At 41.8% G+C, this 68,569-nt stretch overlaps 5 protein-coding genes across 10 annotated transcripts; 4 read left to right on the plus strand and 1 right to left on the minus strand.

Annotated features, from left to right (window-relative positions):
* The first annotated feature begins 3,399 nt into the window (after window positions 1-3,399).
* LOC118388865 (tropomyosin alpha-4 chain) lies at window positions 3,400-27,225 on the plus strand. Of its 4 annotated transcripts, none has more exons than XM_035778416.2 (9): window positions 3,400-3,766; window positions 7,572-7,697; window positions 21,570-21,703; window positions 22,049-22,166; window positions 22,335-22,405; window positions 22,703-22,778; window positions 23,469-23,531; window positions 23,647-23,716; window positions 25,870-27,225. In XM_035778416.2, the coding sequence occupies exons 1-9, from the start codon at window positions 3,653-3,655 to the stop codon at window positions 25,950-25,952; spliced, it is 855 nt and encodes a 284-aa protein (XP_035634309.1). In that variant the 5' UTR covers window positions 3,400-3,652; the 3' UTR covers window positions 25,953-27,225. The 4 variants fall into 4 exon arrangements, with proteins under 4 accessions (XP_035634309.1, XP_035634300.1, XP_035634325.1 ...); XM_035778407.2 differs by lacking the exon at window positions 25,870-27,225 and adding an exon at window positions 24,995-25,253 and having other exon boundaries at window positions 3,404-3,766; XM_035778432.2 differs by lacking the exons at window positions 3,400-3,766; window positions 7,572-7,697 and adding an exon at window positions 11,214-11,701.
* LOC118388888 (40S ribosomal protein S27-like) lies at window positions 27,226-30,784 on the minus strand. Its single transcript, XM_035778457.2, has 4 exons — window positions 30,616-30,784; window positions 29,831-29,939; window positions 27,723-27,833; window positions 27,226-27,587 (listed from the first exon to the last, which is right to left on the minus strand). Exons 1-4 carry the CDS (start codon window positions 30,619-30,621, stop codon window positions 27,559-27,561), a joined length of 255 nt encoding a protein of 84 aa, XP_035634350.1. The 5' UTR covers window positions 30,622-30,784; the 3' UTR covers window positions 27,226-27,558.
* A 165-nt stretch (window positions 30,785-30,949) lies between these two features.
* Window positions 30,950-39,523, plus strand: LOC118388881 (ras-related protein Rab-8A). Of its 2 annotated transcripts, XM_035778445.2 has the most exons (8): window positions 30,954-31,136; window positions 33,078-33,138; window positions 33,290-33,350; window positions 33,713-33,790; window positions 33,908-33,997; window positions 34,260-34,325; window positions 36,159-36,209; window positions 36,297-39,523. In XM_035778445.2, exons 1-8 carry the CDS (start codon window positions 31,013-31,015, stop codon window positions 36,384-36,386), a joined length of 621 nt encoding a protein of 206 aa, XP_035634338.1. In that variant the 5' UTR covers window positions 30,954-31,012; the 3' UTR covers window positions 36,387-39,523. The 2 variants fall into 2 exon arrangements, with proteins under 2 accessions (XP_052384937.1, XP_035634338.1); XM_052528977.1 differs by lacking the exons at window positions 36,159-36,209; window positions 36,297-39,523 and adding an exon at window positions 34,446-36,148 and having other exon boundaries at window positions 30,950-31,136.
* Window positions 39,524-39,671: 148 nt separating this feature from the next.
* hsh2d (hematopoietic SH2 domain containing) lies at window positions 39,672-43,115 on the plus strand. 2 transcript variants are annotated; one of them, XM_035778478.2, is made up of 6 exons: window positions 39,672-39,937; window positions 40,679-40,817; window positions 40,979-41,068; window positions 41,320-41,485; window positions 41,708-42,001; window positions 42,245-43,115. In XM_035778478.2, exons 2-6 carry the CDS (start codon window positions 40,696-40,698, stop codon window positions 42,788-42,790), a joined length of 1,218 nt encoding a protein of 405 aa, XP_035634371.1. In that variant the 5' UTR covers window positions 39,672-39,937; window positions 40,679-40,695; the 3' UTR covers window positions 42,791-43,115. The 2 variants fall into 2 exon arrangements, with proteins under 2 accessions (XP_035634371.1, XP_035634362.1); XM_035778469.1 differs by having other exon boundaries at window positions 39,866-39,987.
* A 16,039-nt stretch (window positions 43,116-59,154) lies between these two features.
* LOC118388903 (tax1-binding protein 3-like) lies at window positions 59,155-64,194 on the plus strand. Its single transcript, XM_035778493.2, has 4 exons — window positions 59,155-59,390; window positions 61,377-61,496; window positions 61,829-61,906; window positions 62,461-64,194. Exons 1-4 carry the CDS (start codon window positions 59,352-59,354, stop codon window positions 62,593-62,595), a joined length of 372 nt encoding a protein of 123 aa, XP_035634386.1. The 5' UTR covers window positions 59,155-59,351; the 3' UTR covers window positions 62,596-64,194.
* Window positions 64,195-68,569: the final 4,375 nt, after the last annotated feature.

Raw genomic sequence — 68,569 nt, forward strand, 5'->3', positions numbered from 1 at the left:
TTGTAATTCATGGTCGAAGCCATTAATAGTGGTGGTTAACATGTTCATATAGATTTACCACTCATAATATATAATAGGTATGGTAGGAATAGGATTCCTTTCCTCTTAAGAGAGAAGAAGATCAGCAGATACAAATTATTTTAAAAATGACGTTTAAGAGTTGTTGAGTATGTGCAGATTCCTAATCCATGCCAGAATTAATATCCATCAATTCCATTATAACTCTCCACTTTCCTTACCCCTCTCATATGTTCCGCCTTCCATACTTCAGACCAGTATAATTCATGGTTATAAATCAAAACTGTACACTTATACTAGCCATTCAAACTCCGTTAGCAACATATTTAATATTGGTCAAACTTATTTTGAAGCATTTCTGTGGCTTCTTTTCTGAAACAGAATGTGGGCCTGGAAATGTGGGAGAGAATATTAAAAGCACTGATGCTCCATAGTTTCTGTCTCAGAGGCTGAGAATGGGAACATGCTGAAATATTCAAAAGTATTTCTGATCTCTGGATCCAGAGTGTTCTGAGGCCCCATCAACCTATGTGGTGCCAGCTCCATAGAGTCCACCCAGTTGCCTGTCTGAACTCAGGCCTATTCCTAAAGAGGAGACATTTAGCAGATGCTCTGATCCAGAGGAACTTGGGTTAAGTGCATTGCTCAAGGGCACATCGGCATATGTTTTATCTAGTTGGCTCAGGGATTTGAACCAGAAACCCCTTGGTTACTGGCCCAATGATCTTAACCACTAGGCTACCTGCTGTCCCAAAGACAGACATTAAAGGGACAGAGGAAGCCAATTGTAACACATATTTAAATAACTATCCTATGTGATCATTCTGGTTCTCAACCCGCATTCAGAAATGGGCTCCGTATTTGGGAAATTCCAGTGGGATCCATCCATGCAGAAATGCAATGTGAACAGGATAGCAGTGCAATGTCTTATTCTCAAAGGGAGAAAACGCCACAACAAAGAATCATGAAAACACTAGAAAAACAAGTAAATGTTCCTTTTTGGATTTGGATTCCTCGTGTCTCATTCCTTAAGTGGATGAGATTTGTTATAATAAGACCCTCTAACTATCTTAGGGGGATACCTTTAATCACACTGGCTTACAGTTCTTACATGCAATACAAATGTGTTGTTCTCCTTAAAGCCATATTATCATCATCTTAACCTATCATCAAATGATCTTTGCCATGTATCAAATGCTTATGGACTTAGCAGGCTTTATCGGAACTACTTATGGCCCTGCGATAAAGCTGTTAGCCTGGGTTAACGGGTGGGCTGGATGGTACATGGTGTGACATTTTTCCTCTAGTGAGCTTTTTCTGGCCAACTCCCTTGGCACCGCTTAAGGGGGAAATGTGTATGATGGGCAGGGTTGCAAAATGACGGGAACTTTCAATACATTCCCTGGTTTTCCCGAAATCCCAGTTGGAGGATGAGAGGACCCTAAACGATGGGACTATGGCAGCTTTGCACCTCAGTGTCACCCGAGTCATAGCAGCTGATGTGTCTGTGAACAATGCTGCTCCATGAATCAGGTGAGTCGGGGCGGATGGGATGCCTTCGCCACTGACAACCCGAACATCTAACAGTGGAGGCACAGTGTTTACAAATCAGATCAGGATCCTCGCTGGATACTACGTGTAGGGCCAATCAATACAGGTCGCCAAGAGGCCTCTTCCGACCCCTCTTAAAAACATTTACTATTGTGTAACATCCAACCAGTTGGAATATTCAGGGTTCTTTCTTCCTGATCTTTAGGAATGAGTAACTTACAGCTATGCTGTCTATACACAAGTAGTGTGTGTGGAAGAGACTGATCCCAGATATATTTAGTCTATGTGTTTTGCTTTGGATAAACATGCCAAGGAGAATATACACAGTGTTAACACTGCTATTAGCTTCCCAATAACATTGTTATTAGTTGCGTAGGCTGTTGTCGTAGTGGTTTACCACAGCTAGACAGTTGTAGTGCAGCTGCTATGCTACTAAGCTGTGAACAGACAAACAGGCTACAGGTCCAGGTTTAGGGGGTTTACACCCCTACCCCCTGCACATCTCTCCACATACACCCCTATGAGAGAGAAGCTCTCCACAGTTCTACCATTGTTCACAATGCCCTGGCTCTCTGTGAATTTTCACCCCTCACTCATCAAACTCAAATATCAGGTTTACAGAAATCTGGGCAAAACTGTATCTATCAGAGGTTGGTGTTTGGTAGCAAAATGCAGAATTTTGCCTGCTATTTATTACTATAGTAGATGTATGTCAAACCTTAATTAGAATCGTGTTTATCTTCCTGTTTTGATGGCAACCATTATTCTCCATCAGGGTTGGAGAGTAACTGATTACATGTACTTTTTGGATTACTTTTAAATTCAGAAAGAATGAAAAAATACAATATGACCTTTCTGTTTTCTCAATGACATTTAATTCAGAATTGAAAAAAGGTGCAAGATTAAGTTTGTTCCACCTGAGCGAGTCTGACCACAAGTCAGAGACCACATGATGACACACCAAATGTGTTTGATGGATCCTTTTTGTCTTCTAACGGAAAGTAATCTAACAGTAACTGAAAGTAATACGATTACATTACTGAGTTTTGGTCATCCAAATGTTACGTTACTGATTACATTTTTGGACAGGAAACTAGTAAATGTAATGGATTACATTTAAAAGGTAACCTATCCAACCCTGTACTCCATTCTCTCCCATCAACAGGACATTTGATCCCCTCATCCAAACCTCAAAACCCTGCCATTCCCACTAATATCAGCTTGGTGAGGGGAAACTACGTCAATGTAACCTCATTAGATCTGTCCTTTGATGTATCTGGAGCTGCTAAGCATCCTGTATTAGTGGCTTGGATGGCCCGTTCAACAATAGCCTACAGACATCTTCACTAAGCAATCACAACTTGATAACTCTCTCTTTTTCTTTAGTTCTCTTTCTCTCAATCTCTCTCTCTCACTCTGGCTCACTCATAACAGAGCCTAAACCTATTCTTGAGCAGGACAAGAAGTGTGTTAAGCCTTGTACTGTATCTCAACAGTTCCATCCACAAGGTGAAATGTGGAAACAGGCCTTGTGTTTCTCTCTCCTGTCTGATCGGTCTTTTCTTTCAGTGAAAACATAGCAACCCAAATAAGGAGATTGGCTGAGGGCTGCTGTGTGAGTGAGTGTGTACAGCGGGCCAAGACATTCTTTAGAAAGGCCTTGTATGAGTGTTTTGATTGGGTGGAGTGGGGGGGGGGGGGTGTCTGGTGAGGTGAGGGGGATAGTGTGTTGAGTGCAGGGTGGGAGGGATGGAGGAGAGGAGAGGGGGTCATCGGAGATTACACTCAGGTTTACTTGGGCGTTTAAAGTATTGACGGCAGCCCTAGGCTTGAGTCTGCATCCCTCTGTGCTGCGCGTGCTCCCTTGCTCTCTCTCACTCCCTCGCTCTCCCTCGCTCTCCCTCGCTCTCCCTCGTTTCTACCTCTGTTTGTCTCTCTATCCCTCTGACTCTTGTGGACGCAGGTTCCAGTGGAGGTTGCTCCAGTACTGAACAGGACAGACTCTGTCTCACACTACAGGGGTGACATCTCAACTTTCTCAGCTGCATTTCTCATCTCAGTGAGCACACTCTAACCAAGCACCATGGAGGCCATCAAGAAGAAGATGCAGATGCTGAAGCTGGACAAGGAGAACGCCATCGACCGCGCAGAGCAGGCCGAGACCGATAAGAAGGCAGCGGAGGACAAGTGCAAACAGGTGAGTTCAGAATGATGGAGAGAAGGACACATGCTGATGGATCTATGGACCATACACTAGACACAGTCAAATTGCACACTCTTAGAAAAAAAAAGGGTTCCGAAAGGTTCTGTGCCTGTCCTCATATGAGACCCCATTTTTAGTTCCAGGTAGAACTCTTTTGGGTTTCATGTAAAAAAGGGTTTTACACGGAAGCCGAAAGGGTTCTACCTGGAACCAAAGGGGTTCTGCAAAGGGTTCTCCTACGGGGACAGCCGAAAAACCCTTTTATGTTGTACGGAGTTGGATGATGATGATGCTCAAACTCAAGCCGTGTACAGGCTCTGATGTTATGTCTCATACTGCCCAGACTCTGTAAGCCAACCTCAGCATTTATTCCATACCAGACATATTTCCGAGGAAATGAGGCGTAAACACATCACACAGTTTATTTAATTAATCCCAGGCATTATGTTTGATTAAAGTATGGACCTAAATCAAAGATTGACATTGTTAGCCATTTATTGTTAGTGAATTTTAAAAGAAGATGTAAGACCAAGTCAATCAAAGTTGATGAAAATGGATGAAATAATCAAATGAAGCAAAATGAAAGCATATTGAAGATGATGCTTCATGGAGTGAGAGTGTACAGTATGCCTACAATGGCTTGAGCTGACAGAGCAAAGCCTGGTTTGAAAGTGTGAATGTCGGCATAAATCAACAAACGACTCATGGACGCTATGAAACCTGAGGACGCTGACCTCTGAGGCAAGTTTCCTTCCCAACAGCCCACAGCAACCTTGGGAGGGAAAGAGGACAGGATGACATCTCCTTCAATGGACCACACACATTACCACTTGGACTTGACAAGAGGAATAAAACAGAGCTACAGTTGAAATCAGAAGTTTACATACACTTAGGTTGGAGTCATTAAAACTTGTTTTTCAACCACTCCACACATTTCTTGTTAACAAACTATAGTTTTGGCAAGTCGGTTAGGACATCTACTTTGTGCTTGACACAAGTAATTTTTCCAACAATTGTTTACAGACAGATTATTTAACTTAAATTTCACTGTATCACAATTCCAGTGGGTCAGAAGTTTACATACACTAAGTTGACTGTGCCTTTAAACAGCTTGGAAAAGTCCAGAAAACTCAGGAAGGAGACACGTTCTGTCTCCTAGAGTTGAACGTACTTTAGTGCAAAAAGTGCAAATCAATCCCAGAAGAACAGCAAAGGACCTTGTGAAGATGCTGGAGGAAACAGGTACAAAAGTATCTATATCCACAGTAAAACAAGTCCTATATTGACATAACCTGAAAGGCAGCTCAGCAAGGAAGAAGCCACTGCTCCAAAACCGCCATAAAAACGCCAGACTACGGTTTGCAACTGCACATGGGAACAAAGATCGTACTTTTTGGAGAAATGTCCTCTGGTCTGATGAAACAAAAATATAACTGTTTGGCCATAGTGACCATCGTTACGTTTGGAGGAAAAAGGGGGAGGCTTGCAGGCCAAAGAACACCATCCCAAACGTGAAGCACGGGGGTGGCAGCATCATGTTGTGGGGGTGCTTTGCTGCAGGAGGGACTGGTGCACTTCACAAAATAGATGGCATCATGAGGATGGAAAATTACGTGGATATATTGAAGCAACATCTCAAGACATCAGTCAGGAAGTTAAAGCTTCGTCACAAATGGGTCTTCCAAATGGACAATGATCCCAAGCACAATTCCAAAGTTGTGGCAAAATGGCTTAAGGAAAACAAAGTCAAGGTATTGGAGTGGCCATCACAAAGCCCTGAACTGAATCCCATAGAAAATGTATGAGCAGAAATGAAGAAGCATGTGTGAGCAAGGAGGCCTACAAACCTGAGTCAGTTACACCAGCTCTGTCAGGAGGAATGGGTCTAAATTCACCCAACTTATTGTTTGGATGCTTGTGGAAGGCTATCCGAAACGTTTGACCCAAGTTAAACAATTTAAAGGCAATGCTACCAAATACTAATTGAGTGTATGTAAACTTCTGACCGACTGGGAATGTGATGAAATAAATAAAAGCTGAAGTAAATCATTCTCTCTACTATATTATTCTGATGTTTCACATTCTTAAAATAAAGTGGTGATCCTAACTGACCTAAGACAGAGAATTTATACTAGGATTAAATGTATTTGGCTAAGATGTATGTAAACTTCCGAATTCAACTGTACATCAGCTGCTGCCTATATAACCCATCAGTTTAGCTGATAGTTTTTGCATCCAACAGAATTCAGCACATCATATAAAGATTTGTATTTCTATTATTATTTGTATTATATTCAGCGTTGTTGGGAAGGGCCGTAAGTAAGCATTTCACTGTTAGTCTACACCTGTTGTTTACGACGCATGTGACAATAACATTTGATTTGATTCATGGTGATCTGAGTACTACATCCCCCCACGCTTGGACTAAAGTGATTGCCAACTGAAAAAAGGACAAATAGGGGCTGAATGCAGCATTACTGGGATATGTCTTGATTGACGGTCTGTTTTCAGCAAGGCTCGCCCCAAAATCAAGATATTTGGTCCAACAATCCCAACCTCTACAGCCACTGAGACCCAGGTGCCAGAGCCTATTCACACTGAGAATAGAGCTTTGTGATGGGGCTCTGGCTGGGGTCCACTGGTAGACCAAGGGCATCTGTATGGTCGTCCATCCAAATGCCTGACAGGTGTCTCCACCTGGATAGCAGCTGTATTTTTAGACAGAGGAGAGATAGGCTGTCTGGAATCCAGTGGGATTATCAGGAGGCTGTGCATGCCAACGCTCTTGTTATTACTGACTAAAAATAAACTCCGCTTTCAACACCCCGAAGGAAGTCATCATGCACTTTATAGACTTATCATCTCATCACTGTTACTTTGAGCAGATGATCAATCCATCAGCAGAATTGTTATAATTTTAAAGGCATTAATTTTCCTCTGTAACATTTTCCCATCCCATGCTAGAGGGGTGTATAATGGCACCCATGCGGGTGTCTGCTAAATAGGTCCCTGAATAACAAGATGGATTGGTCCTGTAAAGTTCACTGAACACAAACATCTAACAAAGTCATTTATTAAATTTAACCTTTATTTAACTTGGCAAGTCAGTTAAGAACAAATTGTTATTTACAATGACGGCCTATGCTGGGCCAATAGTGCACCACCCTATAGGACTCCCAATCACAGCCAGTTGTGATACAGCCTGGATTCAAACCAGGGTGTCTGTAGTGACACCTCTAGCAGTGAGATGCAGTGCCTTAGATCACCGCGCCACTCGGGAGCCCTGGTAAATGAAAACGCACACCCTGGAGGAATTTGAAGAATTCTTCAAGATACTTTCTTGTTTAACTTTGATTGGGCTGTAATTTAAGAAGAGTAAAATAGGTTACTATAATACTGAAAGAAGAAAAGACACTGTGTGTGTGAGAGAGCTAACGAGTGTGTGTGTGTGTGTGTGTGTGTGTGTGTGTGTGTGTGTGTGTGTGTGTGTGTGTGTGTGTGTGTGTGTGTGTGTGTGTGTGTGTGTGTGTGTGTGTGTGTGTGTGTGTGTGTGTGTGTGAGAGAGACAGAGAGAGAGAGAGAGAGAGAGAGAGAGAGAGAGAGAGAGAGAGAGAGAGAGAGAGAGAGAGAGAGAGAGAGAGAGAGAGAGAGAGAGAGAGAGAGAGAGAGAGAGGGGGGGAGAGAGGGAGAGGGAGAGCGAGAGAGAGGGAGGGAGAGGGAGAGGGAGGGAGAGAGAAAGAGGGGTGGGGGTGAGTTAACTGTGTGTACTTTTAACTAACAAACACCTGTCCTGCTCTAGCTGGAAGACGAGCTGCTGAGCCTGCAGAAGAATTTGAAGGGGACTGAAGATGAGTTGGACAAATACTCTGAGGCCCTCAAAGATGCCCAGGAGAAACTGGAACAGTCTGAGAAGACCGCCGCAGACGTGAGTAGGCACCAAAGCCTCTGGGTAGAGCCCCTATAACACACCCACTGGGTAGTGATTGGAGGGAGGGGACTAGGAGGAGGTTGGAGGTATGGGTTAAGTATGTTTGAGGCACACCTGAGCTAATACCCTCATTAACCAAGCCACAGGCCCCCCAGTTCCTGTCATATGTTTAGGTTTGTTTAGAAAATGTAGAAACTAAGAATAACGGCTAAGAATAACGGGCTAATATTGCTTATTTGGGGAACGGTAATGTAATGTAATAGTCCAACTATAACACAGGTTCTCTGTTATGAACAGTCCCTATTACCAAGGCTTTATTATTTAGTTAGATAATTGTTACAGTATTGAGCATTAGTGGAATGGCTCCCACCTGTTGGGACTGAGCCTTCACCCAGTCCCTTCACTATCACCAAGGGCTCGAATACACCAATAGCGTTTGCCTACCGAGAGTACTTGTGAATCGAGTGGAGACCAATGTCAACAGCATAGTGAGCGATCGGTAGGCGGAAGGGAGATCCACATTCCTGTGCAACTTGTGTGACCCTTAAGAGGCCTTAACACCAAAACCAAATATGGCCACTGTTGTACCAGCACAGATCATTATTTTGAATGGGAATATCCATTCTACATATTCTAGTTCTATAGCTGGCCAGTTGCCCCAGTGCCAGTACCAGCTGTGAGTGTGCTTTGATCAGGCCTATCTGCTGGGGAGGAGATCAGATAGTGTGTTCACATTCCTGTGCACCCAGTCCTGAAAGATGAGCTCACTAACACCCCATACACACTCCACCTAAACACAGTAGCACTGGTTAACAGACAGTAATGCTGATAAACCCTGCATAGTGATTATTGCATGGCTGGTCAGCTGCTGTAAAGGGGGTATCCCTACACCTTCTCTGTACTGCACTGTCCAGCTGTACTTACAGGCTTAGGCTTCATTTCAAAGTGTCATATAGAATTAAGGGTGTATTTGTCATACTTAGCCACAATCTTATTTTAATCAATAGCCATTCAATTATACAAAATGTACAGATTTTCATCAGAAGATTTTGACACAAGCAGCTGTCAGATAGGACGACACTGTCTGTTTTGCCTGTGGCTAAATTATGTTATCCTGCGTTCGTCCTCAGATATTATCACTCACACCAAACACAGCAGGCCTGGTGCCTGGGATCTGCAAGCAGACAGACAGAACAAATTACCATACATATTTATACAATAAACAATATAAGATAACCAACATAATGATTATCATCAGGATTTTGGGGAGGGGGAAGCTGATCCTAGATCAGTGCCTAGGGGGAACTCCAACCTGAAGCGTGTGGTATGTCCTACACTCTTAGAAAAATAGGTGCTATCTAGAGCCTAAAAGGGGTTCCTCGGCTGTCTCCATAGGAGAACCCTTTAAAGAACCCTTTTGGGTTCCAGGTAGAACCATTTTGGGTTCCATGTAGAACCCTTTATTATTATTATTTCTATATGGAACCGAAAAAGGTTCTAACTGGATCCCAAAATGGTTCTACGTGGAACCAAAAAGGGTTCTCCTATGGGACAGCCGAAGAACCCTGTTGGAACACTTTTTCTAAGAGTGTAGGTCTGTGTCTTTGGGGCATGCTACATTATGAGGGAGTGGGCTGTAGTGAATAGGGGGCTGGTGGTAGTTCATTGCAGGCCTGTTACTGATAAGGGCTGTGGAGCAGCAGGGGAGAGCAGGCTCCAATAGCTGAGTAGCAGTCCCAGAATGTCAGGAATGCAGCTAAAGCAAACAGAAAGGCCCACACAGTCCTGTGTCTAATGAAATCAATGCTCCAAGCTTTTCTGGTGGGCAAATCACACTGGCATTTACAGAGCTGGAGCTGTATCGACCACATTTCCACAACAGACACTCACTCAAGACACCATAAATCAAAACCTGCTTATTCTATCTGCTGGTTGGAGTATATACAGACAACTGAATCATAAGTATTGCTTTGTGTATTGGCACCCACACACATATGAGATATTTAACAATAAAGTTACAGTAGCCAATACAAATAGGCATCTCCAGAACTACACTAACACACCACAACATACAGTAGCGTGTTGTCAGGAAAACAACCTCTCACGCAACGTCAACAAAACAAAGGAAATTATCGTGGACTTCAGGAAACAGCAGAGGTGGCATCCCCCCATCCACATCGAGGGGACAGTAGTGGAGAAGGTGGAAAGTTTTAAGTTCCTCGGTGTACACATTATGGACAAACTGAAATAGTCCACCCACACAGATAGTGTGGTGAAGAAGGCGCAACAGCGCCTCTTCAACCTCAGGAGGCTGAAGAAATGTGGCTTGTCACCTAATACCCTCACAAACCTTTACAGATGCACAATTGAAAGCATCCTGTCGGGCTGTATCACCGCCTGGTACAACAACTGCTTCCTCCTCAACCGCAAGGTGCAGTCTGCACAACGCATCACCAGGGGCGAGCTACCTGCCCTCCAGGACACCTACAGCACCCGATGTCACAGGAAGGTCAAAAGATAATCAAGGACAACAACCACCCGAGCCACTGCCTGTTCACCACGCTACCATCCAGAAGGCGAGGTCAGTGCAGGTGCATCAAAGCTGGGATCAAGGCCATCAGACTGTTAAACAGCCATCACTAGCACAGAGAGGCTGCTGCCTACATACAGACTCAATTAATTGGCCACTTTAATAAATGGATCACTGGTCGCTTTAAATAATTCCACTTGAATAATGTTTACATATCTTACATTACTCATCTCATACATATATACTGTATTTTATACCATCTATTGCATCTTCCCTATGCCACTCGGTCATCGCTCATCCATATATTTATATGTACATATTCTTATTCCATCCTTTTAGATTTGTGTGTATTAGGTAGTTGTTGTGGAATGTTAGATTACTTGTTGGATATTACTGCACTCTCGGAACTAGAAGCACAAGCATTTTCCTACACTCACATTAACATCTGCTCACCATGTATATGTGACCAATTCAATTGGATTTGAGTATAGGCTAAAAAATCTAACACTTTGGACTTTGATCTGGACAACTGTTGATAAAACCTGGATTTTTTGGTACACTGTAACATATACTATATAGCATCATAAGAATTAAGTGTTCAGTTTAATCTCTTTAAGGTCAAGGATCCTTTCCCTGTCAGAGAGGGGATCTATTTTTTAGGCAGTTAAAAGTGTTACATTTAGCCTCATGTTTGCTGTACTGGATTTCCCCTGTAACGTGACTCCTTGTTCTTTTGTTACTGAACTGAAGCCCTGAATTTGAAGAACATTCGTTGAACAACTGTTGACTTACATACGGCTTTGTAGGCTATGCACTGTGTTGATGTCTCATCATTTAAGCTGTTCATTGAAATTTCATTGAAAGTTCCCTTCGTCTACACCCCCTCAAGCATCACGCAACCAGGACCGGCACGCCCTGCCTACCCTGGAACCGTGACCTCATCGGAATCACACTTCTCTGGGTTGGAGGAGTACACATTAACTTTCCTCATCACTCCTGCCATTTTATCTGCCTTTCAAAACTGGAACGCTGCGCTTCGCTAATGCGTTCATCCATATTACATTCCAAATTAGATATTTTAATACTTTTGTGAAGCCATTCGTAGGCTGAAGCTGAACTAAAGAAACATTTCGGGAAACACCTGGATAGCCTACTGCTTTGGTTTATACAACTTTAATTTTTCCACTTGAGATTTCTATTCGGCTCTTTCGGGTCCATTCCAAAGACTTTGAATACCTATATTAGCCTATATCCTGTTTCGAATAGACTAAAGCAGCTTTTACCACAATATTTAATTTTTATATACCAAAAGTGTTATTTTTAACCAAATAGTACGACAATGGCAGGTTTGAATTCTTTGGAAGCTGTGAAGAGAAAGATCCAGTGTTTGCAACAGCAAGCGGACGACGCAGAAGACCGGACCCAGGTTTTACAGAGAGAACTGGATGGGGAACGAGAACTCCGGGAGAAAGTGAGACAATAGAATACTTCTCTTTTCCCTCTCTCTGTCTATTCCCTTTGGAAACGTCTTTTACCTGTCCTTCCCCCCCTGACCAATTCTGCCATGTTCACTACGACAGAACAGTGTTACGTTCAGTGATAGTGTGGTAAAGCCACGTGAATTAATTGATCTGCCGGTAGTGATGAAGACATACAATGCATGGCGTTGGTCTCCCAAAAGAAACAGGATAATCATTCTCGGAGGTGTTATAAAAGTAGGAATCATCCATCTTTGTCTTAGACAGTCCTCTTTTGACATATTTCATAGCATGAATATATGATCTTCTTCTCGTTTTGGACATTGTCACGTGTACTTTTCGTTATAAAGGGAGTAAGCTGTAAGTAGGCTACTTCATTAGTATTACATCTTAAGGCCTAATTTGGGTTTGTATAAGTGCAATGCTACTAAGTGTTAGTAGCCTATAGGTAAACCAGGGTACTTCTGGAGGGCCAGTTCAAACTTAGCTGGATGGTTTCAAAAGTATTTCACACACGGTTCCTTTTTAAATGTGCCTAGGGGATCTGAATCATCAAACATAATATGATGATATTTCCAATATAAGTATTAAATGGCTTGTTGCATTATGCAATATTAGATTTTGACTGAGAGTGAATGAGTGAGGGAGGGAGGGAGAGAGAGAGATTGGCGAAAGAATGAGTGTGAGAAAGGCAGAGAGAGTTGTGGAGTTACTGCTCAGTAGAATGGGAGGCAGTCTTGACATGTTGTGTATGGTAAAATACTTGATTATGTATGTAGAGAGCGTATGGAGGCTACCATTTGCATACTTGTAGGAGGCCCGGATGAGAGAATTAGAGAGAGAAAGCTCAGGTCTTTCCTGGAAAGGCAGCAGAGGTGAGGTAATGAGAGGATCTGGCTAAAGGAAGTGTTTCCCCTTCATTTCAGAGGAACCTATTGCAGGGAGCAAAGAAAGAGAGATGTGAAATGGATGGAATTGTCCTCCATGAGAAGCCCAGGATGTCAATGTCCCAGACCACTGGCATCTTGGGAGTTGTTGTCAGCTTAGGCCTTGTGGGGAGGCAGCGTTCACTGATATATGGTGATAAACAAAGAAGAGACTTGCTTCCTAGACTTGCTTTCAATGAGAATGACAGATCTATAGCTCATAGTTCTATGTGAATTTGGTCAGGTCGCTCAAAAGGTTACATATTGCATCCCTTGAATTAACCCCAAGCCCCCAAACTGGTTGCGATTGAGATCTGCCATTCATTCACAGTTTACTGAGACACAGACTGTCTTAACATCATTTCAGTCGTCTCAGCTTCAAAGCATAAGAACACGTACCTCTTAAACTCAAGCTATTTGTCTGTGTTCAAGGATGAAAAGACTTGAAGTGGTTGACTGAGCACTTGTGTAGCAACCTTATGGGAGTATGGGCCCATGTGTGAGTAATTGGCGCAGAGCAGGATGATTTCTTGGCACAACAAACCCTTTCATTGCAACATGGTGCACAAAAGAGGGAACATTGGTGTGCCTTTGAGGTAATGAATCGTCTTTTGAATAGTTAAAGCGGGGAGATTCTTTTGGCATCAAACAAATTCCTTGACGTTAATTTGGTGTGAAGTGGTATTCTTGTCTTTCAAGGCATTACTTGACTTCACACAACACCCTCAGCTTTTGTTGAATCACCATTGAAAGATTAAATTAAGGAACGTGTGAGGAGCAAAGTGTGCACCGTTTACATTCTTCTGGATATTCAGGTCAGCAGTTCTCACAGTTTAGTTTAGAGATGATTTGAGGTAAGATCTATTTTCCATTCATGTCGATGAGAAGGATGGTTGCCACCCACTGGGCACAGACACCAATTCACATCTATTCCACGTCGGTTAAATGTAATTTCTTTGAAATAATGTGGAAACGACGTTGATTCAACCAGTGTGTGGCCAGTGAGTAGATATAGCCCAGGCTCTGCTAACTCCATTCCCAGCCGAGCCAAGCCTCTTCCTGGAGGGAATACCTCTGGCTCGATATAGACCTTTTTTTGCCAAACCACAGATCTAGGATCAGATTACCCTACCCCCAGTCCCAGTCTTAACCATTAGAGGGATGAAACAGTATCTGACCCAATATCAGTGGTTAGAGACGCAGCTTCTCTACTCCCTGCCCCTGAGGAACATCCCCAGGATACTGCCTATCTGCCAGCTCCACTCCGACACTTCCTGTGCTTCAGTCCAGATCAGCAGGAAGATAAGCAGATGCTGGACATTTCTCCCAGGCTTGGGCTCTATGATACAGACACATCCTGATGATGCGAAGGGTCAAGACAACCCAGTTGCTATTTGAAGATGGCCGCTGTTGCTGAAAGTATCTCTCACCGCTACTTTTTTTTCTTTGAAATACCCCCCAAATAATCCCTTCTTATACGAGTCTTGTTGTCTGTCCCTCTCACCAAGCTTTAAATTACATTTGTTTGCTTACATCCGTATGCTTTTGACAGCCACGTAAACATACAGCAGCCTGCAGTGAATGCCGAATAGGCCTAGATCTGTTGACTGGCCTGTCTGGTAATTGGCTAGTGGTTTCCTGCCCCTAATAGCACCAGGATGAATTGCATGCTATGGAAAGAATTACTTCCTTGTTCCACTGGATTCTTTTTTCTCTTTGGACTTTCTCTATGGGGAATATCACGACTTTCCTCATTTAACTTCAACAGTCGTGCATTTTGGCATTAATTGAAGTTCCATGGGGCACTCCCATGAGCCTTCGAAGTACAGTATTTGAGGGAGTGGATCAGGGATGCAGTGGCGGGTAAACGCGCGTAAACTTTTACGCCGTTTACGCACTTTTTCTGTTGTTGTGAAATAGCGTTTACTCACCTTTTTTTATTTAGTTAATTATCGTTTGCCTACTTCTTATTGTGTTCCCAGCGTTGATTAATACTCAGAACACGGATATTCTATATGGGGTCCCCTGAAATGTACATGGAGTCCATTGAGAGAGTCTGTAACCTTATCAAACTTGTGTCTCTTCAAATGGGTATAGAGTACATTTTAGAGGCAAACTAAGGGCCCTTTACACTGGTGCACTTAAGCAGTTTACAATACAGAATTGCAGTGCTGCTCACATGAGATACTAATAACATGAACATGATTTTTTTTTTTAAACACCACATTTCAATATAAACATCTCCGCATCCTATTTTTTTCTTTACTTTTCTAGCGTCCAAATTGACTATTTTGGGAGGGATTATCTTTATGTGCATCATGTGGAATTTTTACCACTGAAAATGACATTAGGCTTCCCCTATAGACATGCATGAAAATTCAATCAAACAATACAGTTCTAAAAATGTAATATGCTTTGGTTTATATCGGTGGTTGTTCGTCTTATCTCGATCACCCACTGGAGTTGATATTTTACCACTACATCGCTGGAGTGGATGTTGTCTTATACTTACTTACAGTGTTGACCAGGGGTCCCACTGGCTGCCATGCGTAGTGACAGGCCTAAGCTTGTCCACTGCTTTAGAGTTGTGGGAGGGGGTCACCATGATATATAGACCAGTAATTAGTTTTACTAGCGGAATGTTTACTTGACCTGATGGCACTTAACTCTCTGGTCTCTGCTGTCAGCAAGGCTCAAAGATTTAAGACCCAATTGAGCTCTTGCATCCTTATTTGCATGCATACCCACACTACTGTGGACCCTACTGAAGCTCAGGCCTTTGGTTTTACCCATGTTCTAAAACTCATATACGAATCGGTGAGCAGTGAGCAGTCTCCACTATAAAGCTGGCTTAAGTCTGGATGAAGAATGGAGCAGGGTCTGAATGTGGCTGAAATAGGATGGAGTCGTCCTCTCTATTGATTCAGCATCCTATTTGCATTGAAAAGGCGTGAGGAGCTGCATTAGAAGCATGTGCCTGATGTTTAATAGCCTCTCTTTACATATCTCATTCTCCTCCTGACATGCCTGCTTATATGAGGCTGTCTTTGCATGTCAAGTCTTTGCATGTCAAGTCTTTGCTAACAGATGGGATCTCACCAGGACTGGATCAGCATATAACATAGTGCCTGCCTGGAACACTTCCATAGAAACCCAAGCCTTATGCTCTTCATTACCCCACCATCCTCAAATTAAGCAATTATTACATTCCTGATGTCTCACTTCCTTGTGCTGTAGCCCTCCTTCCCTCTCAATGCCTATGACTCAACAGGATGAGTGCAACAACAGGAATGTAGAATGAATGGCATGTCTCACCTCCTTGGTCCTTTGTGGCTCAGTTCAAGTACCCCTCGCTGCGGCACATAGAGCGGGGTGGGGTCGGCCGTGGGGCTGACCCCATCCACAACACATTGTTTTTGGTTGGAGGCGCATTTGCATTCCACCGCGTTCGTGACGTTTGTTCAGCAACACAACCTAGCCTGCGTAGTTATACGTCAGCACGTACATGCAGCTACTGATCAGCTAGATTTCCACTCTAGCTCTAGCTAGCTGGAGAGCATTATAACTAGGTTTACAGAGTCAGTCACAACTGTCACATCACATGTTTACAGAGTCCATCACAATAAAAAACATTCGTTTCTAAAACATTTTGGGTAATAAATTTGGTTGCCTGTAAATACTTTTTGAAGCATGTTTATGGTGCTATAGCAATTCACTTTTCACACTTTGAAAATGTTTGTTTACTCCATTGCTATGGTCACCATTGGCTGTCATCCTCTGTGTGCGTGCGTGAGCGCGTGTGTGAATGCACTAGAGTTAGTGCTATCCGGTATCCTTGGGACATCCCTACTATAAACCCTAACTTTAACCCATACCCTTACGTTAACCGTAACCCTTACCTAACCCTAACCTTAACGGTCATGTTTAGTCAAAATCATTTTTTTTCTTCATGAAATTGGATGATATTTGGATGAAACCAGTTCAAAGTATGATGACCAAAGTATAACAAAGTACTGGTGCTTCTACAATGGTAAGGTTTGATCATAAAGATACTGGTCCCTTCCCCCATGTCAAACACTTCGATTCAGGATTATTAAGGGGAGGGGGGTTACTCTTATTATAATACACCAATGGTAAATGATATTGTCTTACCTAATTTAAATAATTACAGCCTTGTGACCAACATTGGAGAAGGTGTGTTTTGTAGAGGGGCGTGGTTAATATAGCTAGATAGCTACTCAACTGCTGCCAAAATGTGACTGTAGGCTGTCAGGAAATATAATTAGAATTTTACACTATTCATCTATGGCAAAGATACTTATATGTTTCCCATTTCATGTGTCTGGTGTTAGCTACTTAATGGCTAGCTAGGTCTTCAGCCACCATGGAACAAAAGGGAGGAGGGTTGTTCAAAACTCTGATGCAGTTGTCATGTCAACACCGCATCACAAGAAATATGCCAAATTTCAATGTTGTTTCAGTTGCTTTGTGTTTCACCAAATTTGCTTGAGATGATTTTAGTGCAACACTGTTCACTGCATCCAAGTTTTCTTGACATAGGCGTTTCAAATAGCTGTCAGTCAAGGCGAGCTCATGATTATAAGCCCCCCAAATCAGGCTCTTTAAAAAAGAACTTCCTGGTCGTTAGCCATGAGAAAAATTAATTTGAATTAAAATTAAAATTTGAGCATTTCAACCCCCCCCAAAAAATATATTCTAGGTGATATTTTAATCACCCAAAAGGCTATTTTACACAGAATCAGAATGACTGATCGGGACCTTTTAACCGTTACCAGAACCATTTTACATTTCATCTTCAATAGGTCAGAGTCGGGAAGTCCAAAGGATTCTGGATAGCACGGACCAAGGCACTAGCCGCTTTGACAAGAGGGACAAGCGTGTACCAGAGCCATGTATTTAGATGAATAAATGCATGCCTCTGGTGGGTACCAGGCATACCCAACTCCACTCATCGCTTGTATGTATGGAAAGAACTCTTAAGCAAAGATGGTTTAGTTTGAAAACTCTGGCATAAGTATGAATATGGTAGTAGTAGTCTTGGTCCTGGTTGAATAGCACAGAGCGTCTGCTCTTTTCATAAAGTATGGTCCTTTGCCTCCACAAATAAAAATATGTGGTGTGCTGGTCCGGGCCCGCCCGGTTCCATGAGCCACAGCGGGTGGTAAGAGCGTGGCGCTAGAGACGCCAGGGTCTTGGGTTCGATTTCCGCTGGGGACATCAATGCGAAAATGTATTTAGGCACTGTATAAGTCGCTTTGGCAAAAAGAAAGTGCGAAATTATATAGCCAATCCCTGTCGTCTATTGCTCGGAATTGACATAATTGTGGCAATTGAAAAGGCTCTGGTGTTGATATAAAGTATCTTGAAGTTATATTGGCAGCATAAAGAAAGCCAGTCGTGTGGCCAAAGAGAGGGAGATACCACTGTGTGCAGAGCGGGGGACAAAGGGAGTGATTCAGCGATTCAGCACTCCAGATGCTGGGCTAACAACATCAAGCTTATTCTAGTGAGCTGCGGGCGCTCATTGAGGATGCTGTGTCAGTGTGTAATTAGTGTCAGTAGGGTGTCGTTGTGTCATCAGCTGCCAAGCTTCAAACAGCCTCCATATAACATAACACATTCAGCTGGTACCGCAGATATATTGTTGCTACCGACCTGCAAGGAGTCTTTCCTGACCAATATAACTTGGGTTTTCAGTTTTTCTTGATCTGGCCATGGGATCAGATAAAAACCTCCCGTTCCTAGTTATAGACTGTAACGTTAACTGAGGTTGCGCGTTTTTCCTGACCAGGAAACACTCCTGGCCCTAGCCATAGCTACTGAGAGACTTTTCATTCTGAACACATTATTGTTGATAGCTATATTAAGTGTCATCATGACGTAATATTAGACATGTCATTAATGTAGTCTGTTTAGTTTCTCACCAGACATTTCCTATCGTCATTCGTAATAGGGGGCGGCAGGTAGCTTAGTGGTTAGAGCATTGGACTAGTAACCGGAAAGTTGCTAGATCAAATCCCCGAGCTGGCAATATACAAATATGTCGTTCTACCCCCTGAATATGGCGGTTAACCCACTGTTCCTAGGCCGTCATTGTAAATAAGAATTTGTTTTTGACTGACTTGCCTGGTTAAAATTATAATAATAATTGAATCGGCTTAGTTTATATGAGGAAGAACAAACAGAGCACGTCCTTGTAGCTTGGTATCTTTCCTTTTCCTGAATCCCAGATGGTTTAATTTAAGCATTGTTTTCTGTGTCTGTCCTTGTGTGATTGTGTGCGCGCAAGTGTGCGCGCAAGTGTGTGTGTGTGTGTGTGTGTGTGTGTGTGTGTGTGTGTGTGTGATTGCTCTCAAACATCTTCCTGGCACTGCACCACAAACATTCTTGTGAGTATGTTTTACCATATAAGGCGTGCAGGCAGCTGGAGAATGCTGGGTGACTAAGGAAGGGGCATGGCTAGGGAAAGAGAGAAAGAGGGAGAGCGAACTCTCCTCTGACCCTGAACTGACAGAGAAAGAAAGAGGGGAAGGAGGAAGGAGAGGGTTGGCTTCCTGTTCCTTTTCTACCTTTTACCCCCTTGAAACTTATTCCACTTCCTTTCCCTCAAAAAGGGTCATTACATTTCGTCTAAAACGTTTAATGTGTAACAGGAATGTACTCATGTACTGTATATGGTGAACCTGTAAGCTGTTATGTCAGCTTATTGGAAATGTGTTGCATACTTTTCTTTGTGGTACTTTTCAAGTCTCCACAGAGTATTCATTAGCGACAATCCATAATGACATGGGCCTGGGCCATAGATAAGTGACTGTGTAGCTGAACTAACAACAACGAAATGCCTCTCCCATCCAACCCTGAGAGACTTCAGTTGTTGAATGCCAGTATCTACCATCATCATGCATCTCACAGAAGAATGCCTGGTTCCCTCCACATGGCTGAATGAATTACCTTCGGCAGCATGAAGGGACATACTGCCTAGATGGATAAGCATGTTTTAAAACCCACAGAGTTCTGTCTGAGGGAGATTTCCCTACATCTTAATCGAAGACATTTCACTGTACTTGTGCACGTCACATTAAAAACGTAAGAACTTGAAAGTCTGATGTTCGATCGCCATTACAAACTATTACCTCAACACTATTGCGCATTTTTTTATGTGGTAAATCCCCTGGTAGTCATGTTTCTATGCTGCTGATATTTTGACTACAGCCGTTAAACTGTTCTGGAAGCTAGCTCTGTTGCTAACTGCCTGCCTGTCTGTATCTGGACCTGTTTTACAGCCGCATACCGACCTGCATACCTAACTGACCTGCGCTCATGAATAGAATGTTTGTTTATGGAGGAATTCTCCAGATTGTTATTTCCTGGGTGAAGTAATGTCTATGGTTTGTATTTTCTTTCAAACTGTCTGACAGTTGATCTGATATCGATAAAATCCCATAAAGAAGTCAGGGAACAATACATTATCCACAATGATTAATTTTGTGGTCAATTTATGCAACAGTATTCACTTTCTGGAAAATCGGTCATTGGATTCAATGGATTCAATTGGCTTTTAGCTGGCTGGCTGTTGTTATATCAACCTTCATTTAACAGACATTTCCTGCCCTCCTCCACTGTCTCTTTGCAGGCTTCTGTCGTAACTAGGGAAAGACGGAGAGAGAGAGAGAGAGCGAGAGAGCGAGAGGGAGGATGGGTGGGGTGTCAGTCAGGCCTGAAAGAGAGGGAGAGATCAAGAGAAAGCAAAAGAGAGGCATAGAATGGAGAGTGCTGACTAACCACCGTCCCTGAGCAGAGCAGGAAGCCATGTCTCTCTCCCACAGTCAGCCCTGAGCAGAGCAGGAAGCCATGTCTCTCTCCCACAGTCAGCCCAGAGCAGAGCAGGAAGCCATGTCTCTCTCCCACAGTCAGCCCTGAGCAGGGCAGGAAGCCATGTCTCTCTCCCACAGTCAGCCCAGAGCAGAGCAGGAAGCCATGTCTCTCTCCCACAGTCAGCCCTGAGCAGAGCAGGAAGCCATGTCTCTCTCCCACAGTCAGCCCAGAGCAGAGCAGGAAGCCATGTCTCTCTCCCACAGTCATCCCAGAGCAGAGCAGGAAGCCATGTCTCTCTCCCACAGTCAGCCCAGAGCAGAGCAGGAAGCCACGTCTCTCTCCCACAGTCAGCCCAGAGCAGAGCAGGAAGCCACATCTCTCTCCCACAGTCAGCCCAGAGCAGAGTAGGAAGCCAAGTCTCTCTCCCACAGTCAGCCCAGAGCAGAGTTGGAATATCCAGCCCATGAGAAAATGGAATGGAATGGCACTAACTCTGCACAAATAGCTCCTAATTACCCTTTTTCCCTGTGCTCTGTTAGCTCCCTCTCCAACTGGAAACATCCCTCTCTGTGGCCCTTTTATTCCAGGCCCTAGCCCTAACGTGTGTTTTACTGGCCTCTGAGACAGCATCTCTAGCAGGCAGGCCTCATGTTCAGTCCTCACACCCATGGTAACTACCTGACTGAAAGACTGACTGGCTGGAGATAGGACCAAGTGATAGAGGGCAGTGGAGGGCAGCTCCCTTTGTCAACACGCCTTGTAATTAGGAGGAGAGTAACTGCAGGTTATGTAAAATGGGTCTGGTCATGGTCAGCCAGAGGCAGGCCTGCGGGTGCTGTACTGAACTGTGGGATAAGTAGTAGTAGGGCCTGAGTGAGTCGGAGTTTGCTGGAGAACTTCCATTGTACTGGTCTGGAGTCAGTTCGCTGGGAGGTGGATATGCTTATGGACTAAATAAATGTTTGCTTTTCTGTCTGCTTTCTACAACGTGGATTGTTTATCGAGTGAAGAGCATCCAATTTAGTACAACAGCGTTACGATGCGAGTGTGACCCTGATATCTGTCTAACTTTTGACCCCTCTTCCCCCTCTTCTCCCAGGCGGAGGGTGATGTGGCGGGTCTGAACCGCAGGATCCAGCTAGTGGAGGAGGAGTTGGACCGGGCCCAGGAGAGGCTGTCTACCGCGCTGCAGAAACTGGAGGAGGCAGAGAAGGCCGCAGATGAGAGCGAGAGGTCAGCACCAGCCAGCCACAGAACCTGATGGATTTATAATCTTTCATTTGACAGCATATTTATATGCCCTATTTTCCTGCTAATTTGAGGCCTGTTGGATAGTACCAGGCACATGCAGCTTCCTTTGAAGGTTCTTTATCGTTATAAGGTTTGTTGCTATGTGCTTTGCTAGCAAATGACAAGCCCCTCCAATAGCGTAGTGAAAGCGCGCTATTTCCCAGACAGCCATCTTGATTGTGTAAAACGATTCAATGTGCCTCCGTGTTGGATGAGCTATCTAAATGACAGTTGAAATTGAGTGTGTCTTGGGTGTTGCTGACATCGCTGTGTGTCCTGTCCAATCAGAGGAATGAAGGTGATAGAGAACAGAGCCTCTAAGGACGAGGAGAAGATGGAGATCCAGGAGATGCAGCTGAAGGAGGCCAAGCACATCGCTGAGGAGGCCGACCGTAAATACGAGGAGGTGAGATGTCATATAGTCCCATAGAGATTGTCCTGTCTGCAGTTCTACACCAACCGTCTATTCACCCATCCGTAGTGTTTTCATACTCTTCTCCCATTCACTCCTCTTCCTTTTCATATTCCTTTTGCTCTTACTGTTCACTCATACAGTTGGCTCTGTCTACCTTAGGTGGCCCGTAAGCTGGTGATCTTGGAGGGAGAGCTGGAGAGAGCTGAGGAGAGGGCAGAGGTCTCAGAACTGTAAGTGCAGCACAGTCCGCCTATTACGCTGGAATGACAAAGGGGAATTGGGGGTTAGGACCTCTGTGATGGGGTCTCTTATCCTCCTATTTAGAAATAGATGAGTCAAAGACTAAGGTTTGTAAGGAGTTTCATAACACTTTTTTTAAATTAACATTTAAAAAACAGTGTCTAGTTAAAAACGGGGATTTTCTGCCATAAGCTAAAATGGACATCAGTAACTTGAAGTTTTTTCCAGGCTTGTGTAGCTATTACGATGTCAAAGCAAAATACTTTTCTTCCTTTCTCCCCCTGTAGTAAATGCAGTGACCTGGAGGAGGAGTTGAAAAATGTGACCAACAACCTCAAGTCCCTAGAAGCCTCGTCTGAGAAGGTCAGTGTGCATACTATGACATCATACAAGTAAATGCAGTCAACTGCTGATAAGTGAACGTTGGATAAGTGCGGTGTAGATCACCAGTCACAATTCAAAATACATGATTTGAACTTATTCTGGATATCTGCATGTTCAGGGTTAGTTCACCCACTTAAGGGCTGTCCCGAGTCTTTGTATCTATCAGGAGTTGACTCGACAAGGCTGATGTGAAAGCAGAGTAGTTTAGAGTATAATCACTGCCTGCCACACTTTTACCTTCACAGACGTCAGAGCCAAGACCCTGTTATCAACCGGACAAACTGGACGTTGATTTCTTTATGATAATGTTGATGACGCATGACGGCGTAATAGTCCTAAACCAGCACAGATTTGTCTCTGCGTTCCGACCCAGCCGCTCTAGTGCCAGTCACGCCACATGATTCCACCTTAGCCACTTAAGCAGTTGCCCTGTGCTGATTAAATCAATGTCCTTCTCTTTGGCATCGCAGCACAATGTGTTCCTTATACCAACACAGCCAGTTTGATCACACCTGAAGAGTTGTGTTACAACTAAGCATGGTTGACACACAGTCCTGCAAGACCATCATTCTCTGTGCACTTTCATGCTAATATGTCTGCATCTGTCTTGGGAGTTCAGGCATGTTCAAGAGTTCAGAGATTGTCTGTAACAGACTTGTATTTTGACAGTACTCAGAAAAAGAGGACAAGTATGAGGAGGAGATCAAGGTTCTTAGTGACAAGCTGAAGGAGGTAAGGAACTGCTGGCATCTGATTCTTCTTAATTCATACAGTAGTAAACCAATTTGCTCCATGTCAAAGATGGCGTCTTGTTCTGACTGTTCTGACCCTCCTCTGTGTCCCCCAGGCCGAGACTCGTGCAGAGTTTGCAGAGAGGACTGTGGCCAAACTCGAAAAGTCCATCGACGACCTGGAAGGTATGAGTGCTTTGTTTAAGAAACTGTTGCAAACTGCTCTATGGCAATATAGAAGAGAAAGTCAACTTATCTTATTGCAGAGCAACTTACTGTAAGTTAGACATATTTCATGGCATGATATTAAACTATATTTGGAAAGAACCATTTTATCATTGTCTTTAGTAGAAACCCAGACCTGTAAACCTGGGTATCTCTAACAAGAATAACATACAGGGATTATAATTATTGTTTGGATAAACTTTTTTACTATTATGGATAGATTTGTACCTTTAATTTGTTCACTCTTTATGCAATGCACACTGCAGAGAACCCCGGAAGAAGAATTATCACTGAATTACCACAGTGAATTACTGTAATGTTTGTTTATGTGTCAATTGATCACATAAGGGATGGGTTGCCAATTGGCGATTTGACACAAAAATAAAATGTCATTAATTTCATCCATACAGTAGTATATCAGGCAAGAGAGGCCACAGTTTACCATATACATTTCTCCCAGGGAGACGTTCCAATTTATTACATTACTAAAGATGTCAAAGCTTGTTCAGGAATCCTCGATGGATGTAGTTTCCTAGGTCAAGAGGTGTGGTTATTTAATCCTCTCCGTGAGCAAAGAAACATCATCTTAATATACACAGTTCCATTTTGTGATAACGTTTCACGTTGACACGGTCCCAGCTAGGGTTTTGTGTTTCAACTAGCTGGAAATATTTCTCTAGAAGAAATGGTACCTTGCCAAACGTATGGAAACTTCTCCGACAAGCTAATAAAACACACTGCTGTGGTCTCAAGTGTAAAGAAATATGTAGGCCACTTCTCTACTAACCGGCAAAACGCCGGCTTCCAAAGAGAACCACTTTTTGTGTCTGCTGTCTGCACAAAGGACAAAGTATGCTCAAATTCCTTTTAGATCAGCATATTTGTCCCTAAAGCCACATGGAGTGGGTTTACCGGTATGAAGTACTTTGATGAAAACCTTTTAAATGAGCTTAATTGCATAAGGTAGTCACCTCCTGCCCATAAAAAAAGATTTGCAACCACATTTTTTATTTTTAAATGCTCACAGGTAGACAAACATCTTATCTTTCTGGCATCTTCTGTTCTTAAATGTTTATACTGTATGAATTTTCTCTTCTGCAACCAGTGACCTGTCCTCTATTTCTCTTCCCTCTCTTTTTGCTGCTATTTCTTTTCTCATTCCATCCTCCACCTCTCTCTGCTACTGCTGCTTCCCTTGGGCCTTACCTGCACTACTTCCTGCTGCGCTTTGACCTCCAGATGAACTGTACGCTCAGAAGCTGAAGTACAAGGCAATCAGCGAGGAGCTGGACCATGCCCTCAATGACATGACCTCCTTGTAGATGTCTCTTCCTGTCTGTCTCATGCTGCCTCTAGGGTGTCTGTCCTCTCACCCTTCCCACTGTAGGCCTACTGTGTCCCAGGGTTCGCTTCCAGAAACACAGGCTGTTCTCTGTGCCTTATGTCCATCTCACTGCAAATGAAACTCATTAAAAGCCTAATCTTTCCTACATCTAAACCAGCCTTTCTTCTTGAATTAAATGTTTCAATGTTTCAAAACAGCTGTTTTAAGAAGGTGAGAATTTATGGAGTGACGTATGCATTCACGTTGAGTGTCGCTCACCTCTTTTGCATAAATGTCACACAACTGTGTATCTCTTGACTAACACACTCCTGGTTGTGGTTGCAGTTTAAGTATTTGAGGTGTGTTCACAGCAACGTGTTTTAAAAAGTGTGCATTTTGCTTACAGCTCATAAGATCGGAAATGTCCAGTGGCTTTGTCTTTTAAGTTCAGTTCAACAAATTGCTTTCAATAGACTGTCACTGTACATAGTTGCTGAATAGAGACAGACTTCGCCATCATCCATTTTATGCATGCAAATCTGCCTTTTGTTTTGGGGTAGGGTTCTTTGGTGTGGTTGGGGTTTGCATATGGAACAACTTAACATGACCACAGCAGTTATGTTAAACAGCTGTTGGGACATACGGTATAAGAATCGCTTTGGCGTCAGTGTAGACTATTGTTTACCAAACCTAAGGAGAATGAATGAATATGAATCAACTTTATGATGCTCCTGTCCTGTGTGGTTTCACTCAATTATTCTTCAATATGTCATTCTTTTTTGTTTTCCAGAAAAATTAGCAGGTGCCAAAGAAGAGAACTTGGGGATGCATCAAGTCCTGGACCAAACACTGCAAGAGCTCAACAGCTTATAAACATGATGAAGAAGATGGAAAGGATAAAAGTCTTGCAACATTCCATAAATATTCAATTTCGTTCCACATTTCCAGCTGTAAAGTCTTATTCCCAGGGAAAGGGGATTAACTTAAATACTTGTACCCTTAATTTTCTCTTCTCTTTTTAAGTCACAACTTTCTCTCTCTCTCTTTAAGAGAAATGCATTCCAAATCACCAGCTTCCTCGAATCCCGATTCTTATGTTTACAGCATTTTGTTTCATGGAACTTTGAGATTATAGACCAGCATTAAAGTACAATGGATTATGACCATATTTACAAACAGTCTTATATTCAGGCCAATTAGTAAAGAATAGAAATATGACAATTAATATCTGAAGTGTGTACTCCAAGAGCATGTTTTTGAAATAGGTCTTGTGAAATGGTCTTCATTTTACGTATGATTCATGAGCTCCACCTCGAGGTCTTATGTGAACAGTTTACAGGAATCAGCTTTACTGTCCATGCACCCATCGACATGGTCATGTTTTATGCATTCACAATGTGTGTGACCATATTCACAGGTTGGACTGTGCCTTTTCAGAATGAGCCAATATCCTACCTTTTGGTGTGCTTGCGTGTGTTAACATGGTCGTTGAGACTAAAGGATGACTCAAGGAAAGTGTGGTGAACATGTCTGTGGTGCTACTTGTGGTGGTAAAATACTATGACCGACAGTCAGGTGGAGGGTTTGCCAAAGCCAAACTCAAAATGCTTTTGATGTGAAAAGAGCCTCATGCAAATCCTTTAAAGAACTGCATCCCATCCTGACTTAACCTATAATCTGCATGGTTAAAGTGCCACCATATGCTGACATACAGCTTTATAGCACCTCCTTTCCACTATTCCAGCTCTACATTTGACTGCCTGAGCCTTGGATGTAAAATCACATTCCTGGTATTAAATGTGGTGGTAGCATATGCAGTAAACGTTATGCCAAATAAGCACCACTGGAGCCTCAATCAAGGTAATACAACATGGATACTTATTGTATATAGTAGAATAATGTTAGTTATTGAGAAGATGTATTGCTCCAGTTTTTCACCACTTTCCGGCAGGGGAACTCTCGAAACCAAAGAATACACATACCAGAGAAGATGAACCCTCAAATGTTTTTTATTGTTGTCTGTGAAGGTGATCATGGCTTCTCATCCGTGGCCCGTGAAAACAGCTCATTTGACTTGAGTCTGTGTTGAAATGTTTCATTCACCTTTCCCTCTTTCAATCTAATAAATTTTTACAAAACAAAGTAACCTGGTTTAAGCAATTATTTATTTGATGATTTACTAAAAAAAATATACATTTCATACACATACAGAGGGAGACTATTTCAACTTATATTATATCATATTATTCCTATTCAATATGAAAAGAAGACATATTGTAGCTGAACATTAATCTCCTTGTATTTTGTGTGAAATACATCACAATAAGATCAAAACACTCAGATCAAAACACTCAATCAGCTCAGCTAAATATACCCATTCCAATCAACATAATGTAAGCTAAAATTAAGACTGAACAGTCAGAATCATTCATGGTCCACCTTCCACGACTATCAGAGTTGAAAGCTCACAACTGTAACCTCAGTGTTGCTTTCTTCTGAACGAGCAGCCTGGACAGAGGCGAGAAAGAGGAGTTGAAGTTCACAATCAGTAGACATTCAATAGAGCTCTAAACTGATATAGTGTGCGTCGATGCTACTGTATAAGTTCAGGCTCTTGAGCAATGTGATTGTACAACGTCTTACCCTCAGTGAGGCGACATTTACCCCCTCTGGGCTGGCACAGGACGAAGGAGCAGCCGCCACAGGGCACCACTCTCTGGGCATGACTGAACACTGTGGTGATCCTGTAGCAGCCTGGAATAAACGGGGAAACAAAGATGTTTTTCTGTTCCCTTATATTTTATTTATCTGTTATTTTACCAGATAAGTTGACTTAGAACACATTCTCATTTACAGCAACAACCTGGAGAATAGTTACAGGGGAGAGGAGGGGGAAGAATGAGCCAATTGTAAACTGGGGATTATTAGGTGACCGTGAATGGTTTGAGGGCCAGATTAGACATTTTAGCCAGGACACCGGTGTTAACACCCCTACTCTTACAATAAGTGCCATGGGATCTTTAATGACCTCAGAGAGTCAGGACACCTGTTTAACATCCCAATCCGAAAGACAGCACCCTACACAGGGCAGTGTCCCCAATCACTTCCCTGGGGCATTGGGATTTTTTTTTTTTGATCAGAGGAAAGAGTGCCTCCTACTGGCCCTCCAACACCACTTCCAGCAGCATCTGGTCTCCCATCCAGGGACTGACCAAGACCAACCCTGCTTAACTTCAGAAGCATGCCAGCAGTGGTATGCAGGGTGGTATGCTGCTGAAAATGAAAACATTCATATGTTTTCATTAAAGTGATAGTTCGGGATTTTGGCAATTCCACCCAGAGTCAGATGAGCTCATGGATACCATTTGTATGCAGCTGCGTAGTTTGAAGGAAGCTGCTAACTAGCGTTAGCGCAATGACTGGCATGCTAGCTGTTCCTGTAGATTTTGTCATTGCGCAACGCAAAAAGATACATAAAAATGGTATCCACAAGTTCATCTGACTCTGGGGAAGTAGCTAAAGGGCCTCATTGCCAAAATCCCAATATATCCCTTTAATAAAGCCTTTGTAAATGCTTTATTTTCATGCTTCATTTATTTGTTGTAAATTATAATTATTTTAGATAATAATGTTATTAGAATAATAATGTGAACACCATTTTTATTTATTTTATTTTTATTTAACCAGGCAAGTCAGTTAAGAACAAATTCTTATTTACAATGACGGCCTAGGAACAGTTGGTCAACTGCCTTGTACAGGGGCAGAACGACAGATTTTTATCATATCAGCTCGGGGATTTTATCTAGCAACCTTTCGGTTACTGGCCCAACGCTCTAACCACTAGGCAGCCCGCCGCCCTGTACATACATATGTACATACATACACATAGTTTATCAATGGAGTATGGTAAATAGTGATGGTGGGGAAATAGTTACATATCATTATATTATTTTGCAAGACATACAGTATCCATACATTGACTCCAAGTAGAGGGCTGCGCGTCCTGACAGAGATCATTGTGGAGCATCGTCATTTTCCATGCTGTGGGCAGGAGCGGCCAGTCAGACAGACAATTTTGGGATGAAAATTGTTTTTTTTTGGGCGCGCATATTATTAGGAAACTATTGTCTTTTTGCTTTGTATGCATTAGCCTGGGCCTACCTACTGTATTAAAAGCAACCTTTTGGGGCATTATTCACACACTCAGAATTCACTGCTTCCAAGTTCAATGGCCTACCTCTCCTCTCTAGTTTACTACAGTGTCTGTGAATAAATATTGGTAATGGAAAGAAGTGTCAGGCCCTCAACCAATGAGAGTCGAGGTACAATCAAACAATTAGATCCTCATTGAAAAGGTAAAGGCTCAAGGCGCACACAGGCTATGGTGAGCAAGCGTTGTGCTTTTTCATTTTCTGTACCAAAACTCCGGTATTGTTCATCCAATAGCTCGTTCCCAGTCTTCTTTCTATAGTGAGACAACATGTTTCCAACACATTTATTTCCATGACTAATCAAAAATCATTTTCTCATGGTCTCTCTGCAGCAGATATATAGTGAGCAATATTTGGACCATCAAATCGCAATAAAATATCAGTATGGAAGTGCAATGCATATACAGAATCGTGAGAATTACAATGCATATCGTATCGGCACATATGTATTGTGATAATATCATATTGTGAGGTCCCTGGCAATTCCCAGCCCTAATGGTAAATCGCAAACTTGGGAAGTTGTACATCCTTAATACTCACCTGGGCATTTTACATCCATGAAGTAGGAGTTGGGACTCTGAACCAACCTCTTCTTCTTGTGTCTTTGCCTCTCAGCCACCAAAGTAGGGTGCATTAGGTCCTTAGCGAGCTGCAATACGGATTAATGTGTAAATATATGACTGTACAGTTTATACATTAAGATCCATAGAAAGATATAAACACAGATTAGAAGGGAAATCGTTGGTTATAATAACATTTGATATAACTGTATGGTTTTTATGTAAATAAGTCAAGGGCGCCCTCTCATGTCTGATACAAAAACTTCAGCAGAGCTATTTTTGAGGCATGCCCAGACATGTATCCCATTCCCGGGACAAGCCCCACTATTTAATTTGTTTATGACATGTGGTGAAAAAGTAATCAATCGTCATACTTGAATAAAAGTACAATTCTATACATCAAATTCCTTGTATTAAGCAAACAGCACGATTTTTTAAACTTACGGACAGACAGTAACACTCCAACACAAGACAACATTTACAAACAGTATGTGTTTAGTGAGTCCACCAGATAAGAGGCAGAAGGGATGACAAAACGTTATATTGATAGGTGCGTGAATTGGACCATATTGCTGTCCTGTCTGAGCATTCGAAATGTAACGAGTACTTTTGGGTATATATTTTTACTAAAGTACTTTACACCAATGAAAGCAAGGCCTACAATAAAGAATTAGGCCTACAGTATTTGACTGGCTATTCCAATGGTGTAAACACGATAACGGTATATGTGGCTACTTCTCACATGAGCAAAGAAAAAACACTTACCGACATTGCTTCTCTTGGTTATTGTTATTTCACTGGCACTGTACTTTGATAACAAGATTATCGCACGGCTTTCAGACTGTACACTGATATTGTTGTCGTGAATGTGAAACTGATAAGTTGTAAAACTGTATAAAGGTTGAGATCATATAATGGGTGGGATCACATCTTAATGGGTGGGACATTGACTGCAAACGCACAATCAGCTGCCTTTTCTATTTTGATTGACAGTGGGGAAGTCGCGCTTCCGGAGCCACGACTGCTGTCAAGAGTGACATGTTGTTTGTCCAATCACTGGTCCAGTATAAATCGAAAAAGAAGTGACATATCCACATATTTTTTCAACTAACCATATCTCTTTACACAGCTGCCGGGCGGGATTTCCGCAATAGCTAATAACATGGCGAAGACTTACGATTACTTGTTCAAATTACTGTTAATCGGCGATTCTGGCGTCGGAAAGACTTGTGTGTTGTTCAGATTTTCAGAAGATGCGTTTAACTCAACGTTTATCTCGACAATAGGTATGTACATTTCGTAAGTTTTGTGGTTCGAAAAGTTATGCAGGAGGAGGGGTAAGCTAGCTCTCGACCCCAACTAGCAATATTGGTGGTGAGCGCCCATCCTGTCATGCTAACGCTAGCTAACTAGAGCTTGTTTAGTTAGCATTTAGTTCTCCAGCCAGGAAACAACTGGCTTGTTTACAGGGCTCGCTTCACAATAAAACCAGCACTTCAGCATCCCCGGCATACCTCAAATTGAAATGTTCATGATATTTTTTTAGCTGGCGACGTCACCAGCTGACTCCTTAGCTATCTAGCTAACGTTAGCTGTCAGGTGAGCAAGTAAACTACCCTGACTAAGTAACTACACAATATATATACAAAAGTATGTGGACACCAGTTCAAATGAGTGGATTCCGCTATTTCAACCACACCCGTTGCTGACAGGTGTATAAAATCGAGCTCACAGCCTTGCAATCTCCATAGACAAACATTGGCAGTAGAATGACCTTACTGAAAACCTGGCACCAGTCATAGGATGCCACCTTAACAACAAGTCAGTTTGTCAAATGTCTGCTCTGCTAGAGCTGCCCCGTTCAACTATGTGCTGTTATTGTGAAGGGGGAAACATCTAGGAGCAACAACGGCTCAGCTATGAAGTAGTAGGCCACACAAGCTCAGTGCTTAAAAATCGTCTGTTCTTGGTTGCAACGCTCACTATTGCTACTGAGTTCAAACTGCCAACACAATAACTGTTCTTTGGGAGCTTCATGATTTTTTTTATTTTTATCATGGCCGAACTGCCATACACAAGCCTAAGATCACCATGCACAATGCCAAGCTTCGGCTGGAGTGGTGTAAAGCTTGCCCCAATTGAACTCTGGAGCAGTGGAAAAGTGTTCTCTGGAGTGGTCAATCACACCATCTGGGTTTAGCGGATGCCAGGAGAACACTACTTGCCCCAATGCATAGTGTCAATTGTAATGTTTTTTATGATTTGGGCTAGGCCCCTTATTTACAGAGAAGGGAAATCGTAATGCTACAGCATACAAGGACATTGTAGACCATTATGTGCTTCCAACTTTGTGGCAACAGTTTGAGGTAGGCCCTTTACTGTTTTAGCATGACAATGCCCCTGTGCACAAACAGATGGTTTGTTGAGATCGGTGTGGAAGAACATGACTGGCCTGCACAGAGCCCTGACCTTAACCCCATCAAACACCTTTGGGATGAATTCAAACTTCGACTGCGGGCCAGGCCTAATCGCCCAACATCAGTCCCCGGTCTCACTAATGCTCTTGTGGCTGAATGGAAGCAAGTCAACGCAGCAATGTTACAACATCTAGTGGAAAGCCTTCCCAGAAGAGTGGAGGCTGTTATAGCAGCAATGGGGGAACCAACTCTATATTAATGCCCATGATTTTAGAATGAGATGTTCGAGCAGGTGTCTGTTTTTAATAGAGTCGCACACTACATGTATAAACTCCCAGTAATTTATTGGGTAAACCTGATGAGCATGTGTCCACATACTTTTGGTCATATTGTGTATTCTAGCTAGCTAATCTAGCAGTGATGTTCATACACAGCAAGAAGTCCAATTTTAGCTGAGAGTTGCATTACAGAAAGGTTAGCTCAGAGGTGAGGTCTCCCCTGAAGTTTTGCAGCAATTTACATTTCCTGTGTGTGGCTTGCAACATCATCTAAAAAAATGGGCCTCCCCAGTCACTCTGGACTTGGTGACATGCAAATAAGTACTTGCTAGCTTCCGAGCAAATGTTGAATGCAGTCTGCTTTTGCCACTTGTGCATAAACAGTGCTGTACATCAACGTCAAATGGTTGTTTCAAAAATCTTTTGTCATTTGCAACTCCGAGACGACAGTGAAATGTACATCTATTTTAGGTGGGTAGAAGTGCAAGAATTGTCTCACTCTTGCTAATGCTAATCCTCTTTGCCTTTTTAGGTATTGATTTCAAAATTAGAACAATAGAACTAGACGGGAAGAAGATCAAGCTACAGATATGGTAAGACAGCCCTTTGACTTCTTCACACAGTGTCTTAAATTATGTATTAGAAAGAGCACCTTGGGAATGCTCACAATTGGCCTATAATTCAACAAGTGGGTTGATTCAGGGACAGGAATGAAAGGCTCTCATTGTGTTGTTCTCTTACCAGGGACACAGCTGGCCAGGAGCGGTTTCGAACAATCACAACGGCATATTACAGAGGAGCCATGGTCAGTTGCCTTGCTTCACTATGTCACTCTCACAATGTCAGAAATGTACTAAGCATATGCCTAGCTAGCTAAGAACTTAGTTTGAATAAAAAACTTTTTTTTTAAATCATATTCGGAGACGTTCATGGCGATCAATAGATTCCAAACTAGTTTGAGCCACTCCCTTTTTAGAGTTGTAAATGAAGCAGCACATACCTGAGATCATCCATGGGAGGTGGGTACAATCACCCTGGAATCCTGTTTAGGCCCTTTATAACAATTCACTATCCTCCCAAGTGTACAGGTTTCTCAAGTTTAACAGGATGCTAATATCTGACATGCCTCTGTTTAAATTGGTTGTTTGTTTTTTTCTTCCTCCCCAGGGCATCATGTTAGTCTTCGACATCACCAACGAGAAGTCATTTGAAAACATCAAGAACTGGATAAGGAATATAGAGGAGGTAGTCGTCAGAAATTGTAACATTTACATCTCTGCAGGAGAACAGAAGTTAGTGAAATTGAAGGCGTTGCATTGCTCTATAAATGCTATGGATGACTTATCCTCTCTTCCTGTCTAGCATGCCTCTGCAGATGTCGAGAAGATGGTGCTGGGCAACAAGTGTGACGTCAATGACAAGAGACAGGTGTCCAAAGACAGAGGGGAGAAGGTGGGTGATCACTGACCAGTAAATGAAAATTATATCATAAACTAAATGACTCCTAGTGTCTATAGAGTAGATGTCGATTTCTGATTGTGATACTGTCCATGTAGCCACTCAAGGGCACCTGATCCACACAAACTTACATTAAAACGCTGCATGTAAGCTCACGGGATCAGGTGGCTTTGCGAGGCAACATGGACAGTACAATAAGAAATCTACATGTTGACTGATGTTTTTTGTGTGTGTCCCTCTTATCTCCTGTTGGCAGTTAGCGTTGGAGTACGGTATTAAGTTTATGGAGACCAGTGCAAAGGCCAACATCAACGTGGAGAATGTGAGTTGCAGTGGGGTAAAATTTGATAAGACTATGCAATTAATATGATCAAAGTCTATTAAACCAAATGCCTGACTCGATTTAACATTATAGTAAAACCATGTGCAATTATGTGTTTAGCTGACTAAGATCAAGGAATGGTCATGAGAAGAGAATATCAAAGCAAGTATTATTTAATAACTCTGTTAAATGAATGGATTCACATTAGCGGTCTTCACGGGTCCAAGTCCGAAATGGATCTGGGCTTTCCCGCCCAGACCCGATATGAATAAAACATTTTTTTTTTAAATATTGTGACTCATTCCAAACGAACCCGAGGACAACTAGACCCATTCCGTGTCGACCTGGTTGGCTCCAGACCCGGTCCGATCCGAGTGAGGGAAACAGCAGAAAATTATTTTTACAAGCTACTCTATTAACCGGAGCTAAAGCGTAAGAGGGAGAGAGAGAGGTGCTGCTTTAGCAGGTGGGGCGAGGGGCCGAACTGTGAGCGAGTGACACGGGGAGGAAGAGATGGCAACCAACCAAGACGACTCGCACCATAGTAGACTAATGGCTGCCGTAGCTAACTTATTTATCGTCACATATCATTATGTAGTACCTGTCTTGACTGCGTCAAACCGGGAGAAGCCAATTAAGCTCGCTAGCTAGGCTAATTGCAGTTTCTCATCCTACAGTTAGAAATAACAACTCCATTCAGAATATTAAGTAGCAGCCTAGCTGTTTACTCTTGGTCATTGTAGCCTATCCTCCTTTAACATTTAATTACATCATTATAATTACATCTTCCATTGAGTAGATGTCTCCTAACTTTAGACATACACAGAGGCTCTATGACTGTAGCTTATTGCTGCTTATGATGGGCCAAAAACAAGCTACACGTGCCATGCTCCACTCTCGTGAAAAGCAAGAGTAGCAGCATAAATTATTAAAATGTTTCTCTCTCTCTCTCTACTGCAGCAGTTGCGTTCGGATCTGTACCAGCCCTTACACATACCTGTGACGATCAGACCCATGACTTTATTTAGAATTATGGATCCAGACCCGCACGAGTCCCGGTTTGGGTCTTGGGTATTCGGGTACAAGTGGATCCGTGAAGACCTCTAATTCACACACAAGTCATAATATTAAGGTTAACTTACAAGACCAAGCATGAACGAAGAGATGCCTGCTAGGCCAGTGTCTGAGGAAATATCATAGAACCATTATCCAATGGACTGCATGCAGGATAAGAGGAAGAACAGAACTTCATTTCAAACATCTGAAGGTGTAAAACCAACCACCATTGACCTATCATATGATACAAAGTTTACAGTAACCTGATCACCCATAGGGTGTCACAGCATCTAAAGGCTTGTGTGAGGGGTGAGACCAATGCAAGGCAGGTAGCTCAGTTGGTAGAGCATGGCGCTTGTAACGCCAGGGTAGTGGGTTCGATTCCCGGGACCACCCATACGTAGAATGTATGCACACATGACTGTAAGTCGCTTTGGATAAAAGCGTCTGCTAAATGGCATATATATATATATATATAAGACAGAATTCCTAAAGACAAACTCCAATTCATCTATAGTCATTTAAAGTTCACCCTGTACAAATACAAGTTACCACAGAGATTATACATCCATAAAGACAGCTTCATTTGCCGTACAGCCCCAGGTGACAGCGAGCACACCGTTTAGGGCCGAGCCTACAGAGTTGACTCATTCCAAGCAGTTCTAAAAACAATGGGAGTACAGTAAAGTTGTGACATTAGTGAAAGACAATGCACATTGTTTTGTCTCTTTTGATTTGATCTCTATTTGCCCTGTTTTTTCCCCCTGACATTTTCAGGCATTTATGACCCTTGCCAGAGACATCAAGGCGAAAATGGACAAGAAACTGGTAAGTGTGTGTAGTATGTGCACATCTATTTCAATGGGCTATAATGTGTGTTCCCTCTGACTTACACTCAGTGTATGTGTGTTCCAGGAGGGCAACAGTCCTCAGGGCAGCAGTCAGGGGGTGAAGATCACAGAGCAGCCCAAGAAGAGCAGTTTCTTCCGCTGCACCCTCCTGTGAGGACCACGGCCTTCTCATTGTCCACAGCTGGACAGAACTGGACTGAGCTTGCTCAGAGCTCTCCTCTCTTTCGCCCTGTTCTCATCCTTTTCTCATTCCCCATATCCCAGGCCTCTGGGTTTTGAGCTTTTTTTTCTGATTCACCATGTGTCCCCCAGTTTAAAAACAGATGTATTCATTGGTCAGGTGGATTAATCAGTTGCTCAATCAGGGTTGTTAGATGGAGATCTCTATACTGGGCACTCCTCATGCTCTTATATCGTTTCTCATAATTACACTTAGGCTTCTGCTCCTCCTCTCTTTGTCTTATGCAACTGGTATTGTTACAGGTACTTCATGTTGCTATGTGGTTGCACTGCTGCCAAAGTTGATCCTTAGTGAGGTTTTTTTTCTTCTCAACATGAATTAACCTTAAAATCAGTGGCTTATTTCCATGATAAGACTAGTTAACCATCATATACATCTGACGTCTTCTGTCAGAGAGTTGCCTTCTGTGTCATCTAGCTACTACTATGGAGATCTATGCGTCCCTGTTTTTTCCTTTCTCAAATGATAGTGATTCTCTCTATTCTACCTTGACATTACTCATTTGCCATCCAAGAAAAGACACTTAAGAACATAAGATAATACCTAGAAAAATTCTGAAGTCTTACCATGTTAATAGTGAAGACGTGTGAGGTGAGGACAGTGGGAAGGTAGGCCCCTAAATGGCAGGCAATCCAAGAAATAAGATGAGTAGGTGGCCAGTACGTTGTAATAAACTTTAGTGAACTGTTAACAGAAAATATACATATTGGAGCAGATCGGCATTGTACTTGAGGATGCACAACTGCAATGCATTTTGACGCTGACTGTAGAGAAGTCAAAACACTTTTCAGTTGTGTCTCCTCATGTACATTGCCGATCTGCTCCAATATGTATATATTTCTGTTAACAGTTCACTGAAATGTATTGCAACGTACTGGCTGCCTAATCATGATTTTTTTTTTTTTTCAATAGTGGACATTCCATCTTAGACATACCTAAAAAATAAAAAGACGTGTGTTCATCATTTTACATGTACTCTATCGTTATGCAGTTCCAATTTGTTTCCTGCGCAAGGTTTATCAACCATATTTGAGTGGTAAAACAATTCTGTGCCGATATCTGCACATTTTGATTGCACTTTAGTAATGAAATTGACTTCACTGCTTAACATTTGCAAAAGCATGTCTTCTGTTAGCTTGTATAGGAATATGTCAGTGTTCTTTAGAACTATTACATTCTGGAACTTCCAGTGGCTGTCAGTTGAAATCTGTTCCACAGTAACGTCAGTCTAGATGGAGCACAATTCATTTCCTAACAATTGAGTTGCATAAATTGCCCACAACTGTGGTTTTGGCATTCGAAATGTGTTTTAATATTAAACCACTCCACAAAATGTTTTCTTCGCCCCAATTATGAATATTGTGTGTGATGTGGAGACCACTGAAACGGAGAGAATCGTTTGGGTGGTAATAATCACTTTGTCATGGATTATAATTGTTTTTTTAAGTCATGTCTTAGGCAACCTTTTCAAATGCCAACCTCAACCTATTCCTTATTTGTTTACTGGTTGTTGAATTGTGATACTGTAATACCATTCGGGTTTAGTTGTGTGGCCTTTGTCTTTCTAAGCCTGTTTTAATGCTGCTGTTGTCAGTATTTGTGGCAGAAAATTAGTGACAATGGCGCAAATATTAGTCTGCCTTGTAGTTGTTTTGTAGGCCTATAGTCCATTCCAACTAAAGTACATGTTATGGTTATAAGAACTCAATTGAGTAACGTCAACCTACTGTATTGAGAATATTTTAAATACAATATGCAATGACAGTCCATTTCACTAGAGAACCACTCCTGCAGCTTTTTTTAGTTGAGGATAGTAGCTATATGTTTTCCTAATACTTGCTGCTTTGAAACTGAAGAGACCCACATTTTGGTGTTGATAATTACTATTCATGTGCCAGTATTAAGACAATCTAATTCTGGGTGTTTTGGGTTTGATTTAATGTTGCAGTTTTACATTGAATGCATTGGCATCAGTACTTTATCTAAGCACTAGGGGGCAATGTCGTGACATGGCAATGGACTAAAATGTCACAAGCAACGAGTCAAGAGGACATTTAGTCAGTATTTTCAGTGAAACAACATCCAAATATGAAAGTGCCCTTGTAGAAACCCTTGCCAGAGTTGAAATATTCTTCCAGTCCCTATCCTCAAGACTTAATCATAGTCTCAGTGATTTTTAGTCCGTTATAGGGTGACAATGTTATATGGATGCCTGGAGGAAAGTTGCTTTGCTTATTGGAGTTTGCGTTTCGGTTTCGTTCTCCTTCCTTGCTTGCCCTTCCCTCTGAATTTGCCACTGTCCATGACAGCGTGTCTTATTTTCACCTAATACTTGATATCATGGTCTTTGCAACTATGCATCATGAGGCTGTAGGTCCTCTTGAGGGTTTGCACATTTGACTTGAAGAGCTTTTCTTTGATATTAGACATGTGCAAAGGATCATTATTGCATTGCTTTCTGTTCTCTTTATACTTTGTCACTCCCATCATTCCCATTCAATCCGTCTTAATGTGGAACTTGCATTCCATTTGTCAACACAAACATTTCTAGGAAATTGAGCACATATTAAATCACAGCAAAAGGAAACGACTTCCCTGATTTTGCACAGCTCTTATCTCTACTTGTGACCAAGTAAATTGTATTTAGAAATACTGTATATTATTTTGCGGATGAGCGTTTTATGTCCTCTTGTGTAGAACATCACGAGTGGCACAGTCAGTTTGCTGAACCGCTGTGTATGTTCAGGACCTTGTATAGGTCTGGCAAATGTTTATTCAGAATAGCAATTATGACGGTTTCGTTTCCTTTTGGTGGAACTATTTGTACATCTTTTTCAGTTCATAAATCATTCCAGCATTCCATGTTCAAGACCATTTGGATTTCATAGATAACTATGGAAAATGGGGGAGAAATGGCATTTAGAAAACAATTGTAAATAAGAAAGATCTAAAATGATTGTACTGTACTTTCATAAATATTACTGAATTGATCTACACCTTTTGTAGATGTGTACTTTTGATGATTTATTAAAATGATTATTTTAAAACTTGCTGCAGTTTCTCAATTTACTTACAACTAATTAGGCTACCATCATTGTCCCAATTAATTCCTTCCTATAATATTAAGGGAAACGTTAGCCATGCAGAGATGTCAGATATTTATATCCCAAGATCGGCCACAACGAAACTCGTTTGTATTTTTCTTACTTTCGATTGCACCTGTGCTGTATATCTTATCAATCGTATATATTGAAGAGGTCTACTCCTATAGAATTAAAATGAAATGTTTAAATTAGCTTGATAAAGCTGTAATTGGTATTGAGGCTAGGCAAGGCTATTTTACGACGATAGACCTACCCGTTTCACGCATGGGAAAAATATCTCCACCCTTTTCCCTCACAGGAGCTAACTTGTAAAGGTGTGTGAACAGAGCAAAGCTTCAGTTTCGAGTTGCTCCTCATGAGGTAAATTGCTTTATTGAAAAGGCGACAAAAATTGTAACTAGCCACAACAGGTGCGTAGACAAAATGTAATGTTCGTTTTATTTGTGGGATTGGACAACTTTTCTTATGTACATTTTCAAAGAAGAGTATTAGTTTTGTTAGACAATGTGGTATGCAGATGTATAGTTAGTAGGCCTAATTACTCGGGTATTACTATAGTTTTAGTATTGTATTCATTTGGATGCATTTTTTTGTATTTGGTTTTACCCACTTGTCTAAATAATATTTGAATATTAAGAGCAGAGTAAAAAAAATAAAGATTTCCATTGAGACCAACAATGTGGCATGTATGTGAAGCTATTTCACTTTGTGTTAACTGTCTCAGTTTAAATGTAGTTGAAGATATACGTAATACTAATCCAAGGTTTATTAGTGCTACTAAATATTTGGCAGCATAAATGTCTTTGTTGCCCTAATGTAAATGAGTGTGTCAACCAGCCAGCTGAATGGTCTTCCTCATTGAATTCAGAAACTGCAAATTATAGAGGAACAATCAGAGCAATAGCGAAGTGCTCTTTGAAATTGGGATGATTACATCTTTTACCTTCTTACAGTTTATATCGACATTAAATCTGTCATTTATACCAAATGTGTTTACTGTCCTATGAAAAAAATTATTGTTGACATGTCAAACTGGCAATGGAATAACATTTAGAGAATGAGGGGTGCTTCCTCACATCATTCTTTACTGTATGTTACCAGGACACAACTGGGGAGGTATGGATGGAACACCGACTCAGGGAAGACATGACGCCCTAACCTGGTTCACTGAGTTCCAACTGGACTGTGTCATCAGGAATGGGGTAGTTCCAGAATGGTTCCATGGCATTATTTCCAGGAAGTAAGTTCTAAAATTGTGTCTGTTTCTTTTCCCTGATAAACAACAAAGATGAGACCAATGTGTGGCTTGTGGTGAAGGATATACTGTATGCTTTATGACTGTTATTGTCTTACAGTAGGGCACTAAGTTTGTTCTAACGCCGTAGTGTTTATTCACCGCAGGGTTGCTGAGGAAATGCTCCTGTCCAATCCCACAGGCTACTTCCTGATCCGTGTCAGTGAAAGCAGGATAGGATACACACTCTCCTATCGGTAAGCCTCTGTGCTTTGTACATGAGATAGACAACTCCAGGTGAGGCATCATTAGATTGGTTGTTTGTTCAGCTGATGACAATAAGCATATTGGTGTGTTCGGTTTCCATAGCTTTTATCCTATTCTACGTCAATGCCACATACTACCCACTCTGAAATGTTCTATTCCATAGAACGTTCCATTCTATTCACCGGTGTAGTTCAAAGTCCATCTGCATTTCCTTATCAAAATTAATTATCTGTACATCTAGTGCCACTGATCGGTGCAGGCACTTCATGATCGATGTGCTGAAGGACAATCGCTACATTATTGTAGGAGAGGACATGCATCACAGCTCACTGCAAGACCTGGTGAACTTTCACCGCAGGGTGCCTATCATGCCTTTCAATGAGCTGCTGACTGTATCTTGTGGACAGGTGAGGAACTATACTTGATTCAGTAAACTACAAACTACCGTATTGTTTATTTTCTATACAGACCAGTACGCTATAGGCTTGAATTGGTTTGATATAGCATAAACACACAGTGGTCTGGGTACGATACACTGTGCTGCATTTCTGTACACTGTTGTGGATACATTAGTGAATTGACGTGTGTTTGACTCAACATTCTTCCCCTTCATCTACTTCTTGTTGTAGGTATCAAAGGACAAGACTGATTATGCAGAACTATTATTCCCCAAAAGACCAGCCATGAACCCTAATCATGGTGTGTTGCCATATAACCCCCCACACATGCACAGTAGTACTCATCTGAAAGTAGCTGAGGACATTCCACCTGCCCTCCCACATCGTCCCAGCACATTGAGTGATCCTGCCGGCCCACCTCCAAACACTAGCACACCACCTGTATCTCCAAACACCCCTTCTCCCAGACTCTACCCCTGCCTGGAGACCGAGTTAAACACACTGAGCTTCCAAACCCCAAGCATGGTAAAGACGCTGGACTATCATAGTGTTTACAGTATGTGTTTGTTGGGGGATAGGGATAAATCTTTATTTTCATACTTTGAATGGTGAGATAATGCCATTGCAAATGTGTTGTAGGCCTACATTGCCATAATATTGAGGTTTCCTAACTCTGGGTCTAAACTAAATACCTACATATTTCATTGTAGGTTAAGCAAACTAAGGTTAGTCTGTACTCTTATACAAAATTTATTATTTTCATTCCAGGTAGATCATACTGCTAAACCAGTGCCATTGCCCAGGAAAATGCATGTAGTCACCACGGCCCAACCGGACCAACCTCCTGAGTTACCTGCCAGAGGCCCTGCTCTACCACAGAGAAAGGACACGAACCAGAGCAGCACAACATCTAAAGGTCCCACAGAACCCAGGACTGTGGGTACAGGCAGACCACAGACCCGACCAAACACACACCACCAGGACCCAAACTCCAACCAACAGAAGAATCAAGATGTAAAGTCCATGGTCAGCAACCTCAGCTACTTCAGGAGGAAGTTCCATAAGAAGAGAAGTGCCTCTCAGGAGCACATGTATGCAGAGATTAGTGTGGAGGATGAGCAAGGGCAAGACCAGGGGAAACTCACAGCCGTGGAGGCTAGAGATAGGGATATTGATACAGCTGCTGATAACGAGTATCAAATGCTACCAGGAGAGATTGACAATGGCCTTCCACCCATCACTGCTGTCAGACCCACGGACTGTGGGTTACTGACCGAATATCTGAACCCTCCTCCTTTTGCCCCTGGATACTAATGTCCACTTTTCTGCCCTCAGGATGGCTGGGTGGCCAAACGGACACATGCATTTTGAGAAGGCACCGATGAGTTAAAGTTAGTCTGACGATGTTCTAATTTAACTGGATATATCTAGAATCTCTTTTACAACGTAACATTGATAACTATTTATGTCTGCAACCAGCTCTGGTTAGTGATTAGACAATATCCCATGTTTTTTTACAGTGCTATGTATGGTCAACTATTTCATATCAAATGTGAAAATACTTTTGTTTTATTTAATTTGAGGAATTATGTTAGACATCTATGTATTATTTTCATTAAAATACAACCATGGCAAATAACTGTTTGAATTGTCCATCCAGTTATGTGATACAACTTTGTTTCTGCAAGAGATGGCAGTCAAATGCTGACTTGTTATCAACAATGTAATAGGGAAGTGTGCTCTCAGAGATAGGTGCTGGTCTAACTGGTTTGACCAGATTAATGTGAGTGAGTCATTCGGGAGAATCAAGTGACAACGTGGGCATTCGGGTGCATTCGGAAAGTATTCAGACACCTTCACTTCTTCCACATTTTGTTACGTTTCAGCCTTATTCTAAAATTGATTAAATTGTTTTTCCTCAATATACACACAATATCCCATAATGACAAAGCAAAAACAGGTTTTTAGACATTTTTGCAAATGTATTAAAAATGAAAAACTATCACATTTACATACTGTAAGTATTTAGACCCTTTACTCAGTACTTTGTTCATGCACCTTTTGGCAGCGTTTACAGCCTCGAGTCTAATTGGGTATGACGCTACAAGCTTGGCTCACCTGCATTTAGGGAGTTTCTCCCATTCTTCTCTGCAGATCCTCTCAAGCTCTGTCAGGTTGGATGGGGAGTGTCGCTGCACAGCTATTTTCAGGTCTCTCCAGAGATGTTCAATCGGGTTCAAGTCCGGATTCTGGCTGGGCTACTCAAGGACATTGAGACTTGTCCTGAAGCCACTCCTGTGTTGTCTTTGCTGTGTGCTTAGGGTCATTGTCCTGTTGGAAGGGATCCTTCGCCCCAGTCTGATGTCCTGAGTGCTCCGGAGCAGGTTTTCATCAAGGATCTCTCTGTATTTTGCTCCGTTCATCAGTCCCTGCAGCTGAAAAACATCTCCACAGCATGATGTTGCCACCACCATGCTTCACCGTAGGGATGGTATTGGCGAGGTGATGAGCGGTGCCTGGGTTCCTTCAGATGTGATGCTTGGCACTCTTCCTAGTGCTGGCCGCCTGGCCAAACTGAGCAATCGTGAAAGAACGGCCTTTGTCAGGGAAGTGACCAAGAACCTAATTGTCATTCTGACAGAACTCCAGAGTTCCTCTGTGGAGATGGGAGAACCTTCCAGAAAGACAACCATCTCTGCAGCACTCCACCAATCAGGCCTTTATGATAGAGAGGCCAGACGGAAGCCACTCCTCAGGAAAAGGCACATGACAGCCTGCTTGGAATTTGCCAAAGGGCACCAGACACAAGATTCTCTGGTCTGATGAAACCAAGATTGAACTTTTTGGCCTGAATGCCAAGCGTCAGGTCTCGAGGAAAACAGTCGCCATCCCTACGGTGAAGTCTGATGGTGGCAGCATCATGCTGTGGGGATGTTTTTCAGCGGCAGAGAATGGGAGACTTGTCAGGATTAAGGGAAAGATGAACGGAGAAAAGTACAGAGTGACCCTTGAATACTGGGGCGAAGGTTCACCTTTCAACAGGACAACGACCCTAAGCACACAGCCAGCCAGAGCACAGAACCCGATCTAACATCTCTGGAGAGACCTGAAAATAGCTGTGCAGTGACGCTCCCCATTCAACTTCACAGAGCTTGAGAGGATCTTCAGAGAAGAATGGGAGAAACTCCGCAAATACTGGCGTGCTAAGCTTGTAGTGTCATACCCAAGAAGAGTAAAGGCTGTAATCGCTGCCAAAGGTGCTTCAACAAAGTACTGAGTAGAGGGTCTGAATACTTATGTAAATGTGATATTTAAAAAACAATGTATTAGGTGCAAAAATGTATAAAAACCTGTTTTTGCTTTGTCATTATGGGGTATTGTGTGTAGATTGATGATGGGGGAAAACAATTTAATCAATTTTAGAATAAGGTTGTAAATGTAACAAGGAGTGGAAGGAGTCAAGGGGTCTGAAAACGTATCCGAATACCCTGTATGTCGTCTGCACATGCAGGTGATAGAAAGCTGAAAGCACTACCATCGTTTAAAAAAAGTATGTTTAATAACTATTTCCTGTGTACATTTTGTCACAAATTCCATCTGCATAATGACTAATCACCTAGACAACAGGTTGAGTAAATTAAAATGTCATTGTATTTAAGAATCTGGCTTGCAGTGGTCCTGAAAGCACCCCTTCCAAATTATTGTACAGACAAACGTGGTTAGGGGAGGTGGGGTTCCGTGTATATCGTGGCCAATGGTTTTCCGATGTAAAACAGCAACGTGAAAACTGTTTTTTTTTTTTTCAAAACGAGAAACGCTTTGATTTTTGTCATCTCGTTTTCAGAACGTGAACAAAACAACAATTAGCTTTTTATGCATTTTTTTCTCTCTTTTCTTTTTTTAAAATTGTTAGTTTTTTGTTATCTCGATTTATGCATATAAAAACAACTTGATATTTCGAATTGCAGTGGGTGGGGTTACATGTGGAATGTCTGTCATTGGCCAAATGCACGGCCAACACTTCCTGTCCCTTCAAAATAAGAGTAAACTCTTTCTAACGTTTTTCTATTAATCTACTATGAATTAATGTTATTAATTAATTATTAATCTGTTATTAATGCATCTACTGTAACATACATGGTATGCTTTTTCTACATGCTATCAATGTTAGTAAAGGGGTTTGTGTGTCTCTGTGCTAACCATCATGCACAGTAAAAATCTTCTGTCCTCAGCTGAAACACTCACTTCCGAGTTCCAAACTGCCTCTCTCGGAAGTAATTCAGCACAATAACTGTTCATCTGGAGTTTCATGAAATGGGTTTCCATGGCCGAGCAGCCGACACAAGCCTAAGATCACAATGTGCAGTGCTAAGAATCGGCTGGAGTGGTGTAAAGCTTGCTGCCATTGGACTCTGGAGCAGTGGAAACGCATTCTTTGGAGTAATATTTCACGCTTCACCATATTGCAGTCCGATGGATGAAACTGGGTTTGGCAGATGCCAGGAGAACGCTATCTGCCCCAATGCATAGTGCCAAGTGTAAAGTTTGAGGCTGTTTTTCATGGTTTGGGCTAGGAAATCTTAACGCTACAGCATACAATGACATTCTAGATAATTCTGTGCTTCCAACATTGTGGCAACAGTTTGGGGAAGGCCCTTACCTGTTTCAGCCTAATAATGCCCCTGTGCACAAAGCGAGGTCCATACAGAAATGGTTTGTCGAGATCGGTGCGGAAGAACTTGACTGGCCTGCACAGAGCCCTGACCTCAACCCCATCGAACACATTTGGGAAGAATTGGAATGTAAACTGTGAGCCAGGACTAATCACCCAACATCAGTGCCTGACCTCACTATGTCTCTTGTGGGTGGAGTGCAAAAGAGCTTTGTGTGCATCTCTGTGTGTGGAGTAAAGGTGGTCTAGAGTTTTTTGACATACTGGTAGAAATGAAGTAAAACGGATTTTAGTTTTCCTGCATTAAAGTGCCTGGCCACCACATCTGGAGGAGCATTTTCTTGTTTACTTATGACAGCTCGCTGAGTGCGGCCTTAGTACCAGCATCGGTATGTGGTGGTAAATAGACAGCCATGAAGAAGATAGATGAAAACTCTCTTGGTAAATAGTGTGGTTTACAGTTTATCATGAAGTACTAACAGGCGAGCAAAACCTTGAGACTTCCTTAATATTAGAGCACACCAGCTGTTGTTGATAAAGAAAAATAGATCACCACCCAATCTTACAGGAGGCTGCTGCTCTGTCTTGTTGATGCACAAAAACCCCAGCTAACTGTATATTATCCATGTCCTTGTTCAGCCAGGACTCAGAGAAATATAGGACATTACAGTTTTTAATATCCCATTGATAGGACAGTCTCGAACGAAGTTCATCCAGTTTATTCTCCAGTGATTGCATGTTCACCAGTGGAACGGAGGGTAGAGGCAGATTATCCATTCGCCGATGCAGTCTCGCCAGGCATCTGGCTTGTCGACCCCTGGAGCGGCACCTCCTGTTCTTACGAATAACAGGGTTTTGGGCCTGGTCCGGGAAGAACATTATATCCTTTCCGTACGACTCATTTAAGAAAACATCCTTGTCCAGATCGAGGTGAGAAATCGCTGTTCTGATGTCCAAAAGCTATTTTCGGTCATGGGAAACGATGGCAAAAAAAGTTAAAAACACACAAAATATCACAATTTGTCAGGAGCCGTAAGAACCGCGGCAATCCCCTCCCGGCAGCATTCTAATAAATCAGCATTCTACACCAGCATTCTACAATTATATTGGGGTCTAAAGGGTTAATTACTGTTTCCCTTTCCCATGTGAAGCCCACTGGTGTTGATAGGGTTCATTGTTTTCTGTATTTTATTAGGATTTTTGCACTATTGTGCTGTATTAACTATTTGTGAGCCCAGTGTAAGTAGGAAGGGGAAACAGTAATTAAAGGGATAGTCATACTCAAATGACAAACACTTCAACAGGAGGTCAAAACCTGAGAATTTTACCTGAATTTGATAAAGTTGGTATATATTTTCCGAGCTGCTGGAAGGAGAGACAAGGAAGATGTGTCTATCCTCAGCTTCGGATGAACACATCCTCCACATCTCTCTTCCCCAGCTGGTATTGAAGCGTGAGTGAGTGAGGTATTGCTGCCCCACAGGAGAAGGGGAGACAGGGAAGGTGTCGCTCTTCGGCGTCAGATGGACACATCCTCCCAATCTCTCCATCTGCAAGCTAGGACATACCATCCCTCACTCCATACCAATCTCCACCCTCAAATACACTCCTCTCCCCAAGTCCATCATGGCACAGGTGCCTCCACACCCCTGGCTCGTCTCCTCCTTCCTCCTTCCCGGTCTGCTGCCAGCTGCAACCACCTCTTCATGACTGACTCCACTGTACTTTAGATGTTTTGGGATTCTTCCGGACAGCAGCGGAACAAGAGCACAATTGGTTGAAAATATGTGAAATGTAGTTGTAACAGGTAAATGGAATGCTGTAAAATTGAATCTCTCAAAAAGAGCATGACATACAAAGTGGAATGAAACTCACCAGTTTCAGTTTGAAGTCGGCCCCCTGAAGTTTGGTCTCCAGGCTGTGGAGACCTTGTTGATCCTTAGACGGCAAAAGGCCTTCTTCAATCACATATTCTGCAGCATTCCACTATGAGGTGTATGATGATTGTTTTCTGTTCCATGCTTGATGAGCATTTTCCGAATTTACGCTGAAAAACCTTTTAAGGGGCATTTCCCTATAACACAACGAGGTGGACTAGAGTGAAGTATATTGCTGCCCACCAGGAGGAGAGATTGGGAAGATGTATCTTTCCTATGCAACGGATGGACACATCCTCCCCATCTCTCCCTCCACCAGCTGACACTAAAACATGAGCGAGTGAGGTATCGTTGCCCACCTAGATAAGAAGGAGAGACAGGGAATATGTTGTCTATCCTCAGCGTAGGATGGACCCATCTCTCCCTTGTGCGTCTGATGAATCCTTGGGTTTTCTTGTGGTGGTGTCTGCTGGGGGCCTAGGTCTTGCAAGGTCTTGAGGAATCTGGTGGACTAGAGATAGGAAAGGAAATAAGGAAAGGATGTTTCTGAACACATCGACATTAATGTGGATTATTATGGATAATCATGAATACATTGTGAAAGATAAAAAGTGAGAAAGTTACAGAAGGACAAAGATCATACCCCCCCACACACACACACACACACACACACTCAAAAATGCTAATCTCCCCTGTTATTGGTAATGGTGATGGAGGTTAGCATGTTTTGTTGTAGCCTCTGTAACCTTCTCACTCATCATTATTCCTGATTTTTCTGAATCATGGCATTATAATATACTGCCCTAACAAGCAAAAAGGCAGCAACTGCTCATTTGGTTGGAAATTAGTTCATGTCCTTTTTACTACATTAAATACACGCTTAATCATATGGACAAGTATCCTGTCACGTCCTGACCTTAGTTCCTTTTTTATGTCTCTATTTTAGTTTGGTCAGGGCCTGAGTTGGGGTGGGCTTTCTATGTTTTGTTCTGTGTGTTATATTTCTAGGTGTTTGGCTTGGTATGGTTCCCACACAGAGGCAGCTGTCAATCGTTGTCTCTGATTGAGAACCATACTTAGGCAGCCTGTTTTCCCACTATGGGTTGTGGATAGTTGTTTTCTGTTTTGTGTATTGCACCTTGCAGAACTGTTCGTTTGTCATTTATTTTGTTCAAGTATTCGTATTGATTAAAAGGTATTATGAATACTTAGCACACTGCACCTTGGTCTTCTCCTTCTCCCGACAACAGACGTTACATATCCTGACTCTATTGTATTGTGATTTGGAGAAAATGGGGGTCATGTTAGCAGTAACTGCATAAAGTTACTGTGAAACCAAGGTAAATAAAAGTAATTTTGCTCAGTTTCACACTCTGAGCAGTTACTGCCTTTTTGCTTGGTAGGCAGTATAGTTCAGAAACATTTTACTGTATCCACTTACATAGACAGAAAATGATTCCAGTGATCATTCAGTTTCTATTGGGAAAAACATAGCCCAAAACAAACTGCAAATGCATCCAAAGAGTGTGTAGAGTCACACGCTTGATATATTCATTGCAAGCTAGGAATATGGGACCAAATACTAATCTTTTGACTACTTTATACACTTTGGGTGAATGGGTCCAAATTACATGTGACTTCTTCAAATTGGGGTACTAGATATATAAAGTGCTTCAATTTCTAAACGGTAAAACAGATATGTATGAAAATCCCCATAGGAAACATGCTGTGAGTATAGAGCCAAATATTATTATTACATTTGTCTTAGCGTCACTGTACAAATACATACGAGGGGAGTGACTGTGGTAGGGAGATTAACCACAGTCAATAGTATTAATATTAGTTTTAGTGCGAGGCCAGTGTATTTAGTGACAGGCCATGCTGTCCTTCAACTACACTGATATGAAAAACCTGCACAGAAAAGGAGACAATGATGGGGTCCCCTCGGGGGTGCGTGCTTAGTTCCCTCCTGTACTCCCTGTTCACCCACGAGTGCGTGGCCGTGCACGACACCAACACCATTATTAACTTTTCCGACAACAGGGCGGTGGTAGGCCTGATCACCGACGATGATGATTCAGTCTATAGGGAGGTTAGAGACCTAGCAGTGTTGTGTCAGGACAGCAACCTCCCCCTCAACGTGGGCAAGACAAAGGAGCTGATCGTAGACTACAGGAAACATCAACAGGGCTGTAGTGGAGCAGGTCGAGAGCTTCAAGTTCTGTTGTGTCCACATCACTAAGGACCTATCATGGTCCAAACACACCACCACAGTCATGAAGAGGGCACGACAACACCTCTTCCCCCTCAGGAGGCTGAAAAGATTTGGCATGGCCCTCAGATCCTCAAAAGGTTCTACATCTGCACCATTGAGAGTATCTTGACTGGCTGCATCAATGCTTGTTATGGAAACTGCTCTGCATCCGACTGCAAGGCGCTACAGAGGGTAGTGCGTACGGCCCAGTACATCACTGGGCCAAGCTCCCTGCCATCCAGTAACTCTATACCAGGCGGTGGAAAGCCCTCAAAATTGTCAAAGACTACAGCCACCCAAGTCACAGACTGTCGTCTCTGCTACCACACAGCAAGCGGTACTGGAGCACCAAGTCTGGGACCAAAAGGCTCCTGAACAGCTTCTACCCCCCAGCCATAAGACTGCTAAATAGTTAGCTTATACATACTGGGTGAGTGTATGTGGTAGGGAGATTTAGCCACAGTCAATAGTATTCATGTTAGTTTTAGTGAGAGGCCAATGTTTTAGTGACTGTCCTTCAACTACAGTGATATGAAGAACCTAGAGAGGTTAAGGCAAAATTACCTGAGAAAAATCTTAAAAGGAGACGATGATGATGTTGAGATGCAGCCAGGGTAGCAGTGCAAGTAAGTGCATCAGGAGCAGTTGGTCTAATGGAAAAGGTCAGTCTGCGATTGAAGTGTTTGTCTCTTGATTCAGTGGCAGACATTCAAACAATGAGACATAACATTGTGTGATTTCTCTATGCTACAGACCTTGGGGACCCGTACAGATAGTTACAATCTGTAAATAAGCAGCTATCCAGGTAGCCTGTTACATCATCTGATAGCTAGCTAACGCTATCGCTGGACCAAAGATACTAAAGGATGGATTGAAATGTACAGAATTGGTACCTGGAGGAAAATGGGGAAGGGTCATGCTTATTCAATTTCAGTCAAGGGGAGAGTTTTTTAACATTTTTATCATGTCATTGTGTTTTAGAATGAGCTGCTTGTTAGGCTATACAGTATATCATTGTGTGCCCTATGCCGACCCTCATCTCTGATTCTCAGCTGGGTGCACAATATCAAGTTCACCTATATGCTATTTAGTGTGGTCTTAATCTATAGGCTACGAACTGCATGCTCGAAGAAACACAAAGTTACAGTATATTTCTAAGATAGCTGCTGGGATCGTGTAAATAAAACTAGGATATATTATACACTGCAATGGATATTCCAACCCTGAGCCCCGGCCTGCTCTACTCTTGCTGATCAAAATATTTTTTCTGTGCTGCCTAACCAATGCTGTGCTGTGTAGGCCTTCATGGGCAGTTCAGGTAGAGAATCAAAGGTTTCTTCCGAATTTTTGTGTCGTTTGGGCCTAGTCCAAAAAATGCAATATCTTATAGGCGGATTAGCCTATAGCATATGTTCTGTTCAGTTTAAGAAGGAAAGCGCAAAGACGAGGAGGACCAGAGGTCAACTTTGATAGTTTGATACAACTATAATTGATTCGAATAAAAACTGTTTCTTACCCATGACGTATTTATCAGAGATATTGTCCTCAAAATAAGCCAGATTCAAGTAACTTACATTGTGTTGCTGAAACATGAAACAGCAGCTGAGGCACAATCGGAAATGGACATGGAAATGGACATGGCTCACGGTGCTGAAAGTAGGCAAATTCAAGTAGGCATAATTCAAGTAGGCATAATGCAAGTAGGCATAATTCAAGTAGGCATAATGCAAGTAGGCATAATTCAAGTAGACATAATTCGTTTCAAAGTCTTCATTTGAATGCGACTCACAACTAGATGGCTTTGTGTTGGAGTCTATTTCTTACTATTTAAGAAATAAGAGGTAGGCCTACCTGTTTAACAGAAAAATGTTTGCCCATGCTACAGATGGTTGTTTTGGTCCGCTAATACAGGACTAATACAGGTCCAGTGTACTACTTTTGGGGGAAAAGTTTCTCAGGGGGTGCTTTATGCCCGCCCACCCTAAAAAGCCTACCTCTGTGTCAGTGACTGTTAAGTTAAAAACAGGACGAATTGATGAGAGAGTGTGCCGTAGGCCTACCTTTTATTAAAGAAAATGGAAAAAAGCACAGTCCTACCCCTTGTTAGATTTGGAGGAAAATAAAACTGATCCGATTTATATGAATTGATCTATGACAGCGCTTTGGTCCGCGATGGTTTATGCTACAAACAAGCTGTAAAATACCCGGGAAAGACGTAACTCTGATGCACATGGGGATATCATTGTTTAGTTTCTTTGAGTTTTAGAGGCTGGGCTACAACCTTCTATAGCCGAGGAGACCAAAAAATGACTTTGTATGGGAAGTAATCTAATTCGGTCACTATTAATTGATTAAGCTATTCACTTTCTGTGCAATAGAAGATGTTTAAACCCAGACAGCTGTTAGGGAAACACTTGTGACCTTCTCTAGTTGGATTAAGCCACAGAAGAAGGGTAGCCAGCAGTTAAAGCTTACATTTTTCAGCATTGGTAGTTCTACTCTGTCTGGGGAGGAAAGGTAGGCCTAACTTTTGAAAGTACCATGCTAATGGCATCTCCGATTTCATTGCAAACAAGACACACTGATTTGACATTGGAGAAATATGATAAGATGAACACACAGGCATATATCTCTCTATCAGAACTCAGAATAAGATCCAGATGCAGACAGCTAGAGTCACAGATGTTTATTGACCCAAACAGGGGGCAGGGAAAATACAGGTCAAAGGTAGGCAGAGGTCCATATTCCATGGCAGAGTCAGGCTGGTACAGAACGGCAGGCAGGCTCAGGGTCAGGGCATGCAGAATGGTCAGAACCGGGAAAACTAGGGAACAGAACTTGAGAAAGCAGGGAGATGGGAAAACACACTGGGAAGACCTGACAAGTCAAACTGGCAACAGACAAACAGAGAACACAGCTACAAATACACTGGGGATAAGGAGGAAGATGGGCGATACCTGGAGGGGGTGGAGACAAAGCAAAGACAGGTGAAACAGATCAGGGTGTGACACTGTCCATTTTTAGCCTGTAGTTTCAGTAGTTTGTGTGGTATTAAAAAAGACACTGCTACTATGTCAAATTATGTAGAATTGTTTATAGAAGTTTTTTTTTAAAGACAATTTTTTTCTCGGACCTGCAAATAGATAGATAGATTCCACCCCTACTTTTGTCCACGGTGGTCTGTGAACCCACAACCTTCTGGCTGACAGCCTTCTGTGCTATCAAAATTCCTTGTAAGTCTTGTAATGCTTACAGGATCCAAAACAGTTGTTAAAAGCTATGGTCTGTCCAAGTAGATAGAATAAATGGTAGGCATGTTCTCTGCTATCCACTTTGTTTTAATTATTATTTTGGGTATAGGGGAGGGTGACTTGTTTGTTTTTTCAAGCGTTCAGGGAGGGTTTAGTTCAAATATATTTTACTGAAGGGAGGGCCATCCATTTTCATTTTAGAGAGGCCCTTATTATAAATAACGTTCACTTCCAGTGTATATCGGTGTATATCATGGCCAATGGTTTTCCGATGTAAAACGGCAACGTTAGCAAGGTGAAAACTGACCATTTTTTGTTTTTTCACATGTGAAAAATTCCTTGACTTTTGTTTTCTCATCTTTGGCAGATGAACAAAACAAATTGTATTTTTGTTGATATTTAGTTGTTTGTTTTTCCTTTTTGTAAAAAAAAAAATGAAACAATTGAGAAATGTCAATTTTTTTTGTTGTAGATTTTTTGTTGTTGATATTTAGTTGTTTGTTTTTCCTTTTTGTCAAAAAATGAAACAATTGAGAAATTGTTTGTTTTTGTCATCTTGCTTTTGCATATAAAATGTGATATTTAGATTTTCACAAGTGGGTGGGGTTAAATGTGGAATGTCTGTTATTGCTCAAATGCACAGCCAACACTTCCTATCCCTTCAAAATAACAGCTCAGCCTTCTAATTTATTTAATCTACTATCTACAAATTAATCTATGATTAATTAATTATTAATCTGTTATTAATTAATATACTGTAATGATAATAGTAGGCTTGCTACATGCTATCAGTTTTAGTAAGGGTTTGTGTGTCTGTGCTAACCATCATACACAGCCTATAGGCTATTGTGTGATGATGCGTTAGCTTGATTGCTACTTCAATTGAGTTTTGTGTGTCTGGGTTTGTGTGTGTGTGTGTGTGTGTGTGTGTGTGTGTGTGTGTTTGAAGTCTCTCTGGTGACAGTGTTCTAGGTGTTGGTCGAGAGCTGGGAGAGTTCAACGTGACTGTGGAAAGGGCCAGAGCGGGGAGCACCCCTTATACTGCATGCACACAGCCATGGAGCTATCAACAACACTCCTTGTGGTACAGCCATTACTCGTAAGACGGGGAGAAATAAGGGAGGAGACGTGTGTTTGTGTGTGTAGGAGGTGGGGAGGCAGACCGTGTCGTACCCTCTGTCCTCTCTAAAGGGGCTAGTGTGTGAGGACTCTAACCTGCTACTCTCCCTCTGAGGAAGTATGTCACGGAAGACATGACCGTCCTCTCCTTTTGTGTGTTGTGTGTCACTCTGTTGGTGGACATCCCAACAAAGTGGCAGTGTTGGCACAGCTACCTCCTACATGATGAATAGGAGGTCATCACTTGTACTTAATATACCATCTATCAATCAAGTATATATTTTTTATTTCAGCAGTTGTCACAAAGTGCTTTTACAGTAACCCGGCCTACACCAGAGAAACCCGGGACATACAAGGCACTACTGCTCCTGCCATATATATCTTCCTGTTTGATGTCATATACTGTTCCTGTTTAAGCCAGCCGGGTGCAGGTGGGCTCTCCTGTCAACATGAGCTTCCTGCTGCTCTCGCCCCAAATACACACACAGTATCATAATGATGCTATACAGCACTTTCAATTAATCAATATTATTTTATGAAGCCCTATTTTAGTGTCCAGATTGTTTTTCAGTTCATGGTGGGCATATGTATGTCAGACTGATGAATAATCAGACAGGATAGAGTACACAAAAAGACATTCATGAATATGTTCATAGATGGGCCATATTATAAATAAATTGGATACACACACCTCAAAATTAATGGTCAGATTACTTTACAAAAATGATAAATTAGTGTGGCACAACTGTTTACAGATTCAACACATCAGCTATTGTTTATTTATTTTGGATGTTGAAAGTAAAAGAACAGGTTTAGAATAATTCTTCATGTATTTCGATGGGTATAGTTGGCTGGTTGTTTTTGTGGGGAAGGAGTGACGATCAAGTGACAGCGTCGCGAGTGAGCGAAGCACAATGTTGCCTTCAATCAACTCTTGTTTTCTTGCCTGATAGACTAACTACAGAGTTTGCCAATGTTAGCTGATTAGTTACGAAGCTAGGACAGTTTCCACATGAATAGCATCGGTAGAAACAGGACAAAGCAAATACATTTAACTTGTTAGCTGGCTATGTAAACAAATATCACTGCGCGGGCATCTACCCTACCTAACACGAGAGCTAAACTGTCAAATAATAGGAAAACGAGGCAATGTAAAGACTGTGAATATCTGTACCTAGCAAACCATAATATAACAGATAAACAACAATTACTCTAATCTACATTTCGGTGGATAGTTAGCTGGTATGGATAGCTAGTAAAAGTGACAGCTGAGTTTGACGCGTCACAAACGCAGTTTACTGCCACACAACCTTTCTTTCCTGACAGACTAGCTAGCTAGATATACCAAGCAGTTTGGGACGTTTCCATATGAATTGCATCAGTAGAAACATTACAAAACAACCAACTAGTTAGCTGACTATATACAGCTAAACACTGCAACTCTTTCCATGAGACAAAGAGCAATCCTTTGAGTTCCACCTTTGATGTGTTCGCCTGTACCAACCAAGACACCGTGACAGGATTTGCTAATCTGAGAGCTACTCCCCAAATTTCAATGCATCAAACATCGACAACTTCAAACATACAGTGCATTCGGCAAGTATTCAGACCCCTTGACTTTTTCCATATTTTGTTTCGTTAAATACTCATTATAAAATGGTTACCAATACCCCCATAAGGATCCATTTAAAACAGGCTTTTTAGAAAAATTGTTAAGAAAAAACAGAAATAACTGATTTACAAAAGTATTCAGACCCTTTGCTATGAGACTCGAAATTGAGCTCAGGTGGATCCTGTTTCCATTGATCATCCTTGAGATGTTTCTACAACATGGTTGGAGTTCTGTATTATGTCATGTTTCATGCTTTTGCATCAGCTAATGGGATCCTAATAAAATAACAAATACCACCTGTGGTAAGTTCAATTGATTGGACATGTTTTGACAGTGCATGTCTGAGTAAAAACCAAGCCATGAGGTCGAAGGAATTGTCCGTATAGCTCTGAGACAGGACTGTGTTGAGATCTGGGTAAGGGTACCAAAGCATTTCTGTAGTATGAGAGGTCCCCAACAACACAGTGGCCTCCGTCATTCTTAAATGGAAGAAGTTTGGAACCACCAACACTCTTCCTAGAGCTGGCCACCCGGCCAAACTTTGCAACCGGGGAAGAAGGGCCTTTGTCAGGGAGGTGACCAAGAACTCGATGATCACTCTGAAAGAGCTCCAGAGTTTCTCTATGGAGACGGAAGAACCTTCCAGAAGGACAACCATCTCTGCAGCCTTTATGGTAGAGTGGCCAGATGGAAGCCACTCCTCAGTGAAAGGCACAAGACGGCCCACTTGGAGTTTGCCAAAAGACACCTAAAGGGCTCTCAGACCATGAGAAACAAGATTCTCTGGTCTGATGAAACCAAGATTGAACTATATGGCCTGAATGCCAAGAATCACGTCTGGAGGAAACCTGGCACCATCCCTATGGGAAGCATGGTGGTGGCAGCATCATGCTGTGGGGATGTTTTTCAGCGGCAGGGACTGGGAGACTAGTCAGGATCGAGGGAAAGATGATTGGAGGGGGAAAAAAACAATTGAATCCATTTTAGAATAAGGCTGTAACGTAACAAAATGTGGAAAAAGAGGTCTGAATATTTTCCCAATTTACATCTGCTGTTAACGCATCTCAATTACCTCGATATCATAATTTGTGGCAGGAAGCCGAGCGGTTAAGAGCGTTGGGCCAGTGACCAAAAGGTCACTGGTTCGAATCCTGGAGCTGGCAAGCTGGGAAGAAAATCTGACGTTCTCTCCTTGAGCAAGGCAGTTAAACCCCAACAACAAATGCTCCCCAGGCGTTGAAGACGTGGACGTCAGTTAAGGCAGTCCCCCGAACCTCTCTGATTCAAAGGGGTTGGGTTAAATGCTGAAGACACATTTTGGTTGAATGCATTCAGTTGTGCAACTGACTAGATGGCCGTAGATGGCCGCTATGGGTTCTAAAGAATAAGGAAATCTCACCCAAATGTCATTAGAATGTAAGCAGTCTATGGATAAGGTATGACAACAGTCCATGCTTTGGTTTTGTTTACCTGGCCACTGTTTCAAATGATAACTTTTTTTGTATTTGTGGCAACAATCCACTGCAAGTCAATAGTACCTATATACAATGAGTACAAAACATTATGAACACCTTCATAATGTTGAGTTGCATCTCCTTTTTCAGAACAACCTCAATTCATTGGGTCATGGACTCTACAAGTTGTTGAAAGCATTCCACATGGATGCTGGTCCATGTTGACTCTAATGCTTTCCAAGGTTGTGCCAAGTTGGCTGGAAGTCTTGGGTGGTGGACCATTCTTGACATACAGGGGAAACAGTTGAGTGTGAAAAACCCAGCAGCATTGCAGTTCTTGATATACTCAAACTGGTGTGCCTGGCACCTACTACCATACCCCATTCAAAGGAACTTAAATCTTTTGTCTTGCCCATTTACCCTCTGAATGGCACACATACACAATCCATGTCTCAACAGTATCAAGGCTTAAAAAGCCTTCTTTAACCTGTCTCCTCCCCTTCATCTACACTGATTGAAGTTGATTTAACAAGTGACATCAATAAAGAATCATAGCTTTCACCTGGGTTCACCTGGTCAGTCTGTCATCGAAAGAGCAGGTGTTTCTAATGTTTTGTATACTCGGTGTATTAGCATTTTGTGCACTACATGTCAGAAGCTGTCTCTTTTTCCTATGCTCCATGTTACCTGTTGCAACTTTTTATGAACCAGATAGATGTTTGATTGACTACATCTTCTCTTTAATTTAAATACATAATTTGATAGCAGAGTACATAACTGTGATTTGGGGAGTAGCAGGTTTAATATTTCCCCATATAAGGCCCGTGTGGCAGCGTGCATCTAGCCACCCTCTAGTCCGGAACTCAACCTTTGTGCAGTACGTGAACCAGACCTTTTTATTTTTACAACCGTTTTGCACCAGATATGGGCCACACCTTTTACAATGAGCAATTGTACAGAGGGCCACACATTTCAATTGGATCAGTCTGCACTCTGTGGGCCAGGTCCTTTTTAATCTGATGGTGATGCTGTATTTTACCAAGGCATATGGTCCAGAAAAACACAAAGTATGTGCCCCACAGCTGCACCAGAGTCATTTTGCTAACTGGGGAACAGGAGAAAAGGCCAAGAGGCCATTGATTTTAGGCAGTTAACTTGAGATGCATGCCCTGTCAAACTCAAACACAAAGCAGAATTCTGTGAGAAAGACCATTTATTTTAGTGGTAATGAATCCTCCATGACATGAGTTTTCCAGTTGCCAATTAAATGAAGTCCTTAAAAAGTAGTGGGCATTCAGTAAAGCTCTTGACAGAATAACTATTTTCTTAATTGGCAGGTAGTATGCCCATCATACAAAGAGAAATACTGTAGCGGGCCTGCCTAACCCTTTTCTGGGCTACACCCCAACCTTGTCCCAGGACATTACAGGATCCATGATGATGACTAACCACGGAAGGCAGTATGACATCACCAACCCTGCCTTTACATGCCAGGAATCATTTGCTAGTTGTTACTCACGCTTAGCAAGTTGCTTCGAGTATTGTATGATTTAATGAAAGGAGCAAAAACGACTTTAGACCGTTGAGTTATTTGCAACCGGGGAGAAACACAAAAGTGTCTGAACATTCTGAAACAATGTCTTTCATCCCAGGACAACCAGTTACTGCTGTTGTGGTAAGTTTTGGAATGATAACGTTCCTCTTCATTCAATAGCTACGGCATCCATTGTCCAGGCCTACAATCTTTCCAGCAGTGCCTCGATGCAAACTATAAATACCTATCTGAAGTAGTTCGTAAAAAAAAAAAAAAATCGGTTTCACATTGTAGTATTACTGTTTACAATAGTGAATGTAACATTGTGGTCATGCTTGCTTGTTTCTACTCTTGTCAATGTAACCTGGTTATTCGAATTGACCCTTGTAAAAGTGTTACATTCTAGCAGAAACTCGTTCGAAACATAGGTAGTTGGATTATCGAACAGCAATCTACGTTTTACTCCTTTCTCTTGTTTGTTGTCGGTCTTGTTTCTTTTAGATTGAATGAAACTGCTGTAGCTAGCTGGCTAACAGTTTAGGAGAATTTCATTTAAACTTAATGGGCTATGCATTTCATTTTCATATGCGCAATCTAGTATTAACCTAAAGTAAATTAATCTAGCCCGCTAATGTTACACTGTTCTGTCTTGGCAACATTTTATTTCTTTAGTAGCCTGTTATCTCTGCACTATGGATAGCAGCTAGCATTAGCCAAATTGTTCGCTAAGCTACTTGCATGAAAGTGAAGTGTTTCAGAGAAAGGCGTCACCTAGCTATCTGAGACAACTTGGGTACAAGCGCCCCCCTTCCCCTGGTCAAATAGCCCTTACACAGCCTGGAGGTGTGTTGGGTCATTGTCCTGTTGAAAAACAAGTGATAGATTCCCACTATGCCAAGAATGTGCAAAGCTGAGTTACAGGAGTAATAGTGACCAGCAACAGAACACAATAGATAATTTTTGCAGCAGTAGCAGTTTTATGGCCAGGGGATAGAAGCTGTTTAGCAGTCTGTTGCTCTGAGCCTTGATGCACCAGTCCCGTCTGCTGGACGGGAGCATGGAGGGTCGGTGTCTCTGGCAATATTTCGGGCCTTTTTTAGACACTGCCTGGCATGTTAGTCCTCAATGGCTGGGAGCTCACCCCCAGTGATGCGCTTGGCTTTCCACACCATCCTTTGTAGGGCCTTCTGGTCGAGAGCGGTGCAGTTGATACAATCAGCCAGGAGGCTTTCGATGGGATTCCTCGCAACACACTGTTTATTCTTAACATCAGCAAGAAATATGAGTCTCGGAGTAATTGCCTAGTGACAAAATTATGTGATTTAGGCTACAGGCTACACACACCAATCGTATTTAGTTGTATGATTTAGTATGTGTTGCCTACTCTTATGCAACAGCTATCTTCCATACACTCTATAAGTTGAATGCTGTATGTAGTATGCTGCTGTTTTCTGGTTGATCTTTTTTTTATTTTTACAAATCTGGTGTCAGTCATGTGAACAATGGGTTACACAGATACTTTGGGTTGATCTTTCCGTTAATATGGTCAGCCTGCGTTATACATTTCCATGAGTATTTCCCATGTTCTCATCACCAAGAACTTCAGATCCATTGAATGATTGTTGACCATGTTGACCACTGAGTGCAGTGGTTGGAAGAACTTTGAACCACTGACACTATGAACCACACTGCTGAGGCTCCTCTTATTCACCATCACACAGACTGGCGTTGTGCTGTAAAGAGCAGCGAGCTGGATGTGCCAGAACTCTCCATCTGCTCTAATGAGAGGGCAGCTGTCTGAGGACCATGGGGATAGCGAGACTGATAGAAAATCTGTGTCTCCAGTCAGTTGGTGGCAGAGGGCTTCCCTTTCAGCCGGTCACTCGACTTCACACGACAGTGGGATTCTCTTTGTCCCTTCGGGGGAACTACAGCCTATTCATAACCATAGTGTTCTACATTCTTAAAGGGAACACAGCGCTCAGCAATCAATTTTACATTCTATTCATTTACCACATTATTATTATTGCAATGGTGGAATGGGAATATAACAACTACTTGATGGTTGTTAAAGTTCTGAATTATTTCCTCTCCAAGCTCGACTCCCAATGTTCATGTGTTTTACAGCAACGGATAGAAATCCGCAAACTCCGCCAGGGTGAACATTTGATCCTGGGTTTCAGCATTGGAGGAGGAATAGACCAAGACCCGGGCCAGAACCCCTTCTCTGAAGACAAGTCAGACAAGGTACGAGTTAAACAGGGAAAACACTCTCCCTGTCAGTTCTCAGGGAGCTCAGCTCTGGCCAAACTCCATTAACATCAGTCGTAAGGTATCAAAGAAGCAGGTCTGAACACATCAACTGTAGCCTCAGGTAGCAACACCGCAGACCCAGGTAGCTCATCTTATACAATAGCATACAGTGTTACTCAAATAGTGGCATTTTATAGTTCTATAATCAAACCAGTTTATTGAAGCTAGTTAGTTAATACATTTTATTTGTAGATGCACAGATGTTACACTTTCATATATTTCTCTATTGTTGTTTTGTCTTTTTCTGTGTGGCTGTGGGATCACAGGGCATCTATGTGACACGGGTGACACCAGAGGGACCAGCAGAAGTTGCAGGCTTGATGATGGGAGACAAAGTAATGCAGGTAAACTTCAAAATATTTGTAGAAATGCATGTTTCAAACTTTTGCCGTCGAGACCTGTTACCTAATCCCTCTTGGACAAATTACGTAAACATACATTTGACCAAATTACGCATAATTTTAGTTCTGGGTTAAAGGTAGACTCGGCACCACCACAGATATTGAAATGAGCGAGATGCAAGACACAGTCACACAGTATCTGCGCCTGCGCATTGGTTCACTTCACGCTGTCACAGCGTGCTCGCCAGGGCACCAAAACAGCAGAGAAGTTAAGCCCCACGCTTCAACGCTCTGAGTTGTGGAAATTGACCCACTATGCTGTTTACTTTCTGCATCTACGTCATATCACTGAGTCTACCTTTAACCGAGATTACTTTTTACTTTATTGATACATTTCCACAAGGTGGCACCATTTACTCAGTTTCAGTTGTGATTGGACTTTGCCAAGTGACTGTAAAAGACCAGTACACTATTCAATCCAGATATTATACCTCACATCAGGAATAATAACTACTGTAAAGAAGAATATTATAATTATTGATGTCTGTTGCCACCAGGTAAATGGATGGGATATGACCATGGTGACACACGATCAGGCACGCAAACGGCTGACGAAGAAGAATGAAGATGTCGTGCGGCTACTGGTGACCAGGAAATCCCTGGAGCAGGCTGTCAAACATTCTATGATGTAATGACTCCAAACAGTAGCAGCAGCTTGGTGACCTCATTGTCTTTCGACAGGTGGCGTCCCTTCTATGCAACGCTAGTCCTTTCGTGCAGACCGAGTTCGCTATCTGACGTCAGACAATGCCAGTGACCGAGAGCACAGTATTCCAAAGCTTTTTTTTGCAAGCTGTAAGGTTGGGGTGAATTCCATATAAATTTTGTCAATTTAGGAGGTGGAAAAGAAAATGCTATTCAAGATTTGAAAATTGGCATTTATTTTCCTTCAGATTTTTCACTTCCTGAATTGATGGAGTTGAAATTAAATTGATTTACAGTCCTACTCACATTTTCCCAATTCAAACATGGTACAACCCTTTTATAACATCACTGTAGAACCAATATGGTGCAAGTTATTGGGATCATTAATGCCTTTACTAGCTGACATGAGCATGACTTATTAAGTAATTAGTACACTTCATTACAGTTAATGATCTGTCATTTTTAATTTAGCCAACTAATCATTTGATGTTTTTCAAGTCGATGTCTTTACAAGCCAAAGGAAAACAATGCCAAGAAACTGTAGATTGATAGAGGATGCTTTGCAAACACATGTGTACAACACACATAGCATTTATCTGCTACGGTAATTTGTATGTATTCCATAGAGGCTTCCTTTTTATATGAGTTGTTATGTTTGATGTATGGCATTAATAAGAATGGAACGCTTAGTGCTTAACACTGCTCTGTGTTGGTCGAAATGAATGAATATTCATCGGGCTTGGACAATATATCTTTGTTTTGGTATCTTTATCCATGCAGTGCATCTACCAAAGTAACAAGCACAGCCAAACTGCATACTTTATATTTCATTATACTCTAATTGTACTTGTCTACCAAATACTGTAATACTCATTTGAGGATTGGATTTTTGTAGGTAGTGTAGCAGGAACACAGTTACTTCTCATTCTCAACCCTCTGGGTATAATTCATTTGGTGTTGCCATCGTTGCCTGGAAATCAAGGCTAGGGTATAGTCAACTTTAAGTGCCTTCTTTCTCAGGTTTATATAGAGAAAGTGGCATGTTGGATTGTTAATTAGGTTGCTTGCTGGTTGATGTCAGACAGCTAATACACTTTAGTTGAATGCTGAACCAACGTTGAAGGATCAAATGAAATGAGACGTTTGAATACACTTGAATACAAATTACACTCTAGTGAGTACCACTAAAACGTGATAGCGCCAATAGGGTTTTAGTATTCATGCTCCTTTCCATTCCTATATAGTTCAGTAATATATCCTTCTTCACTGCCTCAGCCATGTTTTACACAGTGATGCCTCACTTTTGTAATCCAATTTGATCAATTCCTATTCAAATGAATCAAAGGTAAAGTAATATTGTAATGTGGATTACAATAGTACCTAGTATGTTCTACTAATTCAATATTTTGTATGGCTTTGTTTTTGCTAGAATTCTTTGAATTGGGAGATTATCATTATACTGTATATCGTTGGCAGAGTGATGTAACTAAGTCTACACACAAAGAATTAACACTTCAAAAGACTGCCCAAACTTTTGATAAATGTAGCCTTGCATGAATTTTCTATAAAGTTGACTTCTATCAATATGTTGTTTGTGTTAAAATATCTTTTTTTATAATTACTCCAAGTATATGAGGAAACACTTTGATCATTGTGGCATATGATTGTATATTGGACACATTCTGAATGTTCTTTAACATAAATCAAAAATGAACTGAAAGATTGCTTTCTTTTTTTGCAGTATTATGTGTTTGTCAGGCACCTTACAACATTTGTGGTTGTTGTCAACCATAGACAGTCACCCATACTGTAGGTCCCAGAGGGATGGATAGATAAAAAGAGAATACTTTTAGATATGAGCAGGGATATTACCTCCCAGTGTGCACTGGATGTTGGAAGAAATATCCCAAAACAAGCTGTTTTTGTGAAAAAAGAACCCAACATCAGCTAAAACCATGAAGAGCAGCTGTTCTTCACAGCTGCTAATTAAATGTTGTTAGTGAGCATAAGAGTGGTGGAGAAAAAAGTGAGAATGTTAGATTTGAAGCAATTGGATCATCTTGGTGTGTGCATAGATTCATGGTGTGTGTGGGCAGTTCCACAGCTTACCATCACCCCATCATCCACCTTTGTATGTAGCATATGAATCAATAGAAAAACAGATGTGTGTTTGTGATGCAGTATTTTCATAGGTCGATTCTTATTGTCATATTGAAAGATGTGATCTTCAATATTGTTTGTTCATTGTACTGTATTTTGTCAAATTGTCTTGATCTGCATGGCCTTTATCACCACTATTGACTGTAGATATATTCATGTCACCAACTCGAAAGTAATCGGATGACATTTCAAAGCAGCGAATCTACTACCTGACCTTTCCCTGTGTGCTCAGGCATTTTATATGGGGGTGCAATAGAAACACATTTAATAATATTCATAGATGGCAAAAGAGGCATTCAACAAATGTATCATAAGGAATAAGGTTTTGAAGTGTCAGTCCTATATCTAGGAGATTTAAAAAAATAAATTGGACACATTTAACCCCTTTTTGTTGGCACAAAAGTACCTCCATACTTCCATTTATTTTTTAAACTGGTACCGGGTTACCTTCAGATGAGTCCGTGACACTTGTGGTACCATCGAGTCCCGTGACACAATCATGATCGTGTGGTCATATTTGTTTCTAGGCCAAACCTTTCTGACACTACATAGGTTTTCGTGAGAAGACCGATTTTTGGGATGTCTGACAAACAGGGCTGGGGGGTCGATTCAGTGAGATGCTAGCTAAAATCTTTTGAGAAATAATTGATGAGGAAACTGTGTGCGTGCGCCGCACACATTGTGTGGGTGTGTTTCTCCCTATGAGAGAGAGAGTGAGTCTGTTGACATGAAGACTTCAGTAAGAGTTTTGTCTCATTGGGGCGGACTTTTTGGGGGGGGGTCTACTGCAGAGGGAAGCATGCTCCATTCCACTTGCCTTAACACTGTAGGGAGATTTTACGTGTGGCTACAGTGGATGTGGTTGACCACAGATTTCTTGTTTGCTTGTTGCTAGGTAACTGGATATTATGTGATATGAGATAATCACCTTCTAATAAATAATACTGTAGTAGAGTAGTTGTTCATGTAGAGGAAATAATTTCATTGAAGTTAACTCAAACCAAAACTATGCCAAAACAATAAGCTTATTGAGAAACTATTCATACTGATATTCTACTAATAAACTGGAAAGCCAGAGACTTTCTTATTTTTTCTTCCTTATCTGTACTGATTTACAATGGATCAAGCAACCATTTCACACTTGAGAAAATCACATTGATTTAATTAACCATTCAGATTTCATGCGAGACAATAGAGCCATCACGCATCACACATACTATCCAGCAAATGACATGCCTTACGTTCTACAGAGAAGTGCATAATTATCTGGCTAAATGTGGATCATACATGGTCCAAACCTCCCACGCTGTGACAGGGCAATTGTGTTTCCATAGTGATGCAATCTGCTCCCATCACTTTGGAGACACCAGATTGGAATCACGTGATCATGGAACCATAGCTTCCAATCTCTGCTGGTTCTGAGGGAAAAGGATTTTCAAGCCATTGGTTATGATGATGGTTCACCACTTAAGACAGTGAAATAATGCAGCACACAATTAACATTATTCAGCTGTTGGACAATTCCATCCCACTGGGCGCAGATGTCATTTTAACGTCTAGTTTTGATATACATTTGATTGAGATGTCAACTAACATGAATTCCACATAAAATCAACAAAACATTTCACTCTGTCATTGGATTTAGGTTCAAAGTTGGGTTCAAAAAAGATGAAATGCCCTTCTGTTGATTACTTTTTGCGAATCCAATCAGTTTTCCAAGTAGCTTCAACATCATCACATTGCATTTTTTGGTTGACATGATGTGGAAACAACGTGGATGTGGATTCAACCAGTTTTTGCCCAGTGGGAGCCTTCACAATTTGAATTTGAAAAAAAAACCTAGAGAAAGAGCCTTGCTCATACTTGGTCAGAACTAGGAGACACACATTTAATTCTAATTAAACACTAAATTGAGGATAGACCATAGCCTACTTGTTTTGTTTTTTTAAGTATCAGAGAAAGATGGCCTATTGAGCCATTAAGAAGTCTTTTGGCTTGAACTTTGTCTAAGGCTTAACATTGCATACTACTTTGAGATGGATGGTATTCACTTCTCCATCTGACTTATTTAAAGGCCCCCTGGGACAGTTTTTATAGAAATGTCAAATTCTCATGGTACAACAAATATGTCCAATGCGCTTCCTGTTTGTGCGGGGGGAAACACAGTTGATCACCTTTGTTGTTTTTGTCATACAATGAAAATCAGTCTAATTCACATCTATAAGAGGACAATATCTGAGTTTGAAGAAACAATGGTACATGATTGAATGTCTCAAGGGTATACACCTTTTTCTATTAATAAACAGATACCAGCGCATGACCTCACCCACACTACAGCTCCAATAATTAACATTATTTTACTACTCTGTAGAATTTAATGGTGGTATTTCAGTGAAAATAATATAATGTCAATAACATGATGACGAGGAGCCAATGGATTCTGAACAAGGAGTTATCTGAAGCCCTCTGGAAAAGTTTTAGAACATCCTGCTTGTGTATGAAGAGGGCCTAAAACAATGTGTGGGTGGGAGTGTGGGTTGTCAGGAGTTGAATGTTACACATACGTTTTCCTTGAGCTGCTAAAATCAGACCCTGAGCAATTGCAGGAAGGCAGGTTGTCATGGAAATAAGAGCAGGGTGTATATACCTTTTCACCCCTCTCTCTCCCAAGTTCACAACATCCAATGAGATGTAAAAATAAAAAAATAAAAAACTATTAAAATGTGTCAACTATTAAAAATATCGTCAACCTCACAGTCATCCTTATAATGACAGCAAATGGATTACACTTTTAATCGGTTGACCAATTACTGTGGCCATTAGAGAGCAAATGATCTCTGTTATCAGTATTGCAATAACCACTCTACCACCCGCATTGGGACTCTGCTCCTGTATTTGAGCTCTGCCGATTCGGATGGGCAGCAGGTGTCTTTTCTTCGCGCCAGAAAAACTCTTAACCTCTTTCCTCCCACGCAGACCTCTGCTCGATGTCAAGGCGTTTTTCTATCGCGCCGGAGGGCTGGAGAAAAAGCGCTTAAGCTCATGTAGTAAATGAAAATGAACTGTAGATGTGTGTGAGTGTGTGCTACTGTGCTTCATGTGAGTGGAAAGCAGGCAAGGAAAGAATGAACCATACCGTGTGAGGACCGTCATGAGATAAGGTATGAAGATATGACAAGGCCTACTTTTTTGGGGGGGTTGTATTCATTTTTAATGAATGGTTAATTATCACATGCAAAACATGTATTTCACCGGTTTCAATTCATTCCTTCTCTGTTCATAACTACATGATTTCATGACTCCTATAAGTGGTGCCAACTTTGAAAACGGATTATCAAGTACTAATATTGCAATTTAAACGTTACATTTGTACGATTATGACCTAGAGTGAAGAACCATCAGTTGAAAACGTTCCACCTGGACCAGATAAACTCTGCATGACTGTGGACTATCTCAATCCGTGAAGACAAGAAAGGAAGCATCAGAAACAGGGTATCTTTCTCTTTGCCTATTTTATTAACAGTGATTAAATAGGAAATACATTTAAGTTATAATTTATTCATTGTCCAGATTTGTTGTCAGTCAGTGTTTGGAGAAAAAAAGACAACGACAACAGCTAATTTCCTCCAGCATTGAAAAGGGAAAAAAATAGCTCCCACAGCTGACACTGACAACTCACTTGCTGATGCTCAGTGAGTATGTCTGTTAACCATTTATTAGGATTAGGGCTAGTTGTAAGGATTCTGCTCTGCTGGGTTATCACCACGCCCATGGTAGAGTAGTGTCAGTAGTGTTGATGCA

The sequence above is a fragment of the Oncorhynchus keta genome, chromosome 1 (assembly GCF_023373465.1).
Source record: "Oncorhynchus keta strain PuntledgeMale-10-30-2019 chromosome 1, Oket_V2, whole genome shotgun sequence".
In the NCBI taxonomy this organism is placed as follows: Eukaryota; Metazoa; Chordata; class Actinopteri; order Salmoniformes; family Salmonidae; genus Oncorhynchus; species Oncorhynchus keta.

Coding starts and splice junctions, on each gene's coding strand:
- LOC118388865 (XM_035778416.2), top strand. CDS start 3,653: ATGGAGGCCATCAAGAAGAAGATGCAGATGCTGAAGCTGGACAAGGAG. Junction 22,406..22,702: donor AGGGCAGAGGTCTCAGAACT/GTAAGTGCAGCA, acceptor CTCCCCCTGTAG/TAAATGCAGTGACCTGGAGG. Junction 22,779..23,468: donor TAGAAGCCTCGTCTGAGAAG/GTCAGTGTGCAT, acceptor GTATTTTGACAG/TACTCAGAAAAAGAGGACAA.
- LOC118388888 (XM_035778457.2), bottom strand. Junction 27,834..29,830: donor CATGGATGTAAAATGCCCAG/GTGAGTATTAAG, acceptor CGTTTATTCCAG/GCTGCTACAGGATCACCACA. Junction 27,588..27,722: donor TAAATGTCGCCTCACTGAGG/GTAAGACGTTGT, acceptor GCCTCTGTCCAG/GCTGCTCGTTCAGAAGAAAG.
- LOC118388881 (XM_035778445.2), top strand. CDS start 31,013: ATGGCGAAGACTTACGATTACTTGTTCAAATTACTGTTAATCGGCGAT. Junction 31,137..33,077: donor AACGTTTATCTCGACAATAG/GTATGTACATTT, acceptor TTGCCTTTTTAG/GTATTGATTTCAAAATTAGA. Junction 33,791..33,907: donor GGATAAGGAATATAGAGGAG/GTAGTCGTCAGA, acceptor CTTCCTGTCTAG/CATGCCTCTGCAGATGTCGA.
- hsh2d (XM_035778478.2), top strand. CDS start 40,696: ATGGATGGAACACCGACTCAGGGAAGACATGACGCCCTAACCTGGTTC. Junction 41,069..41,319: donor GGATACACACTCTCCTATCG/GTAAGCCTCTGT, acceptor CTGTACATCTAG/TGCCACTGATCGGTGCAGGC. Junction 41,486..41,707: donor TGACTGTATCTTGTGGACAG/GTGAGGAACTAT, acceptor TTCTTGTTGTAG/GTATCAAAGGACAAGACTGA.
- LOC118388903 (XM_035778493.2), top strand. CDS start 59,352: ATGTCTTTCATCCCAGGACAACCAGTTACTGCTGTTGTG. Junction 61,497..61,828: donor CTGAAGACAAGTCAGACAAG/GTACGAGTTAAA, acceptor GTGGGATCACAG/GGCATCTATGTGACACGGGT. Junction 61,907..62,460: donor TGGGAGACAAAGTAATGCAG/GTAAACTTCAAA, acceptor TGTTGCCACCAG/GTAAATGGATGGGATATGAC.